Source organism: Catharus ustulatus, chromosome 6 (assembly GCF_009819885.2).
Source record: "Catharus ustulatus isolate bCatUst1 chromosome 6, bCatUst1.pri.v2, whole genome shotgun sequence".
Classification (NCBI taxonomy): Eukaryota; Metazoa; Chordata; class Aves; order Passeriformes; family Turdidae; genus Catharus; species Catharus ustulatus.
Window position 1 is genome coordinate 47,562,662 of NC_046226.1, and position 68,049 is coordinate 47,630,710.

The window sequence follows — 68,049 nt, forward strand, 5'->3', positions numbered from 1 at the left end:
GGGCCTTCATTCCGCTTCAGTCTCCAGCTCCCATACAGCAGTGCTAGGACTAAAAATTACACAACTAAGCAAGAGGGATGGATTTTTCCCACATTGTTGAAAAAACCCTACAACATGTTTATCACTGGGCTCCAGGACTTCCCCAGACTTCACACCTTAGTTGATTTTAGGCCAAACTTAGAAACTGAAGCTCCACTTTGGCTGCTACAGGACCATTTCAAGTCCTAGGCAGGAACTTATTCTAACTGGTCCAGATGACCAGGGGACAGCCTGAGTTCCTTGTTAATGGACTACCCTTGGCAATACTCAGCTGGGGAAGTGTAGAAGGCTGTAGGCTAGCAGGGATGCTGGGAGTGCCTGCTGCCCCAGTGGTGCTGGGTCAGGCAAGTGGCACTGTCATGTCACTTTGCAGAGGCTGAATTATGTTTAATCCATTGAAAAAGACAAATCCAACAGGGTTCTAGCATGTTTCCTTAACAGAGAGAAGGGGAGAGGCTCTTCTGAAACACACATGAATCCACACAAGTGGGCAATCAGATGTCTGGGGACAATAGGTCAGGGAGACACAGTCTCTGCAAATCCACAGAGTTTGGCATCTCAAACCGCAAAAGGAAAAGACCACTCTCAGAGTTAAAGGGGAAAATACTGTATTTTCTTTTCAATTTTCTATGAAGAGACAATTAATTCCAACAGCAAAATAATTTTAAAAAACCAGTCACATGATTAGAGATGGGTTTAAAAATGCAAATAAAAGAACAAGGGGAGGAGACCCATTCAGGGAAGACTGCAGCGAACTGGTCCTCCAGCCTATCCTACAGTGTGTCACTCAGGGCATCACTCTGGGCCATGCTTTCCCCAGGCAGCTGCCTCCTGCCTGCTGGCAGACATCAGCCCACCTGTTTCTGTGCCAGGACCACACAGGTGGCAGGAGGCAGCGCACGCCCAGCACAGCCATCGCCCAAGGGCCTGGGGCTGTGCTGCACATCCCACTTAAATCTGATGCTGAAGATGTTCAAAAGCCACTGCCAAGTCCATATCAAGCTTCCCCCTCACATCAGGTCTGTTCAGCAGGTATCCAAGAGGCCAAATCTGTCTCCCCATGCTGAAGAAATCCTTCGGCTGGGAAACGATGTAGCAGAACTTGGAGGAGCCCTGGGCACTTAACTGGTGTGAAACTGAAGATCTCTGGAGAGGTGTTGAATATTTGCTAATTTTGGAGCAGCTACTGATGATTTTTTTTTTTTTTTGTAACATGCTACTGTTCTGTGGCCAGTCTAAGAGTTGTCCTTTGGTGTCCAGATGCGGAGTTCCAGGTGAAGATTACGAGGAGGCAGAAGCAAGCTTTGGGGAGCAGCATTTGTCACATTTGGGGTTGTAGGGGACAATGCATGTGTCCCATGTGTGCCTACACCTGCCCCCACTGCCAGACCCCTCCAAGGTGAAACATGATTATAATGCCAAACTTATTTCACTGGGCAAAACCATCTATTCACTCACTGCCCAAAGACCTTCCTCAAAAAATTTCTTGGCCCCACTACTACTGCTGGCAGGATTATCGGTGAATTTTGGGTAGCCAAGATTTTGCTATTTGGTTTAGCCTGGTCTGGGGTCATGGCCACTGCTGATCTTATCCTTTTGCCACTTGCAGCTTTGTTCCTTATCTGCCACTCCCTTAATTTCAGGACCTGATCCAGCACAATAGGAAAACGAAGAGAGTCTTTTACTCCCAGCACAGGGGCTGGGATTCTTGGCAGGCTCTCTTCTGCCTTCCAGTGCTGCTTAAAACTCATTTTATCATCCTCCCAGCTCCACCAGTGTTTGCCTACCAGTGCCAGTCCAGCAAGTGGCTCCACAAGTGCAGATCCTGGCTCTCTGGGAGGATCTGTGTGCATAGCTTAATCAGCTAAATCCGAAACAGGATTGTGCCTCACTCTCTCTGCAACACAGCTGGACAGGAACAGAGCTCATCAGTGTTAGTAAAGTGGAAAGCAGGTATAGAGGGTGTTAACGGCAGTTGGATTTTGGGACAGGGCAGCAGGGAAAGTGAATGCAAGTCCAGCAACTGCCATGGTATCCTCTTGTCCAGGAGGTTTGCTGGCTCTGCCAACTGTCTCTTGAGTTTTGGGCAGTTCAAAATGCTGTGAATCATGTTTCCAAAAGCTCTTAATGAGTCTGACAAACATGGATTTTACCAGTATGATTTCAGCTTGTAGATCATTTAGATGCTTTAGGAAACATTATTCTCAACTTACTAGCTGTGGTTGAAGCTGGGAAGATTTGCTGTTTGGGGAACCTGGGAGAAGATCACTAAACTCGAGAGAGAACTTGTGCCACATGACTTTGCTCAGCAAAAGGCTGGACCTTCATGGCCATGAATTCAAGTAACCTCTGTTATAACCTATCTTGACCCCCTTAATATTCATACTGACTGGACTGGCTAGAGCACCCCCACAAACCCTTGTCCCATTATGTCAGGCATGTGGACATCATGCTTCCCAGTTCTCTCACTAGTGCCACCACTAACCAAACCACCACCACAGCCCTCAGGCTCTGAAACATCCCCTGGGCACACTGCTGTGCTTCCCCATTGCTGCAGCCCAGCACATGCTCTCCTAGGACCAAGCCAGCATAAACTCCTTGAGAAATGACCTACTGATCACTGCCTCAGCCTGCCAAGGAGGGGTCATACTGACAGGTTCTCCCAGGCCATCCACTCCCTCACTTCATGAGTGAAAAAGCAGTAAGAACTAATATGCAAGACAGGCTTCCCTTGTCCTTCTCCCCCAGCACAGAAGACCAAACCCAAGAGCAGTAGCACAGCCCTCTCTGCATGAACAGATGTGCCAGGGGCTGGCTTCAGACAGCTTACCCCCTCCACCCCCAGGAAGGACATCAGCACTGGGAGATGTGAGAGGGCCTTGTTCAGCTCTGAGAATCATTCTCAAAAACAACTACTGGAAGACGTAACAGTAAAGCAAGGGACTACTCCAGCTGGAGTTGTCAGCTAGAGACCTCCCAGCACCACTTACTCAACAGAGTGGAAAAAGTAGCTAGCAGGGCACTAATGACTATTTCCCATGTAATTTTAAATCTAGTTCCATTTCTTTTTCTTTTTTTTTTTTTTCCTCTCCTTTCCACTCACTGGATTTCTAATACTGGTAACCTTTCTCTACAGCTCCCATGTGTGTGTGTGTTTTAAGTGCGTGTGTGGCAGAGGCAGTGGGGGTCAGGTGTTTAGACACTTGTGGCAAAGCCAACACGGTTGTTATCACGGTCAAAGGCAGAGTAGTAGGGTCCAATAAAGACATCTCCCAGGATCCAGAGTGGGCCCCCAGGGGGTGGGATGTCCAGGCCTGAAAAGCCACTCATGCATATAGTCTCTCCTGATCCACCAACCTAGAAAGACGAGTGAGAGCTTCAATTTAAGCAGGTCATTCCCTTCCCTCAACCTTGCACATTTGGCAAGAACACCGGCAAGGCTGCCTTTGCTTCAGCCTCTCCCAGACTGAGATCCAAAGGTTGCAAAAGTGAGTCCCAACCCACTGCTGCTATGACTCCAAACCCATCTCCCCCTCCCTTAAGCACTAAAGCATCAAGCCAAGCTGCACATGACCATAAACCTTCCGGCCGACGCAGTTCTGAATTAGAGCCATTGGTGAACGTCTGCACAAGATGGTCCTTGCAAGTTGATTCTGATGGCTTATATGACAGGCTGGTACCTTCTGCTATAATAAGGCTGCCCTCATTGCACCAGAATGAAGCACAAAAGAGCTAAATGCTTGTAAAAAGTGATGCAACACCTTGCTTCCCCTTCCTCAACCATCCTACTATCCCTCACAAGCATTATTCAGTGGTTCTTATTCCTGTGAGACTTTGATGAGGTTACCTGGATCCATCTGCAGTGGATCCTGCACCACCCTGACACCCCAACCTTTCTGACCTCTTCCTGAGCACCAGCTCCAGCACTGCTTTGGCTACTGTTGTGTTTTGGTGCAGAGGAAGCAAAAGCCAGGCCTTGGGGAAGAAGCATAAGGCTGTAAAAACCTGTCTGGACATACCTTGAGGACATACTGTTCTCCTGTGAGGACGAAGGTCTTCTGTCCTATTGTAAATGTGATGTTAGGCAGTGTTGGCACTTTTTCACAGGGCACCATGTACTGAAATCGAAACAGTAAAGGCTTTAGATTGGACCTCCTACACTCTCAGTCTTCCTCCAGTACAGTCACATCTTCGCTGTGGTTTTCCCTAAAACCAGTTCTTCTCAGGGTGCAGAAGCTCAAGCTGGGCTAAGTAGGCTGCTCCCTGCCTAGGGCTCCAAGCTGAGGGGCAAGAGGGCTTTATGGATAGTCATGGAGCCAAAGGATGCTGGATTAAGCTTTTGGCTCTGTTGAGTCCCAGGGTGCCACAGCTGACGTGGCATGGTTGGGGGCTTTTACCAGAGGAGAGGCAGCTGTGGCTCAGTACACAGACAAAGACAGTTTCACTAATACGTCTTGGGGATGGTGGCAAGTCTAAGCCAACTGCTGCTGCAGCTTGGGGTCTCTGACACTGCAGAAATGCCCAACAAATGCTCATGGCTCTGATTTGGGTGGGCTTTCAGAGCATGCTATTTTTTTCTATAGGGTCTTTATAATCTATATTCTTCCACAATTTTGGGAGGGGACAGAGTCTTGTGAGATTAGCTTTGATGGTTGAGAACTTTCATGCAAAGGGTTGCCATTTGCATGAAATATACTTTTATTAAAGTGTCTCACATTAATGCGAATCCTTTGTCTCAGCTGCAACTCAGATCCCTTCTCTTCCACCTCCCAGAGATGAGTGGCAGAGGTGACCCAAACCTTCCCAAAGTTCATGGGACCTGGGTTTTTTCTACTGTGAGCACGAGCAGGGTAGTGAATACTACTCAGGGTCAAAATGATGAAGGGTCCCTGCTGTGCCAGTGGCTTTTCCAGGAGCACAGGCTGGGAACAAAGATCAGAGGGAGCAGAAGACTAGGGTCTCAACAAGCACCTGGGTACAAAGTAGAGTGTAAGCACAGGTGCTGTGATGGCCATAGACCCCCACATTTCCAGCCCGGCCTCACCTCGCCTTTTATGAGCGGTTTTGCACCAATGGCCTGCTGTATCTTCTTCACTTCTTTGCTGGGGCCAGTGATGAGTGAGGTTCCGGTGTCTACGATGGCCTCACAGCCCCCCTCACACACGGTGAGTCCATTGGCAACATCCACCCTGGGGAGAGATATCCAGGCATCAGACACCCTTAAAGGGCTCCCAGTGAAGGCTGCAGGAAGCAGTACACAGGCAGGCAAGGGAGGGCTGTGACAGACACTCAGGAAGAACAGATGCTCAGAAACACTGATGCAGCACCAACTCGGTGCACGGACCCCCTGGCTCCCTGTTGTCTGCTCGTGACTGAGCAGGTGCCTTGAAGTGTAACTGCATTTCTGCAGACAGCCTGGATGCTGCCTGCGTACCCTGCCTGCTACCTGCACTCCAGAGCTAGCACTACACCTAATGGACATGGGAGAGAGCTAAGGACAATGAATTATGAACTTCTATGGCCTGTGCTATGCAGGAAAACAAAGGGTTAAAGAGGTGTCACAGCCATGGGCAAGGGAAGGGCTCCTGTATAGAAAAAAGGCAAGCAAGGAGCAGCTTGGCTTCCTCACCCGCATCGCATTTCACAGCAGTGCAGAAAGACAAAGCCTTCTAGACAAGGGTCTGCCATACTTTGCCAATGCTGCAGCTCTGGGGGAAAATGAGAACTAAAACACTGTGCTGGGGAGGGATGCAATTCCCAGGAAAAGGACACACTCTGATCACAGGCCACTTTTAAGTTCCCATCACGTGGGAGAGCTCAGAATAGACTGTGGGGCTGGCGGCCGTCAGCTCAGCCTGCTCTCCTCCCCTCTGCCTCCAACAATGCGCGCTGATTGCTGCGCCGTGCCCTTCAGTCAAGGGCTGGCTTCCTGAGGCCTCATCCTGCTCCTCCAGAGCTGTGTGCAGGACAGCTATGCAGCTCAGGCCTTGCTGAGAGCTGAGCAAAACTGGGGTTTGATCTATGGAGCTTGCCCTGTCTGCAAGGAGGACACACTGGCATTTTTCTCCGCTTCGCAAGGATGCAGCCAGCATCCTTTCAAGGGTGAAGGGTCCAGCCTTAAACAAGAGGAAAGGATTTTGCAGAACATCTCCTCATGGCTTCTGCCTCTTGTCTCCTTCCAGCAACAACCAACCCAGCCCTAGGGTGGGATTTAATCTGCTTTTTTTGGTGTGGATATGTTGCAGGGATGATTCCTTTTTGAGGAGGGTCTCAGGCATGTGCTGTCTGCACATGTGACCCCACACAGGCAGTCAGGTGGACGGGGAACTTACGAGTCCATGTGGATCTGCCAGTAGGCCCTGCGTGTGACGTTAAACCAGCTGAACTCGCCCTTGTAGTACTTGGGGTCGGTCCCTCCCAGAACCATCTCACCGCCGGGGACACCACTGGGATCTCTGAAAAACAACACCCAAACCTGTGAACATTAAGGGCAGGGCAAGAACAACCTGCTTCAAGTGCCCCCCAAAATGCCTGCTAGGGTGATTGGAGGTGAAGCACAGCATTAACAGTACTGGAGACAGACAACTTATGTTGTGCTGTGTTATGTCAGTGTAAGGACAGATACTGGGACATAGGCTGGAATGGGGAAATGGGAATATTTGGGCTCAGCCAAAGCATCCTGCAGTTTTCCACCTGGTACTTTCTCACAGAAACCTGAATAAAGGGGGGAAGGGGAATGGCAAAGAGAAATTGAGCACTGACACAGGGACTTCCCAAATCAGCTTCTAAAAAATGCATGTGCAGAGCAGGACACAGATGATGCAGGGTTAGGTTATCAGCACTCAACTCTGCCAACCAGTAGCTTTGGAGTGAATCCTCAAGGTTACCATCAGATAATAGCTCACTGCTGAGCAGATGGGAAGAAATATGGTGATGGGGGAGGGCTGGTGCTTGAATGGCCAGCAGCTGCCCTCTCTGCTCTTGGCGTGCTACTTTTTGGGCTGAAGTAGTTCAGAGTTGCTGCTGTGGAGCCAGAAAAGTGATGGGGTGCCCTGCGGGGAGCAGTAGTGGGTGGGAAGGTGCTGGCAGCTGCAGAGGAGGATTTCCCAGGGTGGAGAGAGAGCATTAGCCCTCTCATTAGTGATGACTGATGGGCAGCACCCTTGCCTGGGAGGCAACATGGTGGTGGCCACATGGCTTATGGATTTTAGCAGCAGGCTGAGGGTGTTTACCTCTCTAAAGGGGACTGCACTAGCACCAAGCTCATGATCACAGCCCCGTTTATTTTTATTTCTCTTTCCTCTGGAAACACCCTCTATCTATTCATCAGTTAAGAAATCTGTTCACAGATCCACCCAGCTTTTTATCAGTAAAAGAATTGCATTTCTACTTCCCTTCTCCTTACTTCAGACAGCAAACATAAGAGGTTTTGGCCTGACTGCTCCTGCAAGAAGAACTTGCTGTGACTTCTCCAACTGGGAAGTGCTGTCCAGAATGTAAAACAGCAGATGACAAGAGGTGCTACTGGAAAACAAAAAAGCCCATTGGACCTGTCCTCACAAGCAGAGGTGTCCACCAAACCCAACACTACCTGTTTAGGTAGAAAGAGAACATATTTTTGTCGACCAGCTTCTGTTTCATGACGTTATCGAAGAAAGGCTCGGCGCCCTCCACAGAGATCTTTGGAAATGCCAGGCCCAGGATGCCATCAAACTTGGCAGCGATGAATGTCATGCCTGGCTGCTTCGTGGCCTCTCCAAAGATCTGATTCTGGATTTTCAAGTCACCAAGCTGTGTGGAGAAGAGGAGGGAAGGGAAAAGTAGATTGTAAAGAAAACTGACTCAGGGGACCTGGGTGGTAACGGAACCTCACTGAACACAGGCTGTAGCACGTCCCCCAATGTGCTGCCACACTCCTGCCTGCTTTCACCATTGCATTTGCAGGCAACTGCAGAAACCAGATATCCTGGTGCCACTCTTGTCAGGGGAAGAGACTGGCAACTCCTGCTCAGTGGAACCTCCCAAGTTCCTGCAAAGCCGAGCATACCTCTAAGACCCAGAGAATTCCTTTAGCCTTTTGCAGTGCCCTTGCACTGGCCTTGCTGTTCTGCAGCGCCTCCTCTTTGCACAGAGGACCCATATGCATTTGTCCCTCCTACATCTCCTCCTGTAACACCTACTTCATCATTTCCTCCCAGTCTGAAAAGCTCTTGTGCTGTGCCTTTAATCCTCTTCTCCATTCTGGACATCTTCTAAGTCATCTGTGTATCCCACCTCCTTGGATGCTGCACCTGTCCTCAGTTGGGAGCACAAATCTCTCTCACCTCTGCCCACAACCCCTGTGATCTTCGCTCAATAAGAAACACCCCTGGGACAGCGCTGAATCTCTTGGAAGAGCCACCAGCCTGCAGAGACCTCCCATGAAAGGGGAGAAGACCCAGCCAAGAAAGTGAGGTTGAGCCTGAAGCACAAAAATAGCAAGCAGAATACCGAGAATTCAAAGGTCACCTCCCTTGCCAGCCATGAGAAGGACTGGCATTCCCCAATGGAAAGCTGAAATGTCTTCCAAGGGCAGATCCCCAGAAAGAAGATGATCAGAGAAAGGATAGCTCTGCTGATGGGGAGGAGGATGCATCTGCTGGCTTCTGGCTCTAGCAGTTCAGGAGGCTTGTGAGCTTCTGGTTGACCACAGGCAATTTTAGCATCCACACTAGGACAATTTCAGTCTCAGCCTGCAGCTAGCAGCCCTGTAGTGAGCCAGGCTGGACTGACAAGCTGGCCTCTCCTACCTGATGGCAGATAACGATCCCTGTAAATTACTAATATCCCCCCAGGGTTAGACAGTGCAAGGCTGGGACAGCAGTGCTGCCTTTAATGGTATTGGAGGATGGCAGTAGGAAAGGGCGATCGAGCCTTGCGAAAGCTAAAAGCCACAGGGCAGGATGTGGGGGGAAAGAGCACACGGCAACACATCCGCTCGCCAGCGCCTGCCCCAGCTGTACACTCCAGGTTTACAAAAGCTACCCCTTGGCACTTCTGGTCCTCAGCAGCTCAAAAAGTTCAGTGAAGCTTCTACTTAAAAATAAAAGCAAAATGCAATGGACTGATAACACTGAGTGTCAGGTTTGTTTGAATATTGCTCTGCTCTCACATCCCAAGGGGGAGGCAGATTTCTGCCCAGTCATGGATTCTCAGCATACACTTGCAGGCAGGGTCTGAAACCCAAGACCATCTTTAGCAGAGTGCTCCTGCCAGGTGACAGATCCTTTGTCTCTGTCTCTTGGCTGGCTCTCGCCCCGACACTGAGTAACCAGAAATCATGACCAATGGATGGCCCTGTGGTGGCCACCCTCCAGCACTCTGCAGATGGGCATTGGCACTCCACAGCTCGCCTGCCCTCCTTGTTAGTGGCCTCAGCCAGCAGTTAAGCACTGGATGGCAAAGGCAGACCAAGAGGTGAGGGCCTCTGTGGCACAGCTTGGCACCAAGGCTTGGGGTGCAGAGGCACAAGGGAGAGGCATGGAAAGTAATCTCCTGTGCAGTGTATCTGCACTGCAGTCATGGGAGAGACTTTGTGCCCCATGGCCAGTTAAGTTTCCTCTGCTGCTGTCCTTGAAGGACATTCCCAAGGTTGGGCTGTGATAAAGAGATGAGATGCCTGAGCAGCAGAGGGCTGGCTGAACCTGCAGAGCAAGCAGCACCGCGGAGTGTGGAAGGCATCTCTCCTCCACAGAATGAGAGGGGATGTTTGATATCATCTCATCACTCTCTCAAAAAAATTAGGGCTGAGGGATTCTGGGACTACCTGCCAACAAGCATCTTTTGGTCAGATGTCAGTGCTACCAGAGGTTGCTGTAGCTGCTTCCACTCACCAGAATGGCTGGAGCCAAGAGGGTCACCCTTGAAGGTTATTTCAATGTCTTTCTTTCAAGACTACCCGACTGGGAGCTTGCCTACAACATGTTGGGCATCAGAGGATGCATCCTACTGTCCAAGCTGAAAGTCCCTGACCCTCAGAGTCACCCCTGCTCCTGCCTACAACAAGTGGGACACTGCTCAGCTCCATGCAAGAGGTTTCTCTTGTTTCTGTGCAGACAGAAACCAAATGCTACAAGCTGTGCTGTCTGACAAGAACCATCCCCACTTCCCAAACAAAGTGAGGCACAAAATCCTTCCTCTGAGCTGCCAGGAAGTGGGAAGCTAATTAGCGAACAGGCACTAAGGTGACAATTACAAACCAAAAAAAAAAGAGAAAAAATGGCAATTTTCTTTCTGACTTATTTCAGCCCTTGCATTAAGCCCACACTTTCTAAGGGCAATGAAGTTCGCTGTTTGCCTTGCTGCATCTTTGGATGCAGCATAAAGGTAATAGCTGATGCTTCCAGGCTAGCCTAAAATCTTCATGCTGTAAGGATGGGCTAAAGAATGCATATCTTGGAAGAGTAACACACTTTAAGCTTCTCCTGGATACTTTCTGATTCTGATCAAATTGGTAAGCCAGTACTTTTCAGCTGAACCTAACCAGAAACCTCCAAATCCCCAGACTTCTGTGCTAATTCAAAACTTTTGCTTTGTTTCTGCCCCCCTGCAAAGCAAACATATGCTCTTATCCCTGCCAGGAGAGCGAGTAATCTGAGAGCACATGCACCCCTGACGTTTGGCAGCTGGCAAACTCTCACAAGCATCTGTACCTGGGAGGAAGTCATGAAAGGCACTTGTCCTTCACAGGACAGAAAGCTCAGCCTTTGCTTGCTGAAAAGCAAACTGTGAAGCAACCACCATCCAGCTAACTCAAGCTGCACCCTGAACACTGCTGGGGAACCTCCCCCCAGGGTGTTTCCAGGCTTTAGAAGCATAAGTGCCAGTTCTTGACATGAGACCAGGATGGCACAGTAAAGAAACCTTTTCTGGTCTGCGTTTGGGCAGCTGCCCATGTGGGTATCCACTAATGTGTGGATACTGGCCAAGAACAAGCTGGGCACCATCAGCAGTCTGTGCAGTGGTGATGGCATATGCTTGGGCTGGTAAGTTTTTGAGGTCACCAGGAAAAGTGTTGGAGGGATGGCCAGACACCATGTTTGCAGTCTCGACTCCCAACCTGCTGACCTGCAGATTAATACCTTCTCCCTTCACAGCCTGCCATGGTTATTGCTACCTCAACAGTCATCATCACCACATCATTTCAAAGGACTTGGAAACACAGCACTGAAGGATGCTCAATACCAGTAGGACACTCAAGAAAGGAGACCCATTGAAACCTAACAGCTCTGAGCACTCTACTGACAGCAGTCTGGGGCAGCACAGGGCAGGGGCAGCTCTAACTCACCGTGACTACGTCTTCACTGAGGTACCCAGAAAGGCTCCCTGTCCCATAGCGGATGGCAAACTTGGTGCCGTTCTTCACATAGGTGCTGGATTTAGAAGAGTCGTACTTGTGGTGCACCACTGCAGTCAGGAAGGGAGACACAAGGGGACACACAGCATTAGTGCTCCTTTATACCTACAGTTCCCCAATACCTAACCCCACACCATCCAGCTTATCTGGACAAATGGACACTCAATGATGTAAAGGTGGGCCTGAACCTAGGGTTTGCCAAGTCCATACTGCTTAACAAAGCATTCCCAGTGTCTGGGGAATTAGGTGGGCAGATCCAATTCAGGCTGTTAAATCCGATTTGGCCACTGGGTATTAAAAGCCTAGAGGTTATGTGGCTGGTGTGGTGTGTTAGTCAGCAGAGTAAAATATATCCCTCCTCAAGTTGCGGAGAACCAGGGTGGCTTTAAACACAGTCTGTTCTGGGCATGAATGTTTTCACCTCACGGACTTACCATCCGTTTCTGCAAATAGGAGTAGCTGGAAATTTTTCATACCTTGTTTTTAGAATTCAAAATATTCCTTTATTTGCAGAGGAGAAAGGCTTTCCCCTAGTCTAATCTGCTTTTCCCCTTGGCCGGGTTGGGAGCTGTAGGATATCTCTGGTTTTATGGGCAATCAGATTCCTCTTCCCCAGACTCCTCCCAAGTCACGAGCTGGCCAGCACAGTCCCATGGCTGGCTGCTGAGTGGTACAGACAGCAGCTGAGGATGAACCAGCCGAGCCCTACACAAAGTGACAGCACTACACAAGGAGTTTCCCAGCTAGGCTGGCTGGGTCCCAGTTTGGATTCCAGTTTGGCAGGAGCTTAAGCTTCCTGTATATTCGTAAAATGAGCCCTTTGGTCCCAGCACCTCCTGAGGCACTGCCTTGGGAAACCATCTCCCTGCTACAAATCAGGAACCTCCTAGGCATAACAGGTCTGGTCCTCACCACCCTGTCAGCACCCTAAATCTCGTTTCACATATGCAAAAAGAATGTCTGTCTACAAGACGTACAAATTTCATCCTACTCCCAATGAGCACTGTGGAATGCCTTTCATGGTTGCATTTGTTGATTCCACAGGTTTCTCCACTTTGCTTAAGCAGCACAACCAGTGTCTTTTAAATGGCATTTTGCCATAGCCAGGTTTGACATCTTCAGTTGTGGAAGTTTATCGCATAGGAACGCCACAGAAGTATAAAAACCACCTGGAATCCCTAAGACATTCTCATTTCATTGTGCCTACCTGGCTCCGGTTAATTATAACTCCACAAACACGCACACACATGCTCTGTGCAGCAATAAACCAGAAACTAGGACAGTTTGTATCAGATCTGGCAAGAGGCTGACTTAAAAAAAGTCAGCCTTGCGCAATGGGATAACAGCAGCATAGGTCTATAATTTGGGGAGAAACATCACAACTGATGATGCTGCTCCCCTACTATAGGGCTGAAGCTGTTGGAACAGATTTGGCCCTGTATGGGGGTTACTTGGAAAAGAAAAAAATCCAGGAAAGGACTAATGAAGGATGGATGCAGGAAGCTGAGATTGTATTTCCAGCTCTGCCCCTAAAAAGCCCAATGGCCCCTGGCAAGTTCTTTCATGCTGCTGCCTCAGTTTCTCCTCTTGCAATGCAAGACTCTGCTTTCTGCAGGGAAGGAGAAGCTGTGTAGCAGTTTCTGGCACCCGTGATACTTACTGCAGGCAATGTCCAACATGGAACAGTGCACGGATGGCACCCAGAGGTTGGAGGAGCCAGTGTCAAAGATCACGGTGAAATTCTGTGGAGGTGTTCCGATACCGATCGCACCGTAATACTGGGCCTGCCAAGCAAAAGAAGGGAGCCATGAGCAGAGGCAGCTGGCTAAAAGCAGGGATTAAAGATCAAAAAATCTCCTAGGGTTGAATAGAGGATCTTATCTAGACATTGACCTCCTCTTGTTTTTGGCACTGATGGATTCCCAGCCTTTGTCCTCTGGAAGGGAGGCTCCCCTTCAGTGTTCACAACTCGTTATACAGTGGGTGTGAGAAGGATAAATCAAGGACAAGCGGTATGGGTGTGTGTGGGGGAGGACATTTGGGGCAGGGAGACAAGGAAGAAGAGAAGGAGTAAGGTCTGCAGGCTAGCATGCAGTTCACTACAAGGATGAGAAAAAACGATGGAAGGAAGCCAAGCAAAACACTTGTGTTACTGAAAAGCTGAAACTGGCTGGGAAGCTGCTCTGCTCGTGGGCTCGCAGAGAAACTGTGGGTTGCAGCGAGTGGCAGCACTGCCCACTGCAGATACTGCTGTTGGGGGTTTTGGTGCTTGCTGGTGGCTGGGGAGCTCCGGGAATGGGGGGGAATAAATAAATGCTAGTCTTGAGAGCTGGAAGACTGAAGGAGTGGTGGCAGCAAAGAGCATGAGCAGCACCACCAGAAATGGATTTAGGCCTCCAGGGTGAAAGACTGGGAGAAGTCCCTACAGCACAGGTATCTGATGGATACCACTTTGCGCTTAAACTACATTTCTGCTGGGACTGGAAGAAACCTGAATGGCTAAGTTGTTGGCAATGTATCCGTCTCTCCAAAGAGGAAAGGATGAATGGAGAATGCTAGGCAGGTGCTATATGGACTCATTTTTTCCCCAGTCCTCCCAAACAGGCAGGGAGCTGCGTCCTGCCTGGTGAGCAGCTGGTTCAGGGCTCAGGAGAGAAGGCTGCTAGCAAGGGAAGTTAGCCAGTAGTCTTTCCAAACCCCCCGTGAACTTAACTGTGATGAGGGGAGGGAAGAAAACAGGATTATCAAAGCTGTTCACCTCCTGTGTGCTTAGTTTGCAAGGCTTGCTCACTAAGTAATTAACAATCCATTGCAACATTGCAATTAGCCATAATGGGGAGCCAGCACTTGCTTCCAGTGGTTCTGTAATTATTGCTGGGGCTTGAGAATTAACCCCTGCTACAGGGGCTCTGTTTGTCACATACACAGACCCATGAAGGGTCCCAGGGGCTGCCACGTAGCATATGAGGCAGGCTAGTGGGAGCTGTCCCAAGAATTCCTTTGGCAGCAAAAGTATCTTCAGCCAGGCTGGGAGGGACCCAGAGGTCTCTTATCCGCCACCACAGGCTGGGTTGGTGCCCCTGTGACAAGGGAAAACAGTGCTGCCCTGAGCAGCAGTCTGAGCTGTGGCTGCAAGAGAGAACACCGTGACACAACCACTTGCCCTGGCTTTCAACATTGCCAACTGAAACACCGGTGGCCCTTCCCAGGACAGGAAAGCTGGTTGGGCGACAACAGCCCCTGGGGAAGGGCAGCAGGGGGAATATATCCTGAATTCATGACTAAATATCTGGGCCCAGCTTTATTCTGCCAGTTAGCGCTCATATCTTACACTGCCCGGTAAGGAACTTTGAAATAGTAAACCCCACACGTGTCTGGCAGCAGGGCAAGGGCAAAGGCAAACTTCGTGTCCTTTATCTGGCTTCTCCTTCCGCCACCACACAGGTCTCTTTGCTCCCTAAGCTGCTGAGAAGGGAGTGGAGATACAGGGTGGCTTTTCCCAAAGCAGTGCAGAAGATGAAGGATAGTGAGAGAAGGGTCCTGCATCCCTAGTCCCAAGCTAGGACCCAATCTGAGTCTTCTTCCAATATCCTGTGCTCACCCTTTTGTGCCCCAACACCTCAAGGAGTGGAACGTGATTTTTATGCCCCTGTCTTGCCAGAAGTACAGTCCAAAGGGTCAGATGATGCTAGGAAGGATTGTAAATGAGCAGGCCCCAATTTATGATAGTTAATTAGCGACAAAGGGGAAAAGAAATAGGTCACAAACTGAAAAGCTCCTGCTTGGGTGGCAGTGGGTTGTTTGTTGTCGTTATAATTACTAGTATTAGTATTTTTAGTTTAGTAATGATGGGAAGCACCTTCTGGCACCCACTCACTAAGCCATGGGAGTGCATGAATCTGTCCTACAGGATCAACATCTTTCCCTCATTTGCCTTCCTGGTGGGAGGCTGGCATGTCTCCCCACCCCCTGGGATGGGTACCCCTACAAGTGACAGCCACTTGCCCAACACTATGCTGGGTGCATCCGCTGCAGTGCAGGGGATGGTTTGCAGGGGGGTTGTTACTCACATCCATGTAGTTCTTCAAAATCTCTGGGGTGGGCTTGCCCTCCTCAGCAAAGCCCAGCTTGTACTTGATGGCCTCAGTGATGGAATTCATATCTGGGATCTCACCGCCCGCCTCTCTCAGGATCCGCCGCATGGAAGGGAACTTGGTCAGGGGGATCCTGTGTGCGGACGGCAGACACACAGCTGTCAGAGGGGGTGTGTACGGGAGGGATATCTGCGAAGGGGGCAGCACGGCTCCGCTCAGAGCAGGGGACGCGCCAGTACCAGGCGGGAGAGCCTTGGGCTCCTGCCAGCACCCAAACCCCCCTGGCCGTGCTGCGCTCAGTGTTTTCCCAAAGCCAGAGGATACGGGGAAAGGCCGGGGGGCTGCCAGAGGTCACCAGGTGCAGGGGGAGCTGGGGTGAGGCCCCTCCATGCGCAGGATGGGGGGGTGTTCCGAACCTTCCCCTCCTTGCTTTCTTGGAGGGGGAGCCACCCCCTATGGAGGGCTGTCTGAGGAGCTCGGAGGCCACCGCTGCAGCAGCACCGGGGGTGCTTCTCCCATGTCCCGCCAAGCCGGGCGGCCCAGCAGCCCCGGAGGAACCCCCTGCTCTCACCTGATGAGGGAGGCGCAGGACCCGGCCAGGGCGAGCAGCAGGAGGAGGCCGCGGGGGCCCATGGCGGCGATGGCGCTGCTGGCGGCGGTGCCGAGGGGTCAGAGGCTGGAGGTCCCGACGCTGAAGAGGCCGCGACGCCGCTGCCGCTTCCCGTGGCTGTTTTTGTAGGCAGAGCGGCCCCTCTCCACGGATTTCGGGAGTCAGCTGACGGTCTAAAATTGCAAGCAGCGGCGTCACGTGAGGGCGGGCCGGGGCGGGGAGCGGGGCCGGGGGCGCCGCCTCACGGCCCCCCCGCAGCCCGGGCTGACCCCCGGCGCCTCGGGCCGTGACTCAGCCCCCGGGAAAGGGGAATAATCTGAAATCAGTCACGAGATCCTGCCGCCCGCGCGTGCTCCTTCTCTTCTTTAACTTCCTCCTGCTGGGCTGGTCTTTTTGTTATTTTTTTTTTGTTCTTTCCAGGTTATTTGGTGTTTTTTCTCCCAGGAGAGCGGAGCGGTGGGACACAGGACACACGCACAGCCCCAGGCAGCAGAGCCCGAGTCGCCCCTCGGCCACCCACCCGCTGTCACCACCGAGTGACATTGTGCACTCCCTTTCAGCAGGGCCATGGCTGCCCCCAGCCCCAGTGTTTCTGGCCCCAGGACACCTCCAGTTTGGGGCACTCATCCCTCCAGTCCCTCTGAGTTGGGTGTTTCTGGGAAGATGGGCATATCCTAGGCCACAGATTTTTTTGGGGGGGCAGGGGGGGATGCCGAGCCATATCTGCCACCCCTCAGAAGGCACTGTGGTGGTACTGGGCCACCTGCAGCCATTGAGAGTGATGCTGGTGCAGGACAGAGCCATCAGCCACCAGCAGTCCCTGGGGTCTGTCCCTTCCTCAAAGTGCAGACTGAGCATTGAGGAATTGAGGAGTACCAGGATGGGCTCTTCACCAGCACCGGAGTGTCATAACAGGGTTCAGAGGTGTCACCCCACCAGCTCAGGAGGCCACAGCTAATCTCTGCCCAGTTTGCCCCTACAGAGCTCCTACAGAGCCACGAGACTTGCTGGAAAAACAGTGAAAATTAAATCGGATTTACAGACATTTTTCCTTCCAAGTCCTGAGGGCTGGGGGGAATTGTTTTCTGTTCCTGCTTGTGCCTAGTCGTGGGGTGGGAAAGCAGCAACCTGTGGGAAGAGCTGGGCATTGTTGGAGTGGGGGACCCTTAGCTTTATGATGGTTCCTGTCCCTCTCCTGTCACATTCATGTTCATGCAACTTCTGTAAAATTGCTGGGTCATGTTGCTGGCACCTCACTTGTACCATCATCTTCCCACAATCCGTCCCTAATCCTCTTCCATCCTCCCATGGCCTCATACAGGATCCTGTGCCCTGGGTCCATGCATGCTACCCCTCCAACTGTGATCCATCCCAAGTATTTTCAGAGGGCATTTCTACCCTGGGCTGTATCTTCTCCCATGAGCTCTCCAAACCACCAAATGCTGGTCAAGCTGATGGGCTTCAGGAAACCTGCCGCCTCCATGTAGGATGCAGCTGCCCATTGGGATGAGGTTTTCTGGAGCGATCGCCGGAGGCATTGGTTGAACCTGGTGGGTCCCGTTATTTCGGCCAGCACCGCTTCCCTCCTGCCCCTGCGGGTGTGTGGTCAAGCTGAGTGCCACTGACCATGAGTCAGCAAAACCCGTAGCCCTCCCGGCCCCGCGGCACTGTGTGACTCAGCAAAATCCCGTGTGGCTCATTTGGGCAAGGGGCCAAGGCATAGCGGACCACAGCACCGGTAAGCCTGACCCCAGAGGCATCACTGCTGCTGCTGCTGCTGCTGCTGCTGCTGCTGATGTGGGCTCCAGCTCACGGGTCTCCTCCTTTCATCCCCCTGGATGCTCACAGGCAGGAGTGGGTCAGACATAAGCAGCCTGGCTGTGTCCCCATCCAAGCAAACCCGCCCTTCTGAAGGGCTCTAAACCCCTTTACAAATGTGCTTTGCAGACAAAAAGGACAGTACTGACGCCAGGCCTGGGCCTTCCTTACATCCCTTACAGGTTTTCCTGGAGCCTGTGGCAGAGCAAGTGAAGTACCAGCCCTCCTCCCTTCTCTTTGAAGTGGCTGGGAAACTGTAGCTGGCCAGGAAACCTGCACCTTGGCCCCCGGGCTGGGCCACCTATGGTAGTTCCACCTCAAGCGTTTCCAGTCTGGCCAGTCTCTCCTAGAATCCCGTGGCTATGGAGTGGGCTCCAGTGTGCAGGGGTGGGCTGCTGAGTACAGCATGCCATACTAGTCACGCACCATCACACACTGCCCAGCAAAGTGCATCAGCAGAGTAAAGAACTCTGGACCCAGGCTGTGTCTGGGTTTTTTTTTTTTTTTTATTACAATGGGTTAAAGGCCAGCTTTGCTCTTATTAATTAGCCTTTGCTCGAGCTTCGTGATAGCAAGGCTTGAGTCCTCACCTGGGACTGCTCTCATACCAGTGCAGGAGGGTCACTGCTTTTAGAGCTGTTCTAAGTGACTTACATGTCCCATGTTTCCAGTGGTTTATTGGGAAAAAGAGAGAATGGGTCTGTGTCAGAGAATGTTACAATAGTGATCTTTTCCTGAGTGCTTGCAGGATGGGAAGGGACTGGGGTCTTATCCCCCAAGTTTTGAATCTGTCTCTTGGCACTAGTTGTTTTAGAGCTGACACTGCAGTGCCTACATGCTGGGGGGCCAGTGGCTTCAGCAAGGAGACAGGATTTCTGCATTCAGGCTCCCTCAGCACCTCTGTGGAATGTTTGCCCTGATGTTAAAGCCTTGAGAGGTACAGTGGGTATGTTTAACCAGGAGCTGGGAGCACGTCTGCGTATTGATAGGCTGGGATCATGAGAGTTGCACCATATTATCTTGAAAAGATAGAGTGGCACAAGCCTGGGCTTAGGGTTTTTTTTGCACATTTTTCCTTGTTTGTGGAGCAAACAGGGAGTGCCATGGCTGAGGCATCTAGAGAACCTGTGAGGCGCAATGGAGGGATCTATCCCTCCTCACTCCTATTTTTGCCACAGTGGATGAACCCCTTTCCTTGCTGCTCTGTCTCCCTAGCCCCCTGCACCACCTGTGGCTCCAAGGGGTGAACCAGCACATTGTCCCCTGCAGCCACAGCTGTGGGTGTGGGGTGACACGCCCCTGGGGCCCAGCCATGCTTTCGCAACCTCAGTCCCTGCTTGAGAGGATTCCCAAGGTGGGGTCAAATGACTCAGCTCCAATAGCTCCAGTTCAGAAGAGCACCCCAGCTCTGGGGTCTCCTCTGCAAGTGACATCTGACTGTCCCACCTGCCCTTTGCCACACAGGCAGGGACTCGATGCAGCTTAGTTTATAAACATAGAATCCTTTAGGTTGGAAAACACCTGCAAGATCATTGAGTCCAACCATTAGCCCAGCACTGCCAAGTCCACCACCAAACAATGTGCCACATTTGCATGGTTTTTAAATGCCTTCAGCAGTGATGATTCCACCATTTTCCTGGTCAGTCTGTTCCAATGCCTGACCACCTTTTCAGGGAATAAATTTTTCCAATATCCAGTCCAAAGCTCCCCTGGCACAACTTGAGGCCATTTTTCTCTCATCCTGTCATCTGTTACCTGGGAAAACAAGCTCCCACCTCACAGCAGTCCTCTTTCAGGCAGTTGTAGAGTGACAACATCTCTCCTGAGCCTCATTTTCTCCAGGCTAAACACTCCCAGCTCCCTCAGCCTCTCCTCAGAGGACTTGTGCTCCAGACCCTTCACCAGCACTGTTGCCCTTCTCTGGACATGCTCCAGCACTTCAGTGACATTTTTGTGGTGAGAGGCCCAGAACTGGACACAGACCTTGAGATGCAGCCTCACCAGTATCCAGTACAGAGGGACAATCACTGCCCTAGCCCTGCTGGCCACACTATTTTTGATACAGGCCAAGATGCCACTGGTTTCCTTGGCCAACAAGGCACACTGGCCCATGTTCAAATGCCTTATTTTTGGGGGGCTGTAGCAGGTCTCCCATTTGCAGTTTGGCAGACCTCTGCCAAGGGTGCTACAGTGGCCTCTTTGTCCTTACACATGGCTGTGCGTTTGCCTTCATCCTTTTCTCAGTGTTTTTCTCCTAATTTTATTTAGCACGGTGGTACCAATGTCGTGAACTGCAATGACTGACAGGGCAAGGAAAGCTTCAGCTCAGAGATGCAGAATTTTTTTTTTTGCTCGACTATGGGTGGGATTTTTAGAGGGCATCTTCAAATTCAAGAAAATGCATTTCTGATTTTGAAGCTCGTTGCTAAAAGAAAATTATTCTACCATCTGAGCTGAGCAGAGCCTATGGGTGCACAAGCCTGGGCAAGTCTGGTTTCAAACAGCCTGCCTCCACTGGTGCTTGTGTGAAGGTGCTGGATGCAGCTCATTAGTAGAGCCTGATTCACCATCCCTGAGATCCCGAGTGAAGCAGTGGTAACTTTTTCCCGGCATGGTGCCAGGAATTCGCCCACTCCCTACATCGTTTCCTAAACTGATGTACAATTCACAAGGTGAGGGTGCGTTTTGCAGTGGCACTGGCACATCCCAAACTACACCCTTTCTCAGGGTAACACCCACAAAAGCCAGACTAAAGGGTGGTTTAGTAGCAGCTCTGGGTGGTGGGAAACCTGGGAGCAGAGGAGGGGTTGGACTAAACACAACAAAGTGACTCAAGCAGGCTGTGGCCATTGTGTCCCAGCGCTATGGGCACTGGGGAAGATGTCCTTGGCATCATGAGTGATGGCAATCTCCAGTCCATTCATGCCTGGGTGGCTGGCTGGGGCTGGTTTGGAAGTACAGCTGGCCAGCAACCTGCTTAAACATGTTCTGGCTGCCACCATGGGCTGCAGTGACCTTGGGGAAATGCTAAGTGGAGCTGCAAAAGGCCGATGCTGGGTGGTATTTTTTCCCTTGCTGTCCTTCACACTGCAAAGCATGATCCTGCTGGCAGGTGAGGGTGTCCCACTGGTGGCTGTGTGACTCAACTGGATGTCATAACAGGCAGGAGCCCTGAGCATGGCTCCATCCTCATCAGGGCCATTTGCAGCAGCCTTCAGAGCATTTTCATAACATCTTGCTCTTCCATATTTTCCCTAGCAATTTAAAAACAAAACCCAGACAGGATTTCATAAGTGAAATATACTTATGGTCTTTAAGATTCTGAGCTGCTCTGGAAGCTGCTCTTCACTAGGATTTACTTACACACTGCCTTGCCTCAGTGGGCTGCTGCCAAGCTTGACATCGCCTGTCCCTGTGTCCCACGCACTTCGTGGCCCTGCCCAAATCCTTGCCACCCCCACACCACCTGCCCGTTCCTGACCCTGCTCGGCGTTGGATGTTCTTCGTCATCCCCTGGCCCATCCTCCCCCATGGCTAGTGACACACCTGGCACCCACCTTGGGGAGGAGGGGTCCTGCCTCTCCCTGGCTGCTGGCCCTGTCTGCTCCTCAGGGCAGGGATCTCGTGTTGTTTGCCTCACCCGAGTTATTTTGCAGCAGGCTGAAATTGCCGGGGACGGGCAACAACAATCCTGGCAGACGCTGGCAGCAAGGCAGCGTGACCCGTGGCTGACGGGATGGGGTGGTAAGTGGCAATGATGGTATTGATTCATCCCCACCCACGCCAGGATGTGATGGGGAACACAGGGACCCAAGTCACCTTGTCACCACCTTGAGCAATTCCTGCTTCTGTCCCCCATGTGAGCCTGGCTAGGGATGGGGGTATTGGCATGCTGGTGGGGTTTCCGTCATGATGCAGAGAAACACCTCCAGCCACACAGTCCAAGCACACATTTAATTTCCATTTCCAGCACTAGATGTCATTTAATTATTTCCTTTAGTTTCCAGCAGAAGCTGCCCCAAGACGACCATCATTTATACAATCATGTCTCTTCCACATAACAAAGCACTGAAGCAATTGACACGTCTGATCCTGAGAGGAGTGTGGCCTCAGAAAGATGAGGGTCAACACCCTATTGCAACCCAAGGATCAGCTTAAAAGTTGCAATGTGTTTTCTTGGAATAGTAGCAACCAGCTCTCACTGGTGATTTGGTGAGTCAGTCTGGACCTCCTGGGGCAGTTTCTGCTGTGTCAATATTTCCACAATGGCTCTGAATTCTAATTTATTGTCACCTTTTTGCTAAGCTCCATCTTTACTTGCCACCACAACTACTATTTTCTGTGTGACTGCTAGTTAAGATCTTGAAACCAGTTTTAAGCACGTCGGCAAACACAGTCTGTGGCTTTGCACACCCTCTCTCTGACCTTCTACATGCAGAACAACCTGTTAATAATTTTTTGCAGCGTGGGACGTGGCATCTTGGCCTCTCTGGCTGAGAACTCCTGGGTGTTTCTCAAGGTACACTGCCACCAGGGTGACTTAGGGTTATGGTCAAAAATGTAAAGATGCCTTGCTCAGTGCTCATGACCAAAGGTACTTGTAGGTTAGGGAGGTGTGGGAGCATCCTTGGCAGACACTGCAGCTGCGCCCAGGTTCTGCAGCCTCCAGCATCCTCTCCCTCTGCAGCCAAGAGTCAGTGAAGCTGAACAGCTTGGACACTGCCACTGCAGATCTCTATTAGCAGATAAATGCCCGCCAATCTTCCCTCCCTGCAGTACCACCATTTAATAAAAACCTTGCTCTTGCTTAGCACCGAGTTGTTTTGTTTTTAGCATTGCAACCCTAAATTGACTGGTGCAGTGAGTGAGGGATTAAGGGCACGGTCCTGGGCAAAGGTCTCCCACAACTCCTCAGGGCCAACCAGCTGTAGCTTCTGATCCCTGGGGTCACGCGCCCCACCCTGAAACAAGGGCCACTTGTTTGGCGTCGCTGGCAGAACTGGGCCCTGCAGAGGAGGCAGCTGGCCTCCTCTGGCTGAGAAGAATAGGGGCCCACTTCCTTTTCTGGACCAGAAGGGTGTCTCAGAGTGGAACCCAGACACCAGGCAGCTTTGGCTGGGGTCGTGGGTGGTTGTTGGAAAACAAGGGTCAGAATCAAGTGCAGGTCCTCAAAGCCCCCTCTGCACTTCTTTTCCCAGCAGGGTTCAAAGGGGGCCTGTCTGGGGTGGTGACACAGCACTGTGGTCTGCTCTTGCCTTGCCCTGGCCAGCAAAACCTGAAATGGGAATCAGAGAAGCACACCATGATCAGCCCCAGCAGTGAAACCCTCTTCAGGCTGCAGGAGCGGCAGGAGACCCTGGGGCATCGCAATCCCTTGAAGGAGGGAGCTTAAGATCACTCAGAAAGCAAAACCTGAGGAGCATATCCTAAGCATAAATGAACTTATTGCAGATGCCTCTAAGACAGAAACAGCAAGTTTGTCCTTGCAGCAGGGCACGAAGCTGCAGCAGTCCTTGACAGAGGGTGTTTTTGATGGCACATCACTGGAGCAGGGCAGTAAGGGCAGTTTTGATGCTACAAGGTTGAACTGAAACAGCTGTACTTGGCCCTATATTATGCAACCCCACAAGCCCCAAGTTTCCTTCCTTTTTTCCTATTTTGGGCACATTTTGCCCTGTCATCCCCCACTGTGCTGACAGTGCTGGACGAAGGCATGTGGTGCTTTCCCCCTGCCTCAGCATCCCACGCGCTGCAGCGGCTCACGTGGGCCTGTCCCCACCACCCTTGACTCAGCGAATTCCTTCTCACCCAAGGCGGTGACCAAGCTCCTGCTGGCCCCGTCCAGGCATCGGCAAATGCGATGGGTCAGGGTGGTGGAAGATGCTCAGGACCACTGTCACCTCCAGCACTGGCTCTGTGTCCCCAGCACCAGTTGCTGTGGAAGCAGCTGGCTGTGTGTGGTGGGCAGGGCTGGAGGTGGGGGCTTGGACCACTGCACTGAGCACGGTGGTATCTGACCTGCACAAAAGTGGGACAAATATCTGTACCTGCTTACTGAGCATGTTTGGAGCATCCTGTAATTAATGTTTGCTCAGCTGACGGCTGCTTAGCATTATTAGCGAATGATGAGTGGCTGATGTTGTTGATGTTGCTACCTCGAAACATCTAATTTCAGCATCTGCACTGAGCAAAAGGGCCAGGGGCCAGACTGCTGGTGCCAAGACCCTGCCACGCTTTGCTTCTTTGGAAGTGGCTTCCTATCAAATCTGTGCACATGGGCACCCCTGCCCTGCCCTAGCAGCCCCGACTTTGGACCCACATGGTGGCCAGGATGGCAGGGAAGGACCTCTGCCAGTGGCATGTCAGGGCCAGCAGCTGCCCTTGCTAAGGCAAGAAGTGCAGAGTCCCCATGCCCAAGGCAGCAGGAGTTTGGGGACAGATACAAGATGACACTCAGAGGCCTAATCCAAAGCCCACTGAAGGTTTCTTGTGTATTTAAGCCATTTTGATGAACATGCCAAACACAGGATAAATAAATGAATGTGTGTAAAGGAGCACTGAGCTATCCCACCCTTCCACCCACACTGCTAGACACAGGTATGATGAACAAGAACTCACATTGGGATGCTTGTTTATTTATTTATTTGGGTGGGGGGGCAGCTTTGGTGAGAGCAACACTTGTGAAGCCTTTAAAAATAATTATTTTCTGATTACAATGAGATTAAAAAAAGTAAGCCAGCATCATCTTTACCTCCTCGTCCATAATCCCGCTGCTGCCTGAGCAGCCAGTTTGTGTTTTTTTACGAGGCGTTTCTGAACAGCTGGCCGGGATTTGAGATGCCATGTCCCCAGGCAGCACAGTGGCCTCTAGTGGCAACCCACATCCAGCCCAGGGGAAAGAAACCTGCAGGTGAACCTTGCAGGTTCCTTGTTCCCCAGGAGAATTAAGAGCTGGGTCCAAACTGCCAGAGACAGGGAGAGGCATCCTTTTTTGGGGTGTGGTGTGATGTCAGGCAGGGAACCGAGCACACCCACGTACCCTAAGTGACCCAGGTGCACGGAGCAGTTGGTCCTGAGACCCCCACCCATGACCTCCACGCAGGGCCCTGGAGATCCATTTAAGTTGGCCACAGTACCCAGTCCTGCCCCAGCCCACGTAGGGCTGGTCTGCAGCCCTGGCCCCTCCATGGCTATGCTGCAGGCAGCCCATCTCCAGTGCCCTCTCCTGGTGGGACACTGGAGCTGTTCTGTCTCCTGGATGGACCTCAGTGTTGGGTCGTAGCCTTGTCCCAGCCTTGTCTTGCAGCTCCAGGAGCTTAATGTCCTACAGGTCTGTCTCCTAAAAGCACTGTGAGCAGTGTGCATGCCTAAGGAAAGCTGTCTTGTGCTATAGTATCTTTTATGAGGAGGAATAGCTTGGGCTTTCTTTCTTTAACCCATTCACCCATTTCTAAAAGATTTGTAGGTCCTCTACAGTTTTGAAGTCTTTCTCCCTCTTCTGATTTCGGCTGGAGCTGCCTAAAGCACTCACTCCTCAGGAAACCAAGATGAGTGTGTCTGGTGAGGCAGGGTCGTGAGGGTTCCCTTTAGGCAGAGATCCTATTAATTCATCATAGAAACATAGAATGGTTTGGGTTGGAAGAGACCTTAAAGATCATCCAGTTCCAGCTACCCTGGTGTGAGCAGGGACACCTTTCACTAGACCAGGTTACTCAGAGTTCCATCCAACCTGACCTTTAACACTCCCAGGGATGGGGCATCTACAGCTTCCCTGGGCAACCTGTTCCAGTGCCTCATTACCCTCACAGTAAAGAATAATATCTAATCAAAACCTGCCTTTGTTCAGTTTGAAGCCATTCCCCCTTGTCCTGTCACTACATGCTCCTGTAAATAGTCCCTCTCCATCTTTCCTGTAGGCTGCAGTTAGGTCACCCTGAAGCCTTCTCTTTTCCAGGCTGAACAATCCCAATTCTCTCAGCCCTTCTTCACAGGAGATATGCTCTATCCCTTTAATCATCTTGGTTGGCCTCCTCTGGACTTAGCTCAACAGGCTGATGTCCTTCCTGTGTTGCTCCATCTTGGAGATGGTCTGAGCACAGCCAAAACTAGCATTTTTTTCTTGCTTCCTTCAGCCTGTGTGTGTGGCATTAGCTTCACTTATTTTTTTGAGCAAAGTCCCCAGGTCCTACATGGCAGGTAGGTGTAGTCCTCAGTGTCACAGCAAAGATATCCTCCCATCCTGGAGCAGTTGTGTCTTTTGGCTTTATCCTAAGGTGTAGAGGACCTTTTATCAGGAGCAGAAATATGCATCAAGCTTTGCACGGGAGTCCATGCTCTTATCCCCTTTCCCTGAGACTTGCTTGCTGCACATTAGGAGATCTTTCCCTCTCCACCAGAAATTTTGCCTCCAACTGGCCCAGTCCCCTGTGTTGCTGGGAGGGAGGACTGCTGGCCTGCAGCCCATCAGCAGCAGGAGGGGACCCAGGCAGAGGGTACCCCCACATTTTGAGCCCCTTGGATGTTATGAAGCCCATCATCAAAGAAAATGTGAGGCTGGATCTGGGCGAGGATGGGGCCCTTGGGAGCCCCATCCATGAAGAAAGCCTCGTCGATGGGCAGACCCCACTCCCGCAGTGTCTTGATGGCTCGGATGCCCATGTCCCGGCCGCTGCGGGCTGTCACCAGGTAGGTGCGGATGGGGGACTTCTCCTGGCCAAACTTCTTACGCATCTTCCCGAGGTGCATGGCAAAAGCCTTCAGGGGACCCTGGAAGCACAGCAAGACAGCTGGGAGTGTGTGGGAAATAAGGAAACACCTACTCTGCCTGTGCAAGCCACTCTTCCAGGCTTTCTCAGGGCTCACAATGCCTGTGGGCTGCAGGACCAGGCAATGCTGGGACTGGGGCTGTGCACTGCGGTCCCTGGGAGGAAGGTGAGCCTTGTGGTGCTCATCCTACACAGCCTAAAAAGGTGGTGTTGGGATTAGCCACAATCCTAGATATTTAGGGTTTACTTATAGGAGATAACAGATCCATTTCCAGTGAGACTCCAGATCAGGCCCACACCAGGGACTGAGTGCATAGGGAATCTGTAAGGATTCCTGCTTTTTTGGCTGCTCATGCCAAAGCCCAGCAGGAGAGATGGGCAGCGCCTGTGGGTGCCATGGAATCAAGGTGGGATGCTCACCTCTCCTATGGGGATGGCCTCCATTGCCCGCTCATACTGCACTGCCCCCTCCAGGCCCTGCTCCTGGAAGATCTGGTCTGTCTCGTTGGAGAAGAGCACGGCATCCCCGTCAAACACCACGCGGAGTGGAGTGCTGGGGGCCTGCACCTCTTGCTGGAAGACGAGCGCTGCTGAGACCCCTGTGAGACAGAGCAAGGTGGGGTCAGGAGGGACACCCCTCCCTGGGGCTGCAGCAGATGCTGGCCATGCATGTGCTGCCCACATCACATGTCCCACATCACCATGCCAGGGCCTCCAAGTCAGGCAATATCCTGGGGGAGTCATCCCAGCCTTTCCATGACTGTGTTATCCCCTGAGAAAGTGCTGCTGATCAGAAACCAAGGTCTGGGGAGATACTGAAGTGTGGTAAGAGATGGTGGGTGGTTGTCAAGGCATGAGCAGCCCTCCTCCTGGTGCCTGTTCACCCTGCCAAGCTTCAATCTTTAATGCCCAGATTTAGCACTCTGTGGTGTGAATAATACGGGCTGGCATCTCCATTGATTGCAGTAATTGGCTTAATTACAGTCTCTTCCTACAAGCTGCTCCCTGCCCACCCTCATATGTGGACCCAGATGGGAGACATTTGTCAGGGCAATGATCAGGGCAATGATTAGGGCAATGATTCTCTCAAGGAGGTTCCAGGAATGTGCTGTGTAGTGAAGGAAAGTCCAGGCTGCAGATGGCTTGCTCCTGACCTTGAAGGACGGTGGCCAGCTGATGTGCTCATACCCAAGTGAATTAATAAGAAAGTGATTAACCCCATTAGAGGAGTTGGGGAGACTGCACTCCCTCTGAATGAGGTCAGGCACGTGCTTACATCACTGAGCACCCAGTAACACTGCCTGTACCAAGACAGCAAATTTCTGTGGCATCCTCACAAAGTCCTGGGAATCACTGATAAACTCTCATCAATGAATGAAATTACATCTTTGGTTAGAAAGGCTTAAATGTCAGGCAGGGAATGACCAGCCCATGGCAGAGCTGTGTCCAGAACGATGCATAATGCACTCAGTGACTTGTGAGGGCATCTGAGCAAGCCTGGTATGTTTGCAGGCTACTGGTAAGGACATAAGAGGAGATTGAACTGTTCAAGACTGTACTGACATCCACCCCTTGTCCCTGTGAAATCACAGGCTCTGGTGTTGTCTCTTGATACTGAGCTGCCTGGAAAAAGTGTGGTGGGTTTGGGGATGTGAGATGGAGGGGAGAACACACCTCTCTGGAGGGCATTGCAGACATCTGTCCTGTCAGCTGAGAGGAACAGCTTGACACCGTGGGACTTCAGGTACTGTGTGGAGTCCTCGTCACTGACGAAGCAGAACTTGGAGATCTCCAGGCCTTCAGCACAAGGGATGTGAGTGAAGTTACTGAGCAATATCCTCCTCACAGCCCCTCACTCCCTCCCTGGGTCTCGGTGGGCTTTGCTGCCAGAGCTCAGGGCAATGAATTTCCCAGTGGTATGTGGGAAACCTGCCTGTGTTCTTGCTGCATCTTCTTGACCTGTTGCTGCTCCTATAAAACTGCAGAGTGCAGTTAAATAATCCCTCCATCCCTCCCTTAAATGAGCATGCCTCCTGACAGCACTCTTGGATTAGGGTGGTTTTTTTAAACAACTTTTTCTTTTAATTTTCAGTATCTGTCTTAACATGCCTGGGCGATACAAAATACTGCCAGACTTCCTGGTGTGCAAGATATGGCTGAAGAGAGCTGGGCTCCAAGAGAACCCCTTCCCCCTGTATCCCCTGGCTCTCTGTTAGCCACTGATGATCCACTGTGGTTCTGCTCTGCAGCCTGCCAGGGAATCAGGCATTGCCAGGGATGGGTGCCCCTTACCGTAGTGCTTGGCGCTGTTGATGATGCGCACGCCGCTCTCCGGGCTGTTGTTGGAGAGCACCAGGATGTCAAAGAGCTCCCTCTCTGCTGGGTTGCTCTCCAGGATCTTCTTGTTAACATACTGCACTGCCTGTGAGGAGACAGGACTCTTTTAAAGAGGCATGGCTGCAGTACCTTTGCAGGCTCTTCTGCAGTAAAGGTTAGTGGTTTGTGCTGCTTCTGTCAGCTATGGCAAGGCTGGCATGTTATGGAGAGCCAGACAGAGCAACCATCCTGGAAAAGGTGTGGGGGAGATGGACTGGTCAGGAGCACATGTCTCAATGCCCTGCAACGAGGCCAAGAGATCAGGCAGAACTACTCTGTGATGGGAGCTGAGACTTAAAGGTGGGAAAGCTGAGCTTTCACCCCATCCTGTGAGTGCGTGCATGTGCCCCTAGCCAGGTGTGGGGCTCACCTGGATGAAGGCAAAGGCTGTGCCTGGTGACAGGGGCTTGTCCTGGTTGGCCTGCTGGTGCCGTGTGTATTCCTCCTTGCCCTTCTCCAGGTAGAGCTTGTGCTCCTCCTCCAGGTTGAAGATGGCTCTGGTGGTCACAGCAATGACCAGTGCTGTGCTGGGGTCTTTCTGCAGGACAGGGAGGAAAGAGGAGTCAGGGAACAGCAGAGAAGGAGCTTGTGGAGGTGGGGTGAGCAGGGGGCACCAACCAGAGTGTGGGGTTGGGTGCTGGAGGTATCACCCCTGTGTCATGGTTCCTGATGCTAGAGGTACCACACCCAGTCACACTTCAGGCCACCAAGGATGGGGCTGGCAGTTGTGAAACCCTAACCTGTCTGATAAGTGCCACATGCTCCAAGGACAGCTCACACAGAGGGGATTGCTTCATAATTTTGTTGTTTGTGGGCACAGCACAGCCACAGTCATCTGTTTGTGCTGGGTTTCTCTACACATACCGGTGGTATTACCCTTCGTTTGTGACTGTTCTGGGCAGTCGAGTTAAAGTCTCTGTGTATGAAGAGAAGCTGCTGCTTTCTCCCTGGCTGCTCCAAAACTCAAGTGTGAGCAAATGTACCTGTCCAGTCCATGCAACTGGAAATCATATGGACTTCACTGGGACCAGGTGCTCACCAGCCCTGGGACAACCACTTCTGCTGAGACCCAGGCATGAGCAATTTAGGCCACCACAGTTCTGGGTTGTAGTGTGTTCTCCTCTGTGATAGCATTACAAAACCTGGTTTGGAAATACAGGATGTGTGTTTTGTAATGAACAGCCTTTTACCTGTTTTACATGGGTGTTTACGACTGTGCTTTCCATCTCTGCCATCTTCAACTCTCAGCCTTTAAGAGAAATATAAAATTAAACTGACAGATTATAATCTATAGCCAATTTAGAGAGGGGAAAGAGCAGAAAGGAGACAGGAAACATCCTACACACCAAGTACAGCAGCCCAAATGAACCTGTTTCTGCTGACAGCAGCTTTGCTCTGAGAAAAACTGTTCTAATAGTTCCAATTAAATGTGATGGAAAAGTCGCTTTTCAAACACAGATCACTGCTTTATTTTTACTTTTGTTTTTCTCAAAGAGTATTTTTTTTGTGTGGGAATGCTGAAAGCTGTTGTGGAGCTCTTTTCCAAGCAAAATAAGGCTGTCTTTAAAATGGGTTAGATCTTAGGTAGGTTTCTAGTTCACATCCTTGTTGCCTTTTTGGCCACTTTTGCTTGAATGGTGAATTTGTGTCTACAAATGAAGTTCACTGCATCAGCAGCTCATCTGCAGCTGCAAAAGGCCAGAGTAAGTAGAAGTGTGTGGTGAGGGCTTGGATAAAGGCTGAAACCCCTGTGATGGGGTAGGTCTGTCCCTCCACAGCCCTGTGAGCCAGTCAGGCCCTACCTGATTACTGCACTGGGGGGCTGTGCAAGCAAAGAGCAAAGCAAATACGCAGTGTAAAGGACAACTCGGGGTCTCCACAGAGCCCTTTGCTACAGTTTTATTTAATTAATGTTTATTGTTTGGGGACTGCAAAACGTTACCTGGGCCAGCAGGCAACACACCAGCCGTGAGAGCCGCCGCCTTGCCATGGGGGCTCAGTGCCTGACTGCCCGAGGAGCAGAAAGTCCTGCAGCAGCAGCCAGGGCTGCCTGGAGAGCCAGGAGGTGCTGAGCATCCCTCTGCCTCCTCCACCCCATGCCCCATGCTGGGAGGGGGTCTCCTCCCAGAGAGGGGGGCAAACATCAGCCCAGCTGCGCAGGCAGAAACCTTCCTCTGACATAATCTCAGCCAAGTAATCTCTGAAAGTCAAAATTAAACGCAAGGAGGCAACGGAGCTGAGCAGCCCTTCCTGGTGGGAGAATCCACCTCTAATTTCTGCTTCAGTCTTCCAAGCTCTGCAATCCAAGCCCGACTTCTGCTTTCCCCCTCCCTGCCCCGATAACCGGAGCGCTGTTCGCACACGATCTGCGAGAGCCCATGAAAACATTCCGGGCGGGTCCCGCAGCTCTTCCTACAGCTGCCTAGCAGGGAGCAGATGTTACCCCTGCACACAGACAGGGTTGTGCCAGAGAGAAAAGCCCGAACTCACCCCGAGCGCTGCCTCTGCTCCCCGGCACGGCGCGTCCAGCGGCAGCATCCCAGCCCTTCCCGAGGCGCCGCTGTTTATATTTCCCCCTGCCTGCGCTGCAGGAAGCAGCAGCAGCCGGGATGGGTGCAGCTCCGCTCCCCGGCCTGCTGGGATTTGTAGGCAGCCGGCTGGTTGGCATCGTGCCCTGGCCAGGCTGCATTTCCCAGCTGGCATTGCCCAGGATCGTGGTCACTCGGCTTCGGACACAGCGGCGGTCACCCTGGAGAGGGGAGTCGGCGCTGTTCCTGCTCCCGGAGCACCCTCGGCGCTTCGGCTTAGTGGCTGATCTGTGGCCACAAGCTGTGATGCCTTAATTCTGCAACTGGAGTGTTTATGGCGTGCCTCTAGTCCTCTCATTTCCCAGCCTCTGAATGGTTGTATTTTTGACTGAAAAAAATAGGGGTACCTGGTCCAGAGTGGCTTGCAGCGTATGCAGGGGGCAAAGGCAGGTGCAGAGCGTTTGCAATTTTACAGTAATGGTTTTGGGTCTCTTTTCCCTTCTTTTCTGAAAGCCATGCTGTCCTGAGCAGGGCTGATTTTGGGGCTAGGATTTTACTTTTCAGGGAAGGCTATGTGGCACCCAGCCCTGTGGGGCTCATAGTGCCAGGATAGTTCAAACACCCCTTTTCTGTCCAAGAGTGTGACTGTCAGGGATGTGGGAGGAGAGGATGAGGGGTGGGGGACTGGCACACGACCTTCCTGCAGCATTTTCCTTGCCCTGCTGCTGGATCAGGGTCCACTGCTGCAGCCTGCCCAGCCTGGCTCCTGCCAATGGAGACCAAACTCACCTGCACTAAGGCTGAGCAGCTGTCCCTCTGCATGACACCAGGCTATCACCAGAATCACCAAATCTCCCCCCAAAATGTGGGAAGCCACCAGAGTCCTGTGCAGCTTGGTCTCACTGAGATCACAGAATCATAGAATGGTTTTGGTTGGAAGGGTCCTGAAGATCATCTAGTCCAACCCCTTCCACCATGGGCAGGATGCCACACACCAGATCAGCTTGCTTAGCGCCCCATCCAACCTGGCCTTCAACTCTTCCAGAAATGAGGCCACAGCTTCTCTGGGCAATGTGTTTCAGTGCCTCATTACCCTCTGAGTAAAGAATTTCTTCCTAAGATTTGAATCTCTTCTCTTTTAGCTGTCTCTAGCAAACAACCCATTGAAAAAGCTGCTTATATGCTCAGCTTTTAGTGTGCATATGCAGACCCCCTCTCCCTGGAGAATTTTAATATTCCTATTCTCCCATCCCCATAATGCACTTCTCTTATGCATCCTTTGGGACTTCCAGTTGAGAGCAAAAAGTTCTCCCAGAGGTTTGCTGCAGCATCATTCCTGCAGCATCATTCCTGCATCTCCAGCTCCTGGAGATGGTGCTTGTCTGAGCATCAGGAGTGTAAGGCCCCTTGTGAGTGTGGCTGTTTTTGGGTGGCTGAGGGGCAGCCCTAGCCCCTCTCCTGTGTCTAGGCACCCACTATGGCAATGCCTTGGTGGCCATGTGAAAATCTGGAAGGACTGGTGAGCCAGGGTGGTGGGGCAGAACTGGGACAGGTCTGGTTTCTGGGGCATCTCCTCCCATCACTACATCAGCCATTCGACACTGGCAGTTTTGCAGTTTTGCTCCCTGCTTCTGACACCGCCCCAAATTTACGTGGTGATAAGGCAGGTTTTGGGCAGACTTTGCTGAATTGGCAGCAAGGGAAGACGTTTACAAGCATAAATTTAATGCAGTGGAAGCCTGTGAAATTGCTCCTGGCTGTGTGCCTGGTGCTTCTGTTGGCGCTGGGGGATGAAACCACCCAAGCAGTATCCCCTCGTCCTGCCTGTCCTCCCTGCCGTGTTGCAGCAGAGCATTCCTGCTTATCCTCACACAGCCCTCACACAGTGCATGCCCTGTGGGCCAAGGAGCTCGGCTTCCCAACTGCAGAGCTCACCAGAATGGATGTAGTCATGCACCCATCCCCTTGAAAGTGTCCATTCCCTTGTGCTCAGTGCCTACAGCCACTCAGTCCAGCCCAGCATCGCTGCAGGGATAACTTGGAGAAGCGAATTTCCCAGAGCATGGAACTGGGCAGCAATGCCCTCCAGCTGCTTGCAGGCAGGAGGGCAGGTTTTGCTTCCTGGTCCAGCAGGGAGTTCCCCGCTGGCTGTTCGCCTGCATGAGCACTGCCTGGGTCAGCGGCGAGGTGGGGCCGGCGGAGCTGCTGGGGCCACCCGGTTCCTGAGCTGGCAAAGCAGACTTTCCTGTTTCGGCTGTGCAGTGCAGCCACCATCCTTTCTGCACCCTCAGCTGCAGTGAGGTGGGGCAGACCCAGTGGGGTCCCATCTCAGCCCACAGCATGACCGTGCCACATGTGGTGGTTTGACTGGAGCCTGCACTACAGGGAGGGGACACCGACGCTGGGAAGGAGACTTGTCGGTAAGTCTGGATTTGGGAACCCAGTCAGCACAGGGTGGGAGCAATAGTCAGGGTTCCTCCAGCCCCTTTTCCAGGAACATGGATGCTCGATGCTCCCAGCAGACTGCCCTCTGAGCCTATGTCTCCTGTGCCAGACTGCAAGAGGGCAGTCTCCATTGTTCCCAAAGTGGTGGCTCAGTTCATTCTTCAGGGTTGGGGTAAAGGTTTTCTTTTAAACTAGGGTCAATGTTAGACTAATGTGACACAGCCTGTGGCAGGCAAAAAGTACTGACACTCCTAATTCTGTGCTGGGTGGGTGCCTGCTCGCCTGTGCTGTCCTGTCCACTCTTCACTCCAAAGCTGCAGCCTGGCACCTCTAAAATACCGAGTTATGCTTCGGGTGTCCAGTGACACAGGAGTCCCAGATAGCCCTGGACAAGTCATTTAACCTGCACCTCATTGTCCCAGCAATGACACCGCAGGGATGACAGCAATTCCCATGTCTCTCCAGCCCTATGCCCACATGCAGCAAAACACACTGCTGGAAAAAGAAAGGGCTCTTGCTGGCTCAGCGAAGGGAAATGCAGATGTGGTTTCGTTCTCCCCGGGAAGATCCCCATGCGAGGAGTCCCTTGGGATGGGCAGAGTGTGGGCAGAGTGCAGGCAGAGTGAGGTGGGGTTGGCTGCTTGTGCAGGGACCCACTGGAAGGCAGGGCAGGAGGCTGGGGCAGCAACAGGCACATCCCTGCTAGCCCAGGCACCGGGGCTGGGTGCCACCTGTGCCACGGTGGCTGCTGACCTGCTCACCGCACAGCTCCAGGCACACCGGTCCCGGTGACGTGAAAGGAATTTGGCTGTGAGGAAGCGTTCATGCTAGAATAAGAACTTTGCCATGGGGAAAGCAATGCTGTAAAACCATCCTGCTTTGAATTTGAAGCCTTCCCTCAGGCTGTGTCAGCAATGCCACGTGCACAGGCCGAGCTCATGGAAAGTTTCTGAGCTGGTGTGGCCCCAGCCTGGTGGCAGCAGTGCCACCAGCAGCGAGGGCACCAGACATGTGCCAACCCTACCGCTCCTCAGCCCTGTGACAGGAGGAAAAATAGCCAAAAAGGGGTGTTAGCTGATGATGGAGCTAAGCAAATCCTTCAGCTCACTCTGCCTGGCCAGGGAGGAGCCAGCCCAAAACAGCTCTTAGTTTTTGTCCCCTATAGCCAAGTGATTCCTCTTCTCAAAGCAGCCTGGACCCCCCAGTCTGTCCCCTTGCAGCAGGCAGATTGCAAGGATATGAAGGAGAAGGCTGCATGGGAGGGGCCGGCTGGCGCAGAGCCCTCCCTGCCAGCGGCTCCCTCCCGCTCCATTTCACATCTCATTGTCAATGTGGCCAAGCTCTAATCACTTACCCTGAACTCTATATTTTAATTGTGTTTGCTCTCATTAGAGCCCTGGGCTACAGGCAGCACATGTGCTACCGGAGAGGAAATCCCCACCCTGTTAATTTTGCTGTGTTCCCAGGTCACTCCAGATTAGCCATGGCAGTGGCAGGCAGGAGAGGCACTACTGCAGCCTCCCCACACACCAGCATCACCACCACAGCTTGGCCAGGCTCCCTGGACAGCTGGCTTAGCTGGATCCCATGTGAGTACTGCATCTCTTGCCCTCCTCTCCCAGGCAGCATTACCTGGTGGGGCTGCCGGAAGTGTATCCACTTCACCCTCCCTTCAAATTCCACTTTCTAGTGGGCTCCATCAGGGTGGGATTACTGCAGAGTGGTACCATGCTGCTTCAGGAGCAGAGGGTGTCTTTGCTACCCATTTGGGGAATGGTCTTCAGCCACAGCCTCCCTGCATTGGGCCTGTCCAGGATTCTAGGGGCAATTTTGAAAGTACAGCTCCTTAATGCCAAAGCACCAGGAAGGGGTTTAAATGTACTCTGTATGTTTTGCTTGGTTTTAACTCTTCTATCCAACTCTGCTCCCTGAACATTGCACCAGTACCCAAATGGGCGCTCATCACCGTGGCTGTGGCAGGGGCCATTCTCCTCCTTCCCTTCCTCATCTGCATTGTCAAGTGCTGCTGCAGCAAGAAGAAGCCCAAGAAGAAGGAGAGAATTGGCTTGTGTGCTGTCAGCAACTCCACCACCACCAACCTCGTGCGTCCTGCCTTCCCCTCAATCCCACCTCCCTCCTCCCTGAGGATTTGCTGCTGCACTGCCCAGCCCCAGGGCTGGTGGGAGCACTGCATGGCAGGGACATGGCTGAGTGCATCCTGAGGGTAGTGTTGCTCTCTGCTGCAGGTCCAGCCTGAGATGGAGGACTTGGAGTCAGAAGTAGAGCAGAAGCAGCGAGGAAAGCTGCAGTACTCCCTGGAGTACAACTTCCGCATACAGGAGGTGGGGATGCTCATGGCCATGGTACAGCAGGGAAAAGCCATGCTCTTGCATGGTCACTCTTTGCTGCCCACTGAGGTGGATGTACCCTCTCCCACCTGCCTGCAGCCCGCCATCTCTCATGCCTGCATGGTGTGAAGGCATTTCTCACTGTTGCACTCACTTCCCACTGAGCCCCCAGCTGCCTGACCCCATCCTCCTCCCCCCAGTGACCTTGTGCCTCACTCCTCTCCAGCTGAAAGTTGGTGTGAAGCAGGCAGTTGAGCTGAAGGCCATGGACAGCGGAGGCACATCTGACCCATACGTGATTGTCTACCTAACGTCCGATGTGAGGAAGAGATATGAGACCAAGGTTTACCGCAAGACCCTGAACCCCATCTTCAACGAGAGCTTCACTTTCCAGGTACAAACCAAAGCCAATCATGGCTTTTTGGCCCCATCAAGAGTGTTGCATAGACACTGCTCCCTGGGCAAAAACCTTCCAGACAGGGAGATGCTTGTGGAATCAGGACTGAGAAATGTGAGAGAGGGCAGGGCTGCCACTGAGGAGTGAGTCCAGGCTTTTGGGTCTCCCCTGCAGGTACCCCAGGCTGAGGTGTCTGAATCCACACTGGTGATGCAGGTCTATGACTTCAATCGCTTTGCCAAGCATGACATCATTGGTGAGGTCCGACTGCCCCTGGCCAGTGTCAACCTGCAGCATGTCATCGAGCAGTGGAGTGACCTGGCAGTGTCCAGTAAAGTGGAGGTTGGTCCTGGTGGCTGGGAAACTCTGCTGGGAGGGATGTGCTCTTGCTTGGCTTCCACCACCCAGGAAGCAAGCTCTTAAGGGCAAACATGAGAGTTCGGGAGACTCAGGAAACCTGGGACCAGCCTGGTGCTCCAGCCTCAGGTGAGCTGGCTCCTCTGGCTGGTACTAATTACTGGCATGTCTCCATCAGGAAGAGCATCTGGGTGAGATCTGCTTCTCACTGCGCTACGTCCCCAGCACTGGCAAGCTGACAGTGCTCATCCTGGAAGCCAGGCAGCTGAAGCGGATGGACTCTGATGGACTCTCAGGTCAGTGGGAGCTGCTTGTGCTCAGACCTTCCTCAGGGGTGGCACCAAGAGCTGCAAAGCCTTGAAAACTCTTGGTGTTAAGACCTGCTTCCTGCTGCCACATACTCATCTTGGCTGACTCCCAGCCTCCCCCAGCACAGATACTTCAGCTTTGGGCAATGCTCAGGAGGAGATGGCATGGCTGGATTGTACAGGGAGCTTTGCAGGAGGAAGTGAGCTCTGAGGCGGCTGTCTCACCATCAGGAGTGACAAGTGGGATGCCATGGTCTCCTTGGGAATGGTTCAGGAAGGCTGTTTTGTGGCTGAGTTCTTCAGTCAAAAACTGTCACTTGTGCCAGGTGTGCCCTCTGTCTTTACAGATCCTTTTGTCAAGGTGCATCTCATACTGAACAGGAAGAAATGGAAGAAAAAAAGGACAAGTGTGAAGAAAAACACCTTAAGCCCTTACTTCAATGAGGTGTTTGTTTTTGACGTGCCTTTCAGTCAGATCCAGGTGGGTTTCCCTGAAGTGCCCAAGGCTAAGCAGGTCCCCACTGCAGCAAACCCCTTCCCACTGACCCTCTTTCTTGTGTCCCCTCCAGAATGTGGACGTGGTCATCTCTGTCTGGGATCATGACAAAGTGACCAAGAATGAGCCCATCGGCAAACTCTTCCTGGGCTGCCGAGCCACAGGCAACCAGCTGCGGCACTGGTCCGACATGCTGTCCAACCCACGCCGTCCCCTCGCCCAGTGGCACATCCTGCAGCCCCCAGACGTGGTGGACAAAGCCCTGGGACTGAAGTCCCACCTCAAGCTGCCCCTGCACTCCAGATAGTGGGGGTCTCCTTCTCCACCTGGGGAGCAGGATGGTGGGCTTGTGGAGGAGTGAAGGGGTGCTGCTCAGCAAGCTCTGGACATGTTGGTCCCAGCTCACTGTCAGCAAAGAGGGAACTGGGACTCCTTCAGCAAAGAGGGGCTGGGACTCCTTCTGGCCAAGAGATGATTTGGCTGCTGGTACAGCTCATGTTCTGTGTAATGCCTGGGACAGGGCAGCTCGGTATCCCAGGGCAAGGCTGGATGTGGAGCAGAGGGTGCTAGAGGGGATCCCAACTGCTCATGGGCTAGGGGGGGAAATACACAGAGCTTCAGGCACATGCAAAACACAGTCCATTGATATTTATAAAGCAGAGGGTTAACGTGCCAGTGGCATGGGTGGGAAGTTTCTTTAGTTGTGAATAACTTGGCAAGGAATGTGTTCTTGGAAAGGCTTCATGTGTCCTGTGAAGGATTTTAAACAAGACCAAGGTATTGAAGAATGTAAGAGGCTTGAGAGAAGGAATACATTTGGATGAGGAAGGTGCTGTGGAAATGTCAGACTAACTCTTTAGTGCCTCTGCAATGTGTGTTCTGTCCTGGCTACAGGCTAAATGAAAAGCAATGTGGCTTCACACTTAGCCCCTTGTCAGCCCGTGATGATTTGTGCACACGAAGGTGTGACTCAGGCTCTGGGAATCACCAGTGACCATCCCCATGGAGCACACAGATGAAGATACACAGTGTCAGCTCCATTCATCTCGCGTGGTCCTACAGGAGTGTCACAGCAAGGTTTGCACCTCTGGCACCAGGAGTTCCTGCCAGGGTGGAGGGGCTGCGGTCTTGCTTTCACACTGTGATCACACCACCCTGGTAAAGGCTGGCTCACAGCCCTCACCTCACTTCTGGGCAGGTTTCATGTTTAATCTGGGAGGTTTTTTGTGGCCACATGTCCTGCCCCATCCTGCTTTGTGGGGCCTTGGTGTGGGGGCTATGTAAGTAAAGCTCTCTCCTAGAAGGATGAGGGCATGGGAGTGGTACCCTTACATGCCCTTGAGTATGCTGCAGTTTGGGGTGAGTCCAGAGCAGCTTCTCCGAGCCATCTGCAGGAGGAAGCTCCTGCACTGGGCTAGAGCAGGAGGGAATTGCTCCTGTTCTAAAATGTTTCTGCTACAAAACAGCCACAGAACACAAGATCTGGGCTCATGCTGTGGAATTTTGGCCCTAAAGACAAAAGTCCTTTTCACCACAGGGAGCTGCAGGCACAGTGCTAATAGCTATTGCCTGGGCTCTGGAGGGGAGAGAGCCTGGCACATTAATGAAAAGCTATTAATATTAAAAACCAGTTAATCTGTGATTACCCAGAGCTCCACAGAGCGACTATCCAAGAGTTAAACAAACATGAAGCTGAGGAAGATTATGAAAAGTCTCGATAGAGATTAATGACCTGAGCTTAACCATAAAGAGCTGCTGCTGTGTCTGCCTCCTGATGAATATTCTCCAGGCTTTGCTGTGGCCGTGAGGAGGGCAGAAATGACAGGGTGGTTTTGAGATGACTGTAGCAAGTGAAGTGTGGCTTCTGCTGGGGAAACAGCATCTGCTGGCAGCCGCTAATGAGATGGAGGAGGAAATCAGTCACCTGAGAAAGACGTGTAAAGGGATATTTTACAGCCTCAGCCTTCCATCTCAACTTTAGAATCAGCCTAGAACAGGCTGTGCAGAAGGGAACATCTCTGAATTGCATTTGGGGTTCCAAATCTATTTCCAGGTTGGTTTTTGGTATGCAGTTGTGGTGATTTAGGGCCATGCAGCATCCAGAAAGGGCTTTTGGAGGTGTTTGGAACAGGCAGTTCTTATTTTTTTGTGTGTGTATATGTGCACTTTTTCCAGTCCCTCTATTTTGAAGTCATAGCCTTGAGGTCCACTGCATAATTTATGGGCTTGGGCATAAAAGTATGTGCATATTAGTCCCAAAACAGATGCAGTTGAAGGAGGTGCAGAGACAGCTCCCCCTTGAGAAAAGTTACTCCCCACACCAGTGCCTGTCCCTTCTCTCTCCAGCTTTGGCCTTGCTCAGTGCTGGTGAACAGAGCTGGAGAGGGAAGCTCGTGGTGCTTTTAGGGGAAAGGCCAGGGAATGTGGGAGTGAGCACCCAGCTGGGCTGGCCCTGGGCAACCTGGAGTGAGTATTTGTGCAGTAAAACTCAGCAAACCGAGTTGTTTGTTCAGGAGGGAGAGGCAAGCAGGTGGGGATGTTCTCCACCCAGCTCCAGCTTTTAATGCACCGCCAAGGCTGTTTTTTCCCCTCTGTCATCATTTCTCCTCCTCAGTAAGCCTTGTGTGCTTACAGCACGGCTTTGGGCACTCTCCTCCCCTGGCAGGATCCTCTTAGTATCTGCTGGCAGCTGTTTGAAGCAGGGCTGGTGGATCTGGGCTTCATTTCATGCCTTATTTCACCCCAAATGAACACAGCCTGCTCGGGAGCCTGTTTGCAGGAAGGCAGACAGCCCTGTCTGGTGTGCAAACCATCTCCTTTGCACCTCCCTGTGGCCTTGGCGGGGCTGGCTGTCCCTCATCGATCAAAGCCAGATGCCTGAGCATCTTCTGCCTCACTAATGCTCCTCCTGCACTTGGAGGGTGCAAGATGCGACAAGAAAAGTAAAGGAGGGGGAAAGCCAGCTCCTCCTCAGTTTGTGTCTGCGCTGGATTCCCGTGCCTGCATCTAGAGGGCAGGGCAGTACGTGCTCTGGGCTGTGTCATCTGCTCTGTGGCCCCCGTTAGAGCCTCACCAGCCAAGATTTCTCCTTCTGGAGATGGAGCCCGTGTTCAAGAGGGAGAGAAAACGGCGATGCTGTGCGAGCCCTTTCCCATGGCTGCACAGCCCTTTGCTAGCCATGTGGCAATGCTGGAGGTGTCTGAGTGCCTTTTTCCAGGAGGCAGGAGCCAGCCCTGATCCTGCACCACAGGGCTCAGGAGGGTTTTGCTGGTGGTTAAGGGAGGGGAAGAAAAGCAAGTACCCAAACCATCCAAGGTGGTGGATGGGGAGTTTGCCTCTCTGCATTTAATTAGCAGCTTTGCAGGTCAGTGTCAAGGCAAAAAGCAAGGCTTGGGCCAAGCAGAGGTCTGTTAAAAGAGATGAGAAGCACTGAAAATTGAAGTGTGTATTTGTTATTAAGATTTACAATCTCAATTATTTACATCCAGATCCAAGACTTCTGGCCTCCAGAAGTCCCTCCCAAAGTGAATTATTCCCTCATTCAGTGATTCTTTTTGTTATTTGTCCCTGCACTCAAGGAAATCAAATGGGAGGGCTGCACAAGGAGAAGGCTGAGCCTCATATGTGCTTGTCACCAGTCGTCTGCAGTGAGACAAAAATGATTATGGGTTGTCATCGTTCGGCCTGGGTATGGCCTGGCTGTCATCCAGCCACAGATTTTTTGGCTAGTCTCTGAGTTTTTGAGAGCTGGAGAGCATCTAAGCTCTTCTCACTATGAGCAAGCATGCCTGCTTTATAAATATTCTTTAGCTAGCATCTTTATGCCTTGCAATTTTATGGGCAAAATGTGTACTTTTGTCATGCATAGGATTATTTTTTAAAACTCCAGCTCCTGGATCCTTATCCCTAGTTCCCTTTCTCTATCCTCTTTCTCCTACCATTTTCTTACCCTTTTTCCTTCTCCCTTTTGCCAGCCCCTTTCCCCTGCTCTGATGGCTCCTGGGGCTCTTGTATCTGGCACTGTTCCTGCCCCAGGTTGGACTTGTTTTGCCTCTGGATAGAGAAATATTGTTTGGACCAGTTTACCTCTCAATGCACCTTGCCCTGCTATGGGCAGGAAGGGAGGGGTAGAAGCCCCAGACAGTCCAGTCTGAGAAAAAGGTATAATAATGGGCTCACAGAGGTACTTTCCAAAGTTCTGACTTTAACTTTGTGGGCAAACTTGGAACAAACAGACTTCCCATTTCTCCATATTCCAGATCTAGACAGGATGGAACCAAAGAAGAAGCAGCATGAGGATTTCACAGTTTTCATGCTGCTGGGCAAAAAGTGCTCCCTGAAGAAGTTTGGTGCTCTGGGTGAATGGGTATCCATCAGTGATGACTTGTTGCATGTCAACAAGATGGGAATTTCTCAACCAGCTTTGCTGAGTTCACAGAGAGGTGATGAAACCCCTGCAGGCACTTACTGCCACTCAATTTGAGCAGAAACAAGCACAGAGTCAGGAAGAGGAGTTTAACTGAGCTGAAAAGAGGCCTTGACCTGCAAACAACCCAACCCGTATCGTGTTTTACATTCTGTGAGCAGCATCTGGGAAGATGGTGGGTTTGCAAACAAGTGTTTCATCACCCTGCTCATGAACATGGACATTGCAGATGTCCTTGTCTGAGGCTGAAAAGCTCTCTGTGGGAAATGGGCGCTTTGAGTTGTGAATCAGTCATTGCTGACTTAGTAAAAGAAACATTGCCCTCTTGGAAGAGCGGGTGAAGAGCCCAGTGCCCATGAAAAAGGTGGCTGTCTCACATGGAAATCTGCCCAGTTGGCATCTGGTTTTGCCCTGGATGGAGAGCATTTTCCTCTTAACTTTTACATACAAGTCAGAACAATTTAGACATAGAAGCCTGAATTTTGGCATGAAGGTTTTCACTTAAGACAGTCCAGTTAAAACACTTGGCTTTGATGTTCATTCTAGATGTGACAAAGGATGTGTTCATACCTGTAAAGGCCTCTGCTGAAGGTTTCTCTGCTTTGGATGCACTCATCCCACACCACCCCCAACTTTTGCACATATGCTAAACTCAGGTCTGCCTTCATTAAAGGAAATTCATGTCTCAGATGCTCTGTGAATTAACTGGCTTTGGGGATATTCTTGAGAGACGCTCAGTGGGGTTGGGTGTTGAGTTTTCCTGGCACAGCTCTCTCCTACTCTGAGCTCATCCCCTCTGTTGCCCAACCTGAATGAGAAGCACCTCTAGAAGAGCTTCCAGAGGCCCATCTCTTTGCAGGTATCTTCTCCCAAGGCTTTCACAATGTGTGCAGGAGGTGAGGCTGCCAAGGGTCTTTGTTGCTGACAGCTTTCTTTTGTAAAATGTGTCTGAAGTCACACAGCATTTACAAAAAGCCAGTGTGCTTGGAATGAATAATTCTGGAGAATCATTCCTTGCAAGGCTACTGGTTTGTAGGGGAATTGTAGATCTTGGGGAGAGAAGAGCTTAGTGATTTATTAGTGTTTCTTGAGCTCTATGGCCTTTTTTTTTTTGAAGTTACATCATGTTCCTGCTGCTGCTTTGTCTTGGCACAGAGAGCCTGAAAGACCTTTTGAGAGCAAAGACATGTTTCAGCCATACTCATTTGAGCACACAGAGGTCTCAGCATGTTCCCCAGACACGTTCTGGGTCATACCCTGGTCTTAACCAGGCTTTGAGGATGTGCATATACATGAAGGATTGTGATCAGGTGTTGGGTCACTTGGGTAATACTATCCAGGGACAAGCTGGGTGGAAATTCCAGAGGGATCACCTCCTGTACACATTAAATGCTGAAGGCTGGGCACTAGTCAGAAGTGTTCACTTTCCAGGGGGCTGCCAACTCAGCCTGGGGATATGGAAGCAGAGCACACTGTGGAAGAGTCCAAGGCTTCTGGTCCTGGGCAGAAGTGAGAAAAGCTCCTGAGAGAAGTGAGGTTTGTGCCCAGGGCTCTGCTGGGAACTGAGTGACCCTAACCCTGGCTATGAACACAGACTCTCCATCACTGGAGACTGAAGCCCCTGTGTGCTACCATGGTCAGAAGGGATTTCATCCAGAGGAGTTTTCTGGTTTTTGCCCTCTCCCTGAAGCCTCTCTTCACCTCTTTGTGTTTTCATTTTGAAATGCTGCCCTTCCTCCAGGTTCTAGCTCGCAGTGAGCTGCAAGCTCACTCTTCCAGAAGCCCACTCCAAAGAGTGTCCCTTTGGAGTGGGAAGGATTATTAAAATACCTTGTTTCTCTTCAAGGCCAGTGTTTATATCAAAAGCAGCCATGTGTGAGTACTTCTGTGTGTCCATAGGGAGCTGTTCTGTTCCTACAGGCACTTGTCCAAGTTGGTGAGTATAAAAGTGAAGCGCATGAAGAGGAGGGTGGGGATGTGGTGTCCAGTCCCACTCCTGCTCCTTGCCTGCCTTCTCCAGCAGATTCCCCTTCAAGGCCAAGCTCTCTTGTCACTTGTCCCTCTTCTTGCTGCTGCTGTGGGGCTCCAAGCCCAATTTCAGCCCCCTGGACCACATGGTGACTGCATAACTGACTGCATCCACCTGGGGATGCTTCAGGCACATGATGTTGATGCCCTCAGGCTCCAAACCTTCCTGTCAAGGAAGATAGCACAGAGCTTAATGGACAGGATGGCTGTGTTGGTTGGCAGCAGCCCTGAACAGGGAAAGCCAAAAGCCTTAATCCCATTTCATGGGCAAATGAGTGACTGTAGCTGTGGGATGTCGGACAGCACTGGCACAAAGATGTGAAAGGGATGGCCTTTCTTTGTAGTTCTTGGTGGCTGGTGTCAGCAGAAGTAGAGAAATGGGGAACTCTTTTAGGGACACACTGGAGGGGAGTGGGTATGTCCTGGGCAGGGTGGGAGCCATGTACATTGCTTTGGTGTGATGTGATTCTGGGAAAGCAAAGGGCAGTCAAATATAGGTTTGTCCAGTGATCTTGCCTGAACTTTTACCATTTTACAATTGCTGCTGAGTAGCATGCTTGTGTTTTGCTAACAGAGTCATCCTTGGAAATAAGACATGGTATCATCTGGTGTCATGTCACTCCACAGTGCCTGTCCACTTGATGCTTGTGGGATGTTGAAGAGGAGGCAAGGTGTAAAGGAATGTCATGAGGGACAGCTTGCACGGATTCATCACCCTCATCCTACCATGTTGTGATTCTGTGGAGAAGCCTGGCCCAAAAAAACCACACCTGAGTCCCTAAAACGTTGTGCAGAACCTCCTGTGTGACAGGTCTTCCCTCTGTCTGACCTCGCAGGATGGTGGAAGTGCTCTGGGAATGGTGGCCCACGCCACGGTGCATTCCTCTAGCTCAGGTGGGGGGATATGAGGGAAAGGAACAAGGTCAGGTGCTGTACAGGAAAGTGCCCAATTATGAAGTGCATCCATTCCTGGCCCCTGCCTAATTATGTCACTAATATCTAATATTCAGAGCCAAACACCTCTTTGAAGGGTGTGCCTGGAGCTTCCTTATGCCTTCTTTGAGCTTTTCTGCAAGGAACTTCTCCTTTCATCACTCAAACACTTACATAATTCCTTTGGAAACTTCTGTCTTTCCTGATGTTAACCATGGCTTCTAACTTTGGCGTGGATTTGTTTTTCCATTCTTCCTTCTCCTTACTGGGTTTCTTCCTCCTGCCATTTAAGTCTGGCGCTTCTTTCTTCTGGGAGAGCTGCCCTACAGCTTAACTCCTGTGCAAGGCAGCTCCATGGAAAGCCTTCTGCAGATTTGGAGGCTTGACCTTCTGCTCATCCTATTACACACCTCACCATCCACTCCTCCCATATCCTACAAACACTTTTGTTGGTCAATATTTTGTTCATGGGACTTCTTTCTTTGGACTTCATTCTTCCACTATATCAGGCCAACCTTTCCTGTCACAAGGTGATAACCACACCCTTGAAATTCTGAGCAGATCTCTTTTGCTGCGCTGCATGCCTGGACTGCAGGGGGTCCAGAATGCCTTCATCTCACAGAGCTGAAGGAAACCCCCTGGCTGTGGGGAATTTTGAATGGAGAACTCCCCCAGTTTTGATTCCTTCACCAAGAGCTGAGCGGCTCTCAGGGGGACCGATGGGCCAGAATGTGTTGTTGCAGCATTTCAAAGGGGCATATCCCAAGGGGACCCAGCCTTGCCACGCTGGGGGATTCTCCCTCCTCCACTGCTACCATGGCAAACCCCTGCAGGACACCAGCCCCATAGCAAGGATTTGCTTGTCCTTCAGCAGCATCTGCAGCTCTACTTGTGTGGTGCTGAGGGTGGTGAAACAGGAAGCCTGCAGAAGGGGATTTGCCACTATCTATATAATGTCTGGGAGGCGCCTGGAAAATATTGTCAGGGCCGTGTCTGAATCAGCCTAAAAAACCCCGGCTGGAAGAGGAGGCAGCGCCTGGCCTGGGGGAGGAGAGCAGGAGCTGTTTGGGTCCCTGTCTCCATGGGATCCCCTACACACACGCACTACATGTGCTGTGACCAGGGCTGGGGAATATTTCCAGCCACGTTTCCACCTGCTTCTCCTTCAGATCCATGGAGATATGGGTCTGGGTCATCCCACGGAGGGGATTACACTTCTTGCTGTCTCCACTGCCTCTGCCCAGCCCCTGGCTGAATTTGAGGCTTGAAGCTGCCTGCAGCAGCTCCACAGCTTGTTTTTCAAAAAGAACTGAGTTGTGTTGAAATATTTCACACAGGGAAGAGCTGCAAGTATTTCCTGTGTGAAGGAAGTAATTGAGATTAAAAAAGCGTGCTAGTGCTAGATGGCTTACTAAGGCATTGCTCTTGTATATGCTGTCAGCAGTGGATATTTGGGGTGCAAGCTCTTTCCCCTCTTCCTTCCTGAAGGGCAGAGTTGCTCCCAAGCCCTTGAAGGAAAATTGAGTCATGCCCTTGTCCATGGACAAGCCACTCTGTATATCCAAGGGGAAATTTTAATCAGAGGCCTTGCAGATGGATGTCTGTGTGCAGGGAGCCTGGGCTCCCCACAGATTTGAAGCCATATCTATTGTGACTGGCTGGTGACAGCAGAAGGGAGAGGAAGGCTCCCTCCTTGGCACTTCTGAGGAAAAACACCTCCCCGGCTCCTCCAGATCCCACGGGTAGAAGATGTTCTCCTCCTCCCCACCCCTCCTTCCCTGGGGGCTGCCCTCTCCTGTTCTCCTGCTGGCCTGGCCTGCCCCAGCCAAGGGAGGTGCACAGGGGACTCTTGCACATCATTGGTCTGAGAAGGTCTCCATGCCCTTAAAGAGAAGGTGGATTTTCTGCTGAGCCACCCGAGAAGCCCTTTTATACCTCCTTACTCAGCCAGCTGCCTGCGGCTCGTCTGTCCATCCTGTCCGGCCAGCACGACTCTGATTTTCTCCAGACTTGGGTGAGCCTTTTTGCCTGTCTCCTACTGACCCAGCTTGCTCTTTGGGAGTGATGGGGGAGCAGATTTACTTACCTGAGTACTAAGGAGATAAATACCAGGTGGGGGTGGCCTGCTGGGAGAAACAGGGGTGCTAATAACACTTTCTCCATCTTTTGCTTGTTGGAGGGGGTCTGTGCATTGGAAAGGTTCCCTCTGTCTCTTCCAGTGAGCTTTTTACTTTTTGATTTCATGCTTTTCCCTGGTTCTGCTGTCAGATTGAGTGAGGGCAAGTGGAGCCTAACGCTGACATCCTCAGGGCCATAGGATTCAGGATCTTTGCTCTCTGCTTACACCCCTTCCTCCAGCTCCCTACCCGGGCCTTGCAGCACCTTCCTCCCCAAAAACACCCTCGGACAGGCACCGACACCCAAATTTATGGTGATGCAAAGCGTGCATGGCGGGCGGCGAGCCCGGCGTTGTCCCCTCGGGTCCCCGGCGTGGCTGCGGCCGAAGCGGGAGCGTGTGTGCGGGGCAGGGATGGCAGGGACGGCAGGGATGTAAAAATAGCCGGCGTTCCTGGGCCGCCCCGGCCCGCAGCTGCAGCCCCGCCACCTGCGGCCTTGCGCCGCGCATCGGCCCGACCTCCGCCGGTCACGGGGCTGGCACCGCGCAAGGCTCCCGGAGACAGCTGCAGCTCCTTCTGCGGCTCCCTGGCCATTTTTAGAAGCACTTTCCCCCCCGTCCCCTCCTCTCTGAAGTAATGTGATGGGCCCGCACATTTTCCAGGATAAAGTTTCCTTGGCTCTGCGAGCTGTGCCTCCTGCCTCGGGCATGAGCCCCCGTTAACACTTCCCCTCCTGGCAGAGCCGCCCAGGTGCTGCATTTTGGGGCCTGGTCTGCTCTGCAAAGGACAGGCTTAGGAGATGCAAGCAGCAGATATTGCCCTGCTAGAAAAGTAAAATTCTATTTATGTGGAAATCGTTTACCACAAAGCGAACTTCCTTAATGTGCTGCATTGTACGTGTGAAATCTCCACTCAAAGCAAATGCAAGGAATCGTCTGGGGAATTTTTTTGTGCCTGTATCAACTCAGCCACTACTTCCAACCCTGCTCTGTGCTGAGGTTGCTGCAACAGGCTCTCCTGTCCATAGAATGAGTGCATACGCTGGCAGCAGCATCCTCTGAAGTCCTTCCAAGTCCTTCCTTGTCGCCTGGGGTCACCGCCAACCCTTTGCAGGCTTTGGGATATTTCTTGTTTATGAAGTGAAGTAAGGTTGAATGGCAAAGTGAAGCAGTAAACTGAAAATAGTTTTTGCCTTTTCTACCTTTATTGAATAAAATAGTTTCCTGGGGCAGATGAGAAACAAATCTGCAGGAATCACAAATCTCTCTTTTTCTGGCTCAACACCATTTGGTCTTTTCCAGAAATCCCTTGATGTTGTGGTTTGTGTTACTATGAGATGTTTGCCTCTCGTCTACTAACTGCAGCCTACTTCCCTATATGATGAAAAATTAGTGAAGTTGGGAAATAAGAACAGACCTGTTCCTCTTTTTATTTTCTGGAGGAGTCTTGCTTTGTTTTTAAGCCCAAGAAAGTGACCACAAGCATGAATAGTTATAAACTTTTTTTCTTGGTTTTCATTTCAGGCTCACAACCATCTAAACCAAGATGTCTGAGTAAGTTCCCATTTTTCTGTCTCTAATATATTGTTGGCATTTAAAGACTTTTATTCAACCGCCAACTTCTATGCTTGTTAAGATTCTTCTGCTTGTTTCCAGTTAGGATGCTAACTAACTGCCTTTTTTTCCTCTTTCCCCCTTCTCTTCCTTCCTTTCCTTGTCCATCTGCTTTTCCTGAACAGTGAAGAGGTAAGTGTGTTTTGCTGGGGTTTTTCCTTTAGCAATGTTTATGGCAGCAGCCTTGGCTTCATCATTCCTCCCTAGGAAAATCAGCTACTGGGGCTGTGTGTGTGTGTGAAGAATGGCTCATGGTTATTTTTTTGCTGACTCCTACTGGTAAACACATGAAGGAGAAGAAAAATCCCTATTGAAAGATTTTTTTTGTCCCCTAGCTTGGAGTGGGAATGGTTCCCCAGCTGGCCACGAGATGGTGCTGGGAAGGCAGCGGTCCAGAGCCGCCTCTCCTCCATCATCCATCCACCATCCCGCCCTTGGCCGAGCATCCTCTCCTCCTTCCCCACATCCAGCCCTTCATTTTCCACCCACTGAGCACTGACAAACCCCTTCTCAAAGGCAATCCAAGGAGACCTAGATCCCGGGGAGTGTGAGCAGGGTGGAGGTTGCATTCTTAGCAAGTTTTCCTTGGCTTCTGGCAGAGCCAGGTGGGGTTGGGGGTGTCTGGAGAAACGCAGGGGAAGGTGTGGGAGGATTGTTCGTGGCTTTGTCACTCCACATTTCCTCTTAGCAAATTGCTCCATCCTTCATTTCTGCTTGGCATCTCCCCATATGTCTGAAACACCACAAGCTCCAGTTTGTTCTCACTAAGAGAAAAGAGGATGTCAGGGACACCTAGAAATGCCACAAAATGGTTTTGATATCCAACACATTCTTCTACTCCCCATCAAACCCAGACCTCCCAGAAAAAGATGGGAGGACACTCTTTGCTAAGGTACCAGTTTTCAGATGGAGAACAAGCCCTGGACTAACAGCCCTCAAGGGATCTGGTTATCTGATGGTTAGTAGTGTGCTGCATCTCTGAGCTGGGTGCCTTTTTTCTGCAGAGCCCTCCAGCCCTGTCAGGAGGGCCTTGGCACCATTGACACATGTAAGACATATCAGTTTTTGTTACATTTCACTCTGCACATCCTTATCCACTTCCTCCTCTACGCAGCACAGACCCACACCCAAGCGCTGCTTTCTACTCCCCGCCCCTCAGCATATCAGATGTGTTTCTCCTGGGCCAGCCCAACTCAGCCATGCCCAGTATTCTGGGTGAAATGCTCAGTAAACAGCTGAAATGCAGAAGTTGTGGGTTTTTTAAAATTTTATGTAGGAGTTCTGTTGCTGCTGGTCCAGCATGACAAGGACAGAAGGGCAGCCTGTGGTCATGTCTGTCCTCCAGCTGTGATGAACCTGCTTCAGCATCACTTGTGCTGGGTCTTTTCAGCTCCAAGAAATTACACAGCCTTCATGTTTTCACCTGCCTGGCTGTCCTTGTCACCGGAGTGCCCTGGACTGCTCAGAAAGACATCCCACAGCTCCTGGGTGCCCAGGGACATGGGGGTCATTAGCTTGAGCACAAAGTAAAACACATCTGAGTAAAGAGGAAATTAGAGAAAAGGCTAGAAGTCCCAAGAAGCTGAGTCTGCAGCCATATTTTATACATGTATTTTCAAGTTCATCACCCTTGTTATATTGTCCTGAGGGACTTTCTAGGTTTTAGCTACCTGAGATTGGCAAAGCTGGGTTCAGCAGGGAGCCTCTCCCTTGAGTGCTGCTGGTTTGGGGACCAACTGTATGTCAAGATGGAGCCATCTCCCTGGCAGGGCTGCAGCTCCTTGGTGGACTGTGGCACTGCACGGGGAAGGGCAATTTAAAGGGAAATGGGCACTGATAATCTTCTTTTCTCTTGTTTCTTCCACTTGCAGAAAAAGAGGAGGGCAGCCACTGCCCGTCGGCAGCACCTGAAGGTAGGTGGCACTGCCGTGGCTGTGTGATGTGTGTCCCGACCTTCCCATCTCCCATCCCCAGCCAGCCAGCTCCCGGCACTCTCCCTACTAGAACAGGCCACGATGCACAATGTAGGGGGCTTCCACCCCACTCCTTACTGGGTCTCCATCATATCCCTTGCTTGGAAATGGTGGTATTGATGGGAACTCCCCAGGCTGCCTCTTCACCAGGATTCCCACTGCCCCGATGACCCCCCCACCCTCTGTCCTTGCTTCCACCCTGCACTGACCCTTCTGCTGCTGCCTTCCAGAGTGCTATGCTCCAGCTTGCTGTCACTGAAATAGAAAAAGAAGCAGCTGCTAAAGAAGTGGAAAAGCAAAACTACCTGGCAGAACATTGCCCTCCTCTGTCACTCCCAGGATCCATGCAGGAACTTCAGGTACAGGCTTCTTTAACCCTTTCAGTGCAGGAGCAGAAAATATTTGACTCCATCAGTCAGCCTGATGGATCTAGACTGGCCTTCTCCTCACTTGTGTTACCCTAGAGCCAGGTGAACATGCAGCTGGCTTGAGAGGCAAGTGGGGTCTCTCTGCAAAAAAAAGGGGTCTGGCTGTCAGGAAAGATGTGCTTTTAATGATGTGTTGAGGCAGCACTTGCGTACAGCCAGTAGCATAGAGATTAGGAGCTGGCTGAAAAGCCCCTCTTCGCCTCAATCCCATCTAGTCCTCTGGGCTGAGGGCTTTCAGAGCCAGAGTGGTCAGGAGAGAGGAATTGTGTGTGAATCCTAGCAGTCAACATCCCTCTTTGCTTTCTTACCAGGAGCTGTGCAAAAAGCTTCATGCCAAGATAGAGTCAGTGGATGAGGAGAGGTATGACACAGAGGTGAAGTTGCAGAAGACTACCAAGGAGGTGAGTTTCCCCTGGAGCCATCCTTCAGGGAAGGCTGCAGCCCTTCCTCATGCCTCCCTGCACTGCTTGGGTCCATCTCACGAAACCCATGCCCTGCTGTCTCTCCACCCCCCTCATTTCATCCCCCCCAGCTGGAAGACTTGAGCCAGAAACTCTTTGACCTGCGTGGCAAGTTCAAGCGGCCGCCGCTGCGCAGGGTGCGCATGTCCGCTGACGCCATGCTGCGCGCCCTGCTGGGCTCCAAGCACAAGGTCTGCATGGACCTCCGAGCCAACCTGAAGCAAGTGAAGAAGGAGGACACTGAGAAGGTAACCTTCCCTCTTCCTTTTTTCGCTAACAGGAGTTGCCCCCACCCTTCAGGGCTCATACCTCCCTGTATGATAGACAGGGTTGAGAATGACACTTTCTCCATAATGTCTTTCTTTTTCCTGCTCAGTATTTCCCTCTCTGGCCCCCATGATGTTGAAACAGGAGGGTGCAGTTCCAAAAGATGTATAGCATGGGTGGGACTGCGTTCCTCTAGCTGCCATGGGGGTTTCCATGGGTGGGCTGGTGTGGGGCCTGGGCCAGGTGGGTTCTTACCCCAGCACCATTCACACCAACACAACCATCCCTCCCCAGGAGAAGGATCTCCGTGATGTCGGTGACTGGAGGAAGAACATCGAGGAGAAGTCTGGCATGGAGGGCAGAAAGAAGATGTTTGAGGCTGGCGAGTCCTAAGCACCTTGTCTCCACACCTGTCCCCCTCTCCCGCTGTCCCCGCTGCCCCGCCGGGCTCAGGGGCACTGACTGGGTGCCATTTCTCTCTAGTTTTGCCAAGAGCTGCGTCATGGCAGCAGTGATGTAAATAAAGCTTTGGTGGGAGAGGTGGGTGTTGCCTGCCTGGGTGGCCAGACCCTGACTCATGCCATGGTGCCAGCAGGGATTGCCTCACTGTGGCAGTCCTGGTGGGGATGGGGAGGCTTTGGCAGGGGCTGTGCTGAGGAGATGGGGAAGCTCTCTGCTGTTGGTCCCTGTCCAAAGCTGCAGATGCTCATGCCCTTCCCCAGTGGTGAAGAGACAAAGAGATAACAATCCAAGCCCCAGGAGGTGTTGCAGAACTTCAGCCCATGATGGCATCAGCAGGAAGCTGAGGGGAAGAGCTGAGAAGTGGGGAGCGGGGTGGCATCTGCAGGGCACAAACAGACCCTTTGGCTCCAGTGGGTTGAGAGGTGCAAAGTCAGCACCTGCAGCAGCACCCTGGGACTGGTATAGTGTAGGGTACTGTGGTTTTAGAGATGATGGCTGTCACCAGAGTGGCCTGGAGAGCTGGAGGGCAGTGGGTCACTCCTTGCCGTGGTGGGGATGTCCATGCTGCCCACTTTCCTTTTGGGCTAGCCCCGTACTTCCAAATTTCTAGCTGCCGACAAGTAAAATCTTAAATCAGTCTCAATGGTTTTAAAAACAAAACAGAACAAAGCAAACCCCCAAACTCACCTTCCTTCTGCCCTCTCCCATCCCCCCAAACCCTCAGCCCATGAAGTTTCCGGCACAGCTCACTTCTGCTGAGCACAGGAAAAGCGAAACAGTGGCAGCACCCTGGTGCTGGAGCTGTCTGTGGGGCTGCCGTGCCTGCCAGGGGAGAAGATGTCAGACTCGGAAGGGTGCCAGGAGGGTGCAGAAGGAGTGAGCCAAGTGGGAGATGAATCCCCTGAGGAGAACGAGAGGTGAGGCTTGGGGACACCACAGCTGCCTTCCAGTCCCAGGATACTGGGAAGCTGGAAAGCTGGGAGGGCATGGTGGGAAAGGAGAATGTGCAGCCAGAACAATGGTGACCCACGAGACTGGAGTAGGTCAGATGTTCTATCAGGCTTTTGAGAACTTCTCCACCTAGGAGGAGATTTAGATTTCCTAAAGGTCTCATCCTCTTTGAACTTCAAAGCCCTTGGGAAGAGGTTGATTGAGTGGGAAACCCCAGCTCCAGAAGCAGGCAAGCTTGAGTGAAAAGTCTGGTGACCTGGAGCTGCTCTGTGGCTGAAATCAGCCCCATTTCGAAGACCTCTCTAATGTGGAGATCAGCTGCCTCCTCTCCTTGCTGGGCACATCTGATTTCTTGCTGCATCCCCTACGTCTCCAGCTAAATTAACTTGGCAATGTTTCAGGCTGGCTGCTGTAAAGTTATATATCTGCCTGTGCCTCTGCTCTGCTTTACTGCTTTATCAGCAGAGACTGTAAAATTTGGGGTCTCTTCACTTGAATACAGACAGCTGTCCATGAGGGCTAAAAGAAGACAGATCAGTAGCAGAGACCACATCCGTCTGTGGTGGGGGCAGACAGATAAGCTCGGCCAAAGTGCATCACCCAGAAGTACTCAGATTTGGACTGGATTCAGGATGCGCATCCAGGGAGCTTAGGAGGTTACCTGATTTTTCACCTCCAGCTTCAAAGCTTGCATTAGCATTTCTCCCCAAGGCTTCTGAGAGCCAGCACAGCTAATGTTGACAGGAAAAAGAACCCTTGAGTGACAATGAGAGGAGAAAGGTGTGTCATCTCCTGTCATCAGTGGTTGCAGTAAGTGCTTCGGCTGACACCTGACAGCAATTAGCCTTGGCTGAAGATTTGACTGGAAGCTTCAAAAGGTGCTGGAAGGCTCTGTACATGTCTTGCTGCTGAGACAAAAGGGAAGCCTTGGCTGCTGGGGGAGCACAGGGGTTTCCTCAGCTTTGGGATCGATGTGATTCCCAGCATTGTTCCTGCCTGGCTGTGCTTCTGCCAGGCTCAGCTCACCTTGCAGCAGCAAGGAGCAGGTGCTGTGTGTGGCCCAAGGCAAAAACCTTCCTGCTCCCCTCTTGCTGCAGGAAGTGCAGGTACTTGGGTGGATGCAGGGCCACCGGTGGGGTCTGCTGGCAGGGCTGGGTCAGCTTGTTCCCTTTTCTGTTTCCTGCTGGAGTTTCAGCTCAATAAAAGGCTGTCTGGAGGAGCCTGTTCTGTAGCACACAGACCCTTGTTTAAAAAGAGTGTGAACACTGACAGCAGGGTGGCACATCCTTTCCTCTCTAGCTGTGTTCTAGAATCTTAATGAAATATGAAAATTGATGGCAAAAATAGCGAGCAGAAATCACTTCCTCTTTGTTTTAAAAATATGAAGAAATACTTTCCCTTACAATCTGTATAATAGTTTCACATGCAGCTCTAAACTTCTCTTGATTTTCCTTGTGCTGCTTAAATGCTTGCTAGACTCTGGTGGTTTCCACTCCCAAAATGGAGGAAGGAAGTGTTTACTTGCTGTTTGGGTCTACCTTTCCTCACCCTGCTGCTAGCTTATCACCCTGATCTCCTCTCCTTGATGAAAAAGCTCTTTCCAGGCTGAGCCATGTATGGATGGAGGCAGGACAAGGCTCTAAGGACAACCTAAAACATGATGGATGTCAGAGCAACCAATCTTGTGATGGAGCTGCCAGGAAAGTAAATCCCAAGGCTCCTGGGTGTAATGCACAGTGGGAGATGTCAGGAGAAAAATATCAGTGCTGTGTTTCCATAGACAACGAACCTTGTCTATTTAACTGGGTCCAATGTATATAGCAGCATGCATTAGGAAATGTCCTAGAAATATTAATTTGAACATAGCCTATTCTGTTTCCTCATACAAGTTGGGACATACTGGCAAAGTCCTTCTGATGCTGGTGTAACATCGCTTAAACCAGACTGGGGTTATCCTCTCTTCCATGAACTGGAATTGTTACATGGGAAGCTGCTGTGCTGTGAGCCTTCCCGAAGAAGCAGAAGCTGGGGGGAGCTCTGGAGAGGTGGCAGCTTGGCTTATCCTGCCTTGATGGGGAGAGGTTGGGAGCCCAGTATGCACAGGGTCTGTTAGAGCTCTCTGTAAAGCTCTGGAGGCTTCAGGTGACTCCTGCCCTTAGTTCCTACACCCATGGCCACATCCCTTGGGCTGTGCTCTGCAGGATATCTGCACTTGGGAGGCAGATTGTCTTTTCCCAAATTCTCCCCATCCTCCTGGGGCTTCCCTCCCCAAGAGCTGCAGGACAGGCAGCCCATGTATGGTCACTGCCTGGGGAGAGGCTCTGCTGTGCCAGCAAGCCCCAGGCTTTCCTTTGCCATGTCCCTCCCCAGCTGTCTTGAATTCTCCAGATCCTTAGAGGAGTCTCAAGGGTCTTTGCTGAAATGACTGCTGTTGCTAAGTATACCCATGGTTGGAAGGAGGTTGTTTGGGAAAACTGATACTTGGAGAGATTTTGGACCCCTCACTACACCAGATTCCTTGGGGTAGAATGGAGGGATGGCTGATCCCTGCTCAGGAGTAACTGGTCACAGTTTGACCCAGCTGGGCTCATTAAAGTGGAAAAATAGTAGGGAAATTAACAGGGGAGGACCAGATGGATTATTTAATGAAGCTGGGTTATACTTCTGGTTTCCAAATGGGATATAGGTGCTCTGGCAGTGGCATTATGGATAAAGAACTGTCTCTAATTATAGGAGGTATCAGGTGCCTTCACTGTCCTTTTCTCCTTGGGGAAAAAAAATAAATTAAGCCTGGCTTGCCTTGCCTCCAAGCTTAGTTTGCTATGTAAAGCTATGGGTTTGGAAGGGTGTGTGTTAAAGCAGGGGATTGCCCAGCAGCCTTCATCTGAATTGCACTTTTCTTTTTAAAACACAGAAAACTCTCTGCTGGCTGGAAGGCTGGCTTTTTTTAAACTCTTGGTGTGAAGTCTGGCTCTGAAGCCTGTGGGAATCCCTTGCCCCTGGATTTTGTAAGGTGAACTTACTTCAGAGGGTTTAGGGCTTTTCCCCAAATCTGAAAACCCTGTGATAACTGGAAGGGCTGGCTGTGCAGCAAGGAAGTGCTTAATCTTGGCATGCCCTGGGGATCCTGGGCCCCTCTGCTCTGACCCTCACTGACCTTGCTAATTCGGCCCTGACTGATGCTCTGCCTGCATCCCCCTTTGCATTAATCACCCCTGTGACCCTCATGCCCAACTGTGGGGTCTGCCTGGGGCTGAGCTGACTCCTTGCTGCCCTGGTGCTCTCTTCAGAGCTGGGCTTGCTCCCAGCTAGGCACTCATCCAGCCTGGCTGCTGCCTCTGTCAGGACACTGATTCACATCTGGACAGACCACCTGGCTAGGAGGTGCTCTGAAACCTCATCAGTGCCATGTTTTGTTGGGAACAGCTTTTTCTTTGGGGGGGTGGGAATGCTGGCCCAAGTGAAGTTGTTGCTCAGGCTCCAGGAAGCATTGGTATGACCACCAGGCTCCTGAGAGTGTAGTCTGGCTCTGACTGACTACAAACCTGCAGTGCTGCTCATGGGCTCAGAGGGAACATCACAAGGATTTGTTGCTCTCACTTCATCCTCCCCATGCTGCCCTCCTGGCACAGTCCCGCTTTGCAAACCTGCCTGGGAGGGATGGTGCCTGCCCACCTGGAACAGGTGAGGGAGGGCTCTGCTCCCCCAGCTTGCACAGCAGCTTGGACCTCCTGTAGCTGCAGTTCCTGCTCTCCCAATGAGTCCAATAAACTCCTCATCAGGCTGAGTCTTTGGGATTACTGAGGGGATGCTTTGGCATCCTTTGAAGCCAAATGCACGGGGAATGGATCTTCATGGTGTGGTTCTGTTCTAAAGCCCTTCATGAGGAGAAGCCTTGGTGATGTACATCTATGAAAGGAAGACACAGGGGTGGATGATAGGGGCTCAGCCTCTTTACCCAGGTCATGTTCATGGCCATCTGGTATGGGTCAAAAAATCTGTCCTAGGAGGTGCTGCACATTCTGGGAAAGCAGCTGCATGACATGAATTTGGCATGATCAGTACTAGAGGAGCACCCACGGTGCCCAGCCAAGGTCAGGGTGTCACCGTGGTGGTGTTCTGTGGCTATGTAGCCTCAGGGATAGAGGTCAGCTTATCTCTACTGCAAGGCCAGACAGCTGAGGGTGAGATGTTTAGGAAAGTGAAGGGATGCCCTGACTGCAGAACTTACCCACTCTGGGTTTGGTTTCCTATTGGACCTGTGTGGCAGCTGCCAGGCCTTGGCCAGGTGTCTCAGTCCTCAGCCTGTCCACATGTTCCACAGAGGCTCAGTCACGAGTGGGTTAACCAGCCCCACTTGGAGCCCATGTATGTTTTCCTTGCCAATGCATCCGTCCTAACACACACCAGATGTGTGAGGCAGCCTTTGAAGCATCCTAATCCCAGGTTTCAGCATTCAGAGTTGTCTTTCTCACGGGCAGGTCTCAGTGGCTTTCTGGGGGCTCCACTCCTGCAGTCCCCATCCCCTGCAGAACTTGCAGCAAGGCAGGACAAAATATCTTCTGTTTTTTGCTACTTTAAACAAGTTCCTCCTGGGATGGGCTGCTGGGACTGGCAGCAGAGCTCCATCTTCAGTCACACATGGGAGTGTCAGATCCAGCAACTACTGGGTTCAGCCTGTCTCACATGAGCAGTGGTAGTTCCCAGCAGCCTGGTGCATCTGGTAACTGTCCAAGAAATACATGGATAAAGAGGAAGATACAGAGCAAGCCAGCTGGATTTATTAATGAATGGAAATGGCAGTCAGTGGGCTTCTATGGGCTTAATTGGTGACTTCCATCCAGTGGTCTGGACACTTGGGACAAACTGCAAGCTGTTGATTGGAGAAGTGCAAGACTCAGATTAGCTGGAGCTCACTTTATTTGGATTTCTCTTGCTACTGCACAGACATGTAGGTTCAAATGCTTTTGCCAGTGTATGTCAGCACCATCCCTCTGCCTGCCATAGAGAAAGCTCTGCCAGTTTGCATCAGCTGGAGTCTTTGGTTTTTTGCTTACACACTCATTTTGAAAACAGATTTTTTTTTGTTAGGGATTCATTCTGCATTACCAAGGAAGCCTCTCTCCCAGCTCTAGGTATCTGTTGCTTGCTGCAGCTGACTAGACAGTTTGTGCAGTGCCTTTTATCTAGTCCTTGCCAGAAAGCTTGGAAAATATGATCTCTTCTTCTGTGCTTGTGCATGCTTGTGCTTTTCTGCTGCAGAAGCAGTTTCCTTTCCAGTGCAAGCTTGCTTTGGAGTCATTAGCATTGACAAACTCTGAACTATTGACAGACCCCAAACAATCACGGCTGCCAGCTATTTAGGAGGGGCAGGGTTCTCTCCCAATAAAACTGATGACAATAATAATTTCCTCTTGAAATAAGTGGCTCCTTGCAGTTGTCACATAACTTCCCATAAGAGCAGCTGACAGCACTGTGCCCAAGCTGAGCTGTCTTGCAGGACAGACTACTGTAATAGACAGGCTGTGCACCCCTGCTCTGGTGGAACCTCTTCCTGGGGGTGGCATTTGTCTCTTCTGCTGCGTCTCCATTCCAGTTGCCATCTTCCTGTCTACAGCATTAGCTGCCCTTTGTGCAGAAAGGCTCCTCTTTTTTGGGGCCTCACTTTGGAACATTAATGACTATCTTCCCCCTTGATGGAGCCATGTGTCTTCAAGCTTTTTGAATACATGATGGTGCTTTTTTGAGCCCTTTCAAACCAGCTCCTGTCTTTTGCCCAGCTTAGCAAGGGAAGCATGAATGGATATGGGCAAGCTGACATTAGATGCCTTTCCCTGGGACAAGGAGCAACTTGAAGTGAGGGATGCAGGAATTGTCAGAGGGTGCTTGGGAGTTCCTTCTTATCTGTTTAGTCTCCCCTGACCCCAGCTGGAGTCACAGCTCGGCAGTGTAAAGCGGAGATTAATGCTTGCTAAAACTGCTTGTGTTGCACAACACAGTGCTGCATCAGAGCCTGGAGCCAGCTGCAGATGAGCTAATAAGTTTATATTGGGCAGAAGCTGTATTTTACTTCTTGGAAGCTGTGTGGTCAGCTGAGCAGCATGGCTCGACACAGGGCTGTGCTCATGCACTGGAACTCACCTACAGGCCCATCCACAAAATGTGCTGCACTGCTTTGGGCCATGCCTAAACACGTCACACAGATGCCACCTGGTGAAGGAAGGCTGTGCACCTCTTATACCCAGTGTGGGAGATGTCTGAAGGTGTCTTCAGCTGCCCAGTGTCCATCTAATCCACCCAGTCAAAGCAAAGACCATTCCATTTATTTTAAATAGACATTCAAAATTCAAATTCATTCAGCAGCTTTCCAAGCCTTGGTGAGCAGAGACTCATGACGAAGCAATGTGATGCTATAAAAAGGCCTTTTTCAGATTTTTTCCTACAGTGTCTGCTGGGGGAAGACAAACTCTTGGCAGCAGCTGCCTATATCTTATCCATCCTGGCTGGGGTCCTTTGTCCTGCTTCTTGACCTTGTGGTAGACAAGCATCCCTGAGAGATGGAGCCTGCCTCCTCGGGGCCAATAGTTCTCCTCGTGTCCTGCAATGACCCTCCTGTGTGGGATGGGAGTGTCTTATCTGCAGCCATTGTTTTGTCTTCCTGTCTCTTTCCCAATGGCTTTGTTGATTTAACACAATATATAGATAGCAGTGCACAGTATCAGTAATGATGCTGGCTCGACATGCTGGACCAGCTGCACTCCTCCAGGGCTTGGTTCAGTCACTTGGCCTTGGCCCTGCTCTGGAAAACCTGGATGGTGGCTCACTGCAGTGGCTCAGGTGGTCTCTTGCTGTTTGCCCAGCCCTTGGTGCAAGATCTTGGCCCAAATCCCCTTTAACTGTGCTGGGCTGCCCCATTAGTGCTTCTCTCCTTCCCCTGTCTTTTAAATCCATTGTTTGTCCTTGTGTATATCACCCCTGGAGCAGAAGCATCTTCTCTTACAAGGCCTGTAAACTTGCATCTTCCCCTCTCACTGATAAATGAAGCAAACTTCATGATGAAACCTAATGATTTTAGATTTATGGATGTACCCCTTAAGTTCCCCAGGGAGTGTCCATTTTCCATTCTGTGTGAGGGTGGGAGGTGGTGGTGGGGTAGAGGAAGAAGAATGCTCCCTCTAGACCCAGCTTCTGATTCCCCCTCATTTCTGCCTCTTTGGATATCAGAGGAAGAAAGTCATCACTGATTCCATGCCAAATATTTCAGACTTAGTATGACACAGTGTTTGTTGGCTGTTTAGACCCACAGTTTTACATGTTTTTCATGGTGCTCCTCTGAGCACGTCAGCCTGGCAACAACTCTGAGCCAAGACAGCTCCCGCCTACTGCACCCCCTCCCTGAACACCCACGGGGTCGTGCACTGGCCTGGGAATATCCTCTCCTGACTCATGCCAGGACAGAGGAAGGCTTGCTGGGGAGTATCCCTGGGACTGGACTCCCTGCCCTGCACCCTGAGCTAATTGCAGAGGTGGGGTGCCCTGCCCTCCTGGCAGCACACTTTGGTGCTTGTAAAGAGCTGTTCTGGTGGCAAGGAGACAATGTGCTGCTTTTGGCTGCTAGTCCTGCTGTTTCCTCAGGATTATCTCTTGTTTGCATGTCTTGGTCTCTGTATTTGGCTGCCTGAAAGTGAGTGCTGGCAGAGTAAGCTGGACTGAGTTAAGTGGGAATTCAGGGTGAAGGTGAGGTGGGCAAACCCTACTCCTCAGGGCATCGGTAAAACACCCCATCTGTGCAGCTGATGTACCAATGGTGTGCCCTTTTCCCTGAGCTGGGGCTCCTGGGGAGCTGGGCAAATGGTGGAACATGTGCCTGGTGAGGAGAGGCTGGTGGCATGTTAGGATAGGGGGAGACTTTTGGGATGGCAGAGAGAAAGATGCATCATTTCAAAGGAAAACCAGAGACTCCCCCATCTATTCCATTGCCCAGGAACTGCTGGGTCTCCAGCTGAGATAGGGCTCTTAGTCCTTGCTGAGAATGTGAGGCTGTCCCTGTGAGAACACCTTTTCAGGGAGGGATCTCACCAGTGCCATGCAGGCATGGACCTCTGGAAACCATGCTGGCAATGCTGTCACTTGTAAAGGACTGGCCCTTGCAGTGACTGTGCTTTGGGGCTTATGCTGACAGTGGTTGACAGCCCAGCAGTATTGGAGAGAAATGCTTGAGCTTTTCCTCACTACCAGGACTAGGGTATTTTTGTTTCCTTTTTCTTTTTTTTTTTTTCCCTTGACCATGTGTGAGCCTTCAACTGATTTTGCAACTAGTGCTACATAGCAGAACGATTGTGTAATTAACAGGAACTGGCGCAGCCCTATCTCTCTGGGACTCCAGCCCTCCTTCCCACAGTGATGGAGGCAGAGCCGCTTTCTCTCTCTCAGCATCTCACCTTCTCTGCTTTCCCTGCTGCTGGGAAGAGCTTTGGGAAACTCCAGTGTCACACAATGTGCTCCTGGGTGCTCAAGTTCCTCTAGTGGGGTGGTGTTTTGCTGCAGAGATGTATGGTGGTTTTCCTAGCTTAAACTGTGCCAAAAAAATAACTGATGAATTAATTCTTTGCTTTTATTCCTGTGTCCACTGCATTCCTACCCATTTCCTGGTGGGACCAGGGGGTTTGTTTCTGTGAAAGGATCCGAGCAGCTGTGGGGCTGATGCTGACCTTATTGTTTCTGGATACATGGTATGACTCACACTGATGCACGTGGCAGTGAGGGGCAGGAGAGGAGAGGAGACCTCTAAGGCAGCGCTGTGAGATTTCTCCTGCCCTGCTCTTTCTCTGTGGGCATGTCCTCTGTGCCTTTGAATAGTGGGTTTAAATGCTCCCTGCCCCACAGAGATGGGGATAGTGACTCCACCCATTCCCCTTCTTGCAAACTGTGGGGAGAAATCCCCCCTTCCTGCTCTCCTCTCCCTGTGGTCCTGCAAGACCCTGCCGATGCTGGAGGAAAGATGAGTTTCCTTTCTATATAAAATATCTTTCTCAAAGATGAAAGCCAGGGAGAAGGGCAGGAAGCCTTCCCCAGATGTCGAGTGGCCCAGCCACCTTGAAAGATTTTTCCAGGCAGAGTCAGGAATTTCTCTCCCTGGGAGCAGCACAGAGCTCAGCCTGCTGCCTATTGCAGTTAAGGGACCCCCTTCCTCACTGCCTCACTTCTGGTGTTTCCAAATTATCTTAGCACCTTAGACCAGTAAGAGCTAGTGTCATGACCTCTCTCCAGCCCTGCATTTCATCATCCAAGCATGGTTTCTGTCAGCCTTGTTCATTGAAAGCCCCATCTCTGAGAGGCACTCAGTCCTGGAACTGGGGTGGAAGTCTGCCAAGCGCTTTCAAGACAAGGAGCTCGTGCTGGCATCCTCCAGGAGTGGTGTGGAGCCAAGGCTCTCTTGCTGGAGGAATTAACAGCTTTCCCTCTGCCCATTTACACAGAGACTCTCGCCTCCCATAAGCAGCACCATCCTGTTACCTCCAGCAGGCTCCTGCCTTCTCCTGGTGACAGTGGCTGCATTCCTCCTTGCCCCTCCTCAGCTCCCTGAGGATCATCTGGCATCTCTGCCTGAATGAAGAGCGCTTGCAGTGATTTCATTCAACCCCTAGTTGCTGCTGGCCCATGGCTGCCAGCTACATCTCTGCCTGCCAGGGCTCCTTCAAGTTGCATCCTTGCCTGGCTCGGACCATGGGAGTCAGTGGCAGGTTTGGGCCGATTCTCTCCAAAAAGAAAACCCTGTAGGTGCACGCTTCATTTCAACTCTGGCCAATTGTGGTGAAGTCAATAGGAATGTTCACATGCTTAAACCTAATTACTCCTGCAAGCACTTGCAGGGCTGGGACAAGCTCTTTTTTAGCAACAGAGATCTTTTGTGGTGGATCTCTTGCATCTTCTCACTGAATTTAGAAAGAAAAATATGCAGTGTGATATCATCTGAGCAGCCCACAGAGTGAGGCCAGCATCAATGTCTGCGCTTTGTGGATTTTGTTGTTCATAATCACTTAGGTGATGCTTAGTAAATTCCTGCAGGGAAAAAAAACCAAAAAAACAAGCTGTTTTGAAATGAAGAGGCAGTGGAAAGGAGGTCAGGCACTTCCTCTTTTTTTATTGATATTTCTTGGCATATTTCATGGGCAACTTCCCCATTTCAGCTTACCAGGCATCAAGAAACATTTCTGCAGAAGCAATTGAAAGGAAATACGTAAATAAGATGAAAGGCACTGAAAGCAGAGGGGAGGTGAGGGTCTCAGCAGAGTGGTTCCATCATAACTGCTCCCATTTTGCAGACAGCCAGAGGCATATTCCCACTGACCTTGGGGAACATGGGCAGGCCATGCCATGAGTACCATAAAGTGCAAGTATAAAGCAGGGCTGGAACTTGCTAGGTGCAAGTCCAGGCACCTGTTGGTTTGGCAGAGTAGAGCACACATGGACCAGAAGATGCAGTTTAGGGAAGAAGACACTTTTGTTTTTTCCTCCCAAGACTACTCCCATGAGGAGGCAGCATGAAGAACAACATCTGAATGCGTGGCAGATGGGAATTTTGTTTTAGCAGGTGGCAATCTTAGTCCTTCATCAAACATTCATGTACTTCTTTAACCTCCTGAAATATCAGTGTTTCATGGAGGCAAGCCAGATTTAGCCAATTTTTTTGCCTCTTGCCCAGTTTGATGGCTGGGAAAACTGAGGCATGGACGAGTTGGTCACTCAGGCAGGTGAGGGGCAATGCTTGAGAGCAGAAGCAGGGTGTAGGCTGCTTGCCTGCCTGAGGCTGCAGCTCTGTGCTTCCCCCCCAAAATCCAGCTGCTATCTCCATCCCACGAGAACATTTTTCTCTGGTGTGGCATTTCCCAGTGAAAGCCCCTTTCGAATTAACCTGACTCTTGGCTCACCTTTGGACGTGCGGGGACTGCTTGGAGGTGAGACCTTCATGCAAGACTTCGGCTGTGAATGGAGCGGCAGTGATTTACAGCCCGTCGAGTGCGAGTTGCCAACCTGGATTTCTGCTCCCTAGTTGCTTTGTGTAATCAGAAAAACAGTGGTGAAGGTGGAAAAAAAAAAAAAAAGAAGAAAAGGGCGGGGGGGAGAGGAGGGGGCTGGAGAAGATGAAGGAGGGACAGAAGAGTTAAAGGCAGGAGAGAATCCCCCTGGCAGGGGAGCGGGGAGCGCCGGGCTTTGTGCTGCGGGGCTGCGCCCCCGGAGATTCTCCCGTGACACTTCCACGAGGCAGAGAGGGAGGAGGAGGAGGACGTGGAGGTGGAGGAGACAAGCCGGGGGTGTGGAGCAGGGGGGGCGAGCAGAAACAAAAGGAAACCAGCTGCAGAACTTCCTGAAGGCGGAGAGGGGGCCGGCAGCGCGCAGTGCTGCCTGCGGCGCTGGGGAGGGGGCGGCAGCGGGACCCTGCCCGGCGCGGCGCGGCCACCATGACCAGCGCGATCCTGAGGAGGAACTCCAGCAAGCAGGGCCTGCAGAACCTCATCAGGTGAGCGCCCACCTGCCCGGGCACGGAGCCGCTCCCGGCTGCGGCTGGAGCCGCCCGCGCCCAGCGGGGAAAGGGAGCGCGCTCCGCACCGACCGCCGCCGTGTCCCTTTAAATCGGCGGAGCTCCCTCCTCACCCCCGTTTTCCGATGCATTGGAAGCAAGGATAATAGGTAGCCCTCCCTCTCCTCCCCGAGAGCTGTATGAGAAAAGCAGATTTAAACTTGCTGATGGCTTTTGCAGGAGCTCCCAACTGAAATAACTGAGCACAACTGTGCTGTGACACTCACCTGAGCCGCTGCTTTCCCCTCTCCCTGCAAGGGATGTCTCAGTACGTGGCTTTTTGTGTCTCCCGAGTGCTGAACGCTTCTGCCTAGAAAAAGGGTTTTTCTTTTTTCCCCGCAGGAACTGTACGTTGTGCACGCTGTGATGCGCGTTTTTAATTCAGAGATCAGTAAAGGGCTGGATCCTCCCAGGGCTGCAAGCTGACACTGCTCTTTTTTTCGATTTAATTGATCACAATAGTGCTTTGAACCTTTCTCTCAGAGTATAATTGCCAGGGCAGGGAGGTGGATGGCTCAGTTGGGCTCATTCGCGTTTGTCAGCCGGCGCTGAGCCGGGGAGGGACGGCTACATTGTCTGCTGGCTTTGAGATTCCCTGCCATGCGGTCACTGTGCTCTTCCCTGCGGGCTGGAATTGCTGCTTCCCTCCGAGGGTCTCTGGGATCCATCTCCGGGTGATGGTGGTGTGCCATGCTCAGGGCCCCGACTGGGCTCAGGAGAGGCACTTCTCTCCTTTTCACATTTAACTGAGCAGCTGGATCGGTGAGAGGCGGAATTAGGGAGTGCTGGACTCGCATTCTGCATCCTGGGTGCCTCTTGGCTCCCTTGTGCTCAGTGTGGCTCTAGCAGAGATGTGGAGGATGTCACGGTGGGGTTTATTTCACCAGGCATTTGCCACTCAATCTGAGGCCTCTTTGATTGGAAATGCAGCCTCTAAACCTCATCTCTCAAATAAGTTTCTTGCCTTGGAAGGTAAATGGATGCCTACAGCCCAGTCTTTGCCACTTTCTGCTCTTCTGGACCCAAGGAAGTTGGCAGAAAAGCTCCCACTGGATGCACAGGCCCTTGGGGTGGAAAGTAGGCAGGAGAAGCTGACTCCTCTCTGTTCATCTTTGATTTGGCCCGTTGGATCCATTCCCTGGTGCAGCCCAGGGGCACTGGGATCTGGGTTACACATCCCTGTTTCAGAGCAGGGCTTTGTCAGGGGCTCGCGAAGGGTAGGGAAACTCTGTGGGTGTGCAGGAGGCAGGGACGAGCTCGGATTTGGGGCCAGGCAAATGAACTGGGGTGGGAATTGCCTGCTTACAGCTGGGTAGCAATTCATTTTGCAGGGTGACAGATGGGGGGGAGCAAGGGGAAGCATACATGCTTCATGCAGAGAATAGGGGTGTCCAAAGAACTGTCCTCAGCACAGCCTAAACCAGGGGTGCTTTCTTGTCCTGACATCTCTGAGTTCCTGCTGCTGTGGATAAGGGACTTTTGGTGTCCCAGGGACTAACAGGGACTTTTTTACCAAGTGACATGTTTCCTGAGTGGGGTTATTATGCTTAACCTGATTGAGGTTTAGCTTTGTGGCTGTGTTTTCCAGTCCTGCTTACAGATGAGGTGTGGGGTGGGTGGGGTGTGAAGGATTTCCATAGTTTTCACACAAAAAGCCTCACTTACAGGATTCAACAGCAGAACAGGCAGGGTCTGCTCCATACACACCATAGCCTGTTTTGCAGTTGTTTTTTAACCTTGGAACAATTTCTTCTGGAGTTCCTGAGATCAGCTGTGGGGCTGGCTCTGCAAGCCCTGCCTGCAGGAAGGAGCTTCTTTAATGAATGGCTTGAGGCTCCTGGCTTGAAGATATGTTGCTGTCAAGATTGCTGTGCTCCGCTTTTTTCTGTCCCAAGGGGACTGCAACAGAGTGGTTACACTGTGTAGGTCTTGGGCTCTTCTGGTGTGTCCAGGTGCTTTGGAGACCTGGAGCACATGAGTGAAAACAGCTGCTCAGAGCCATATTCATGAGCACTGGGGATATCAGCTTGGTGTCAGGATTTACCTGGCTGCTCCTGCTGCAGGGCAACAGCAGGGATAACCAGGGAATTACCTTCTCTGAGCACTGCTCTGCTATGGGAGCTGCTCTCCAGCTGTCCAACAGCTGGGTTAAAGGTTTCTGAGCTGGAACAAATCTTGCGGATTTTGGGTTGAAGAGCTGAGTCCCAATGCTTTATGCATCCTGCTAGTGCTTGATACAAAACCCCAGCAAAGGGGCCCATGGGTGAAGCATCACCTGAACATCAGCCAGATTTGTATGGAATGGCTTTTCCACTAAGTACTGACAGGCTTAGTGCACGAGCTGCTCCGGAGTGGTTTGGTGTGCTTGGGATCACTAGGACACGTTGGAGACACCTGGAGGCTGAAGCACTGAGCCAGAACTCTGGGAAACATCCTTCACCTCTCCCCAGCCAGGAGGTGGACTGGAAAAGTTAGCCCTCCTTATTCCTCACTGGCTTTGCAGAAGGTGCAGGCAGGGACGTTCCATTGACATCTGAAAAGCTGGAGGCTGGAAAGAGCCCAGGGTTAGGCCTTGCAACTGCAGAGCACGAGTGGTGAGTAATTACCTGGGAAAGGTATGAGAAGAATGGGCATTGCAGGGCTATCTACCTTCCCTGCTTCGGCCTGTGTGCCCAGGCACTCCCCTTGTCCAGCATAGTTTCTCTATCAGGATATCACTGGGGAAATATTTCTCCCTTTGTAGCAGGCTTACAGCGATGATCCCTCACACGCCCACAAGGCTTTGTATTTTTTTAAAGTCCTCTCCAAACATGAGCCACTTTATCTTGTTATC

The 68,049-nt window shown here is 51.5% G+C and overlaps 5 protein-coding genes across 7 annotated transcripts in view; 3 read left to right on the forward strand and 2 right to left on the reverse strand.

Annotated features, from left to right (window-relative positions):
- Window positions 1-630: 630 nt before the first annotated feature.
- Window positions 631-16,448, reverse strand: CTSD (cathepsin D). Its single transcript, XM_033062045.1, has 9 exons — window positions 16,100-16,448; window positions 15,505-15,661; window positions 13,095-13,218; window positions 11,366-11,484; window positions 7,631-7,830; window positions 6,372-6,494; window positions 5,084-5,228; window positions 4,059-4,157; window positions 631-3,396 (listed from the first exon to the last, which is right to left on the reverse strand). The coding sequence occupies exons 1-9, from the start codon at window positions 16,159-16,161 to the stop codon at window positions 3,235-3,237; spliced, it is 1,191 nt and encodes a 396-aa protein (XP_032917936.1). The 5' UTR covers window positions 16,162-16,448; the 3' UTR covers window positions 631-3,234.
- Window positions 16,449-25,701: 9,253 nt separating this feature from the next.
- Window positions 25,702-31,704, reverse strand: LOC116997659 (cytosolic 5'-nucleotidase 1A-like). The gene is made up of 7 exons (XM_033062711.2): window positions 31,588-31,704; window positions 30,288-30,346; window positions 29,468-29,635; window positions 29,014-29,143; window positions 28,396-28,518; window positions 27,142-27,320; window positions 25,702-26,722 (listed from the first exon to the last, which is right to left on the reverse strand). Exons 2-7 carry the CDS (start codon window positions 30,330-30,332, stop codon window positions 26,420-26,422), a joined length of 948 nt encoding a protein of 315 aa, XP_032918602.1. The 5' UTR covers window positions 30,333-30,346; window positions 31,588-31,704; the 3' UTR covers window positions 25,702-26,419.
- A 3,840-nt stretch (window positions 31,705-35,544) lies between these two features.
- Window positions 35,545-38,283, forward strand: SYT8 (synaptotagmin 8). Its single transcript, XM_033063334.1, has 8 exons — window positions 35,545-35,659; window positions 36,015-36,172; window positions 36,317-36,412; window positions 36,645-36,812; window positions 36,990-37,157; window positions 37,351-37,468; window positions 37,828-37,961; window positions 38,050-38,283. The coding sequence occupies exons 1-8, from the start codon at window positions 35,554-35,556 to the stop codon at window positions 38,281-38,283; spliced, it is 1,182 nt and encodes a 393-aa protein (XP_032919225.1). The 5' UTR covers window positions 35,545-35,553.
- Window positions 38,284-48,999: 10,716 nt separating this feature from the next.
- TNNI2 (troponin I2, fast skeletal type) lies at window positions 49,000-52,787 on the forward strand. Of its 2 annotated transcripts, XM_033063043.1 has the most exons (7): window positions 49,000-49,033; window positions 49,219-49,225; window positions 50,965-51,006; window positions 51,297-51,425; window positions 51,806-51,895; window positions 52,027-52,203; window positions 52,517-52,787. In XM_033063043.1, the coding sequence occupies exons 1-7, from the start codon at window positions 49,026-49,028 to the stop codon at window positions 52,613-52,615; spliced, it is 552 nt and encodes a 183-aa protein (XP_032918934.1). In that variant the 5' UTR covers window positions 49,000-49,025; the 3' UTR covers window positions 52,616-52,787. The 2 variants fall into 2 exon arrangements, with proteins under 2 accessions (XP_032918934.1, XP_032918935.1); XM_033063044.1 differs by lacking the exon at window positions 49,219-49,225 and having other exon boundaries at window positions 49,005-49,033; window positions 52,517-52,757.
- Window positions 52,788-53,454: 667 nt separating this feature from the next.
- LSP1 (lymphocyte specific protein 1) overlaps window positions 53,455-68,049 on the forward strand; it is a 47,280-nt gene continuing 32,685 nt past the window's right edge. Inside the window, exon 1 of one of the 2 annotated variants that reach the window (XM_033063759.1) lies at window positions 53,455-53,601. In XM_033063759.1, the coding sequence (XP_032919650.1) occupies window positions 53,522-53,601 (80 nt within the window). In that variant the 5' untranslated portion in view covers window positions 53,455-53,521. Of the gene's footprint in view, window positions 53,602-64,779; window positions 65,157-68,049 lie in introns of those variants that run through there. The other variant, XM_033063760.2, reaches the window with a different exon arrangement.

Bases quoted from the DNA above. Each gene is read 5' to 3' on its own strand.
- LOC116997659 (XM_033062711.2), bottom strand. From the start codon at position 30,332: ATGGCAGAGATGGAAAGCACAGTCGTAAACACCCATGTAAAACAG. The intron at 29,636-30,287 runs GTAAAAGGCTGT...CCTGTCCTGCAG, and splicing joins TAAACACCCATGTAAAACAG to AAAGACCCCAGCACAGCACT. The intron at 29,144-29,467 runs GTGAGCCCCACA...GTCTCCTCACAG, and splicing joins CAGCCTTTGCCTTCATCCAG to GCAGTGCAGTATGTTAACAA.
- SYT8 (XM_033063334.1), top strand. From the start codon at position 35,554: ATGGCAGTGGCAGGCAGGAGAGGCACTACTGCAGCCTCCCCACACACC. The intron at 35,660-36,014 runs GTGAGTACTGCA...ACATTGCACCAG, and splicing joins CTGGCTTAGCTGGATCCCAT to TACCCAAATGGGCGCTCATC. The intron at 37,158-37,350 runs GTTGGTCCTGGT...TGTCTCCATCAG, and splicing joins CAGTGTCCAGTAAAGTGGAG to GAAGAGCATCTGGGTGAGAT.
- TNNI2 (XM_033063043.1), top strand. The intron at 51,426-51,805 runs GTACAGGCTTCT...CTTTCTTACCAG, and splicing joins GATCCATGCAGGAACTTCAG to GAGCTGTGCAAAAAGCTTCA. The intron at 52,204-52,516 runs GTAACCTTCCCT...ATCCCTCCCCAG, and splicing joins AGAAGGAGGACACTGAGAAG to GAGAAGGATCTCCGTGATGT.
- CTSD (XM_033062045.1), bottom strand. From the start codon at position 16,161: ATGGGCCCCCGCGGCCTCCTCCTGCTGCTCGCCCTGGCCGGGTCCTGC. The intron at 13,219-15,504 runs GTGAGTAACAAC...TTTGCTTGGCAG, and splicing joins TTTTGAAGAACTACATGGAT to GCCCAGTATTACGGTGCGAT. The intron at 6,495-7,630 runs GTAGTGTTGGGT...GTTGTTTTTCAG, and splicing joins TTCTCTTTCTACCTAAACAG to AGATCCCAGTGGTGTCCCCG.